General features: G+C 35.5%; 1 protein-coding gene across 1 annotated transcript; it reads left to right on the top strand.

Moving 5' to 3' along the window:
- The first annotated feature begins 15,258 nt into the window (after nt 1-15,258).
- On the top strand, nt 15,259-70,366 carry LOC138714643 (protein takeout-like). The gene is made up of 6 exons (XM_069846692.1): nt 15,259-15,409; nt 46,140-46,232; nt 50,341-50,491; nt 53,590-53,723; nt 61,419-61,571; nt 68,763-70,366. The coding sequence occupies exons 1-6, from the start codon at nt 15,346-15,348 to the stop codon at nt 68,912-68,914; spliced, it is 747 nt and encodes a 248-aa protein (XP_069702793.1). The 5' UTR covers nt 15,259-15,345; the 3' UTR covers nt 68,915-70,366.
- The last annotated feature ends 1,723 nt before the right edge of the window (nt 70,367-72,089 follow it).

The following is a 72,089-nucleotide window of genomic DNA, read 5'->3' as shown; positions in this document are numbered from 1 at the left end:
AACTTAAATAAAAGGGCCTCGTTAAGTAATTAACTGTCACATGATTTCCTCCCTTTCTACGACGCTGCGACGTAACCACTTGGATGGACAGTAGATAGCATTTCTGAGTATTTTTATCTTTCCGGATCGGGCAGAAGTGAAGATTGAATTTACAGTACGTAAGGTCTCTTTTATAGAGTAGGTACAGAATTATTTCAACCTGGTAATTGGTATTAGGTACCATAGTCTATAGTGCGATAATATGCACATTAGAACTGAAGCCTGTATCGAAATGAACGGCTACCATTTTAAAAAATGTGTATAAATATCCACATTATGATTATTTTTCAATTTAACTTCATTCTCTATAGTGTACGCTAATGTGCTGTAGATAGTATACAGTGCATAATGAATACGTCCGCATGGAAAGCTCAGTTCGTGAGTAAAAACACTCATTGTTAATACTGCACTGTATTTAAGTTAGATTAAACAAAAATCTAATGAAAATTATCAAACTCAAAATCACGATATTTCCTAGTTTACGTACATGGATGAAGTACTTTTCTTCCCTCCTATTCCTAGTAAGGTGTTTTGTTCGTATAGTACGCCAGTATCATCGAACTCCAGTCGTGGAAGGGGGTTTCCGGTTATTAATCGTTGTTCCAAAGTATAGCCAGGTTAATATTAGAAATGTTAGTAAAAATAAAATGATGTCCCTGTACTTCTCAGACAAATCTAAGAATTAACATGGATACAGTTTTAATAAGTTATCTTCCCTTTATCCATTGAATCAATCAGTGCTGCCCATCCCTGAATATAGCTCGACCAAGCGGCATATACTACCTCTTTCGTCTGTCTCTTTCCTTTCCGCTGTTAAGCGCTCAGCTCTCCTGGGCTCTAAAGCGCGCGCTTGCTCCAATGGGCATCAGTTGACATCACTGTTCTAATGGAACATATATTCGTGAATAACCTTTTAAAGTTTATGAAACGTAACTTTTTCCACAACAATCCAATTTTTAACATATTTTAATTTATTTTTAAAATGTTTGTGTCATTATTACATCTACACATTAATTATATATATATATATATATATATATATATATATATATATATTTGTATGTGATAGGTAAGACACTTTACACTACACAACAATCTACTTGCTGAATTTAATTTAATGTCTCTTGCCAGTCGTAGATTACATGCTGAACAACTTTTATTATATAAAATATTCAACGGTCTACTGGATAATAGCGAAATATTATCACAAATCCAGATTAACGCTAGAACATCACATTTAAGAAATCGTCAGTTGTTATATTATAAAAAACCAAACACTTCAGCACACAAAAATTCACCAGTGTTAAAAATGTGTTCAAATTTCAATGAAATATGTAGAACATGGGATCTAGATTTCTGCATTTCTTACATGGAATACAAACATTTTCTTATTAATATACTGAAGGTAGTTGATTTTATATAACATTGCTATTTGTTACTCTGTAATTTGCCAATTATAGCTACATTTTACATTTTTGGCTATGATATCTATATTTAACTATTTTTCATTTATTTTATTTTGTATTTTTCATTTATATCTGTATCTGTGTCTTTTATTTAGGTAGTATCTATTTGTCTGTTCTTTTTCTTTTTCTTTTCTTTTCTGATTTTCCATTTTAATTTGTATTTACACTTGTATCTGTTTCATCTCTTTTTTTTTCGTGTTATCTATGATTTTTTTGTAAACGAATATCTGTACTGTCTATTATAATTGGGGCTTGCCCTGTTATAGGCATAAATAAATAAATAAATAAATAAATAAATAAATATATATATATATATATATATATATATATATATAGAAACAATCAAATATATTTAGATACATTTAATTAAACACAATAATGGAACATAGAACTGACCAAGGATGAAGAATGAAACTGTTATTATGAATATACTGAAGGAGGGGTAGGAGGACTATAGGTCTACCTTATGTCGATGTAGACTTTGTTACTCTCACAGTGAAAAATTAGAGAAGGGAAAACGATTATGGGTAAAAACAAAGCCTCAAATCTACATGTAATTTTTTTAAGTTCAAAAGGGAGGGGTTCAAAACCTGTAATCCCTCCGTGTGTTAGTGTAACTTTTTTTGGAAAAGGGAACTGACAGTTATTATTGGTAAAACATTTACGTTCAGTCGAAATGTAAACAAATCTACTATCAATCTTAAAAACATGGTACTTTGCAAATTAAAAATAAAATTACAAGACATAATTAAATTTCACTAGGCATTTTGTTCAGTGGACCGATATAATACTTACTTCCTTACTTATTGGCTCTTAAGAAACCCGGAGGTTCATTGCCGCCCTCACATAAGCCCGCCATTGATCCCTATCCTGAGCAAGATTAATCCAGTCTCCACCATCATATCCCACCTCCCTCAAATCCATTTTAATATTATCTTCCCATCTACGTCTCGGCCTCCCCAAAGGTCTTTTTCCCGCCGGCCTCCCAACTAACACTCTATATGCATTTCTGGATTCGCCCATACGTGCTACATGCCCTGCCCATCTCAAGCGTCTGGATTTAATGTTCCTAATTATGTCAGGTGAAGAATACAATGCGTGCGGCTCTGCGTTGTGTAACTTTCTCCATTCTCCTGTAACTTCATCCCTCTTAGCCCCAAATATTTTCCTAAGAACCTTATTCTCAAACACCCTTAATCTCTGTTCCTCTCTCAAAGTGAGAGTCCAAGCTTCACAACCATATAGAACAACCGGTAATATAACTGTTTTATAAATTCTAACTTTCAGATTTTTTGCAAGCAGACTAGATGACAAAAGCTTCTCAACCGAATAATAACACGCATTCCCCATATTTATTCTGCGTTTAATTTCCCCTGAGTATCATTTATATTTGTTACTGTTGCTCCAAGATATTTGAATTTTTCCACCTCTTCGAAGGATAAACTTCCAATTTTTATATTTCCATTTCATAGAATGTTCTGGTCACGAGACATAATCATATACTTAGTCTTTTCGGGATTTACTTCCACCCTATCGCTTTACTTGCTTCAAGTAGAATTTCCGTGTTTTCCCTAATCGTTTGTGGATTTTCTCCTAACATATTCACGTCATCCGCATAGACAAGAAGCTGATGTAACCCGTTCAATTCCAAACCCTCTGTGTTATCCTGAACTTTCCTAATGGCATATTCTAGAGCAAAGTTAAAAAGTAGAGGTGACAATGCATCTCCCTGCTTTAGCCCGCAGTGAATTGGAAAAGCATCAGATAGAAACTGGCCTATACGGACTCTGCTGTAAGTTTCACTAAGACACATTTTGTTGACCGATATAATAATAATAATAATAATAATAATAATAATAATAATAATAATAATAATAATAATAATAATAACAATAATGATTTATTTTAGCTGGCAGAGTTAAGGCTGTAAGGCCTTCTCTTCCACTCAACCAGCAAAAAGTATATATACATATGCATGAACTTACGAAGAATTCAACAATTTGATTTAGATGAGAGTTACATGTATACAAGAGTTATTTACGAATTAAACAACAAAATACTATGAACTAATAATTAAACACTGAAATACAAACTATGTAGCAGAATTAAGCTAAAATACATAGAATGTTAATATATTTAAAATAATGTTAGATAATAGAGTGAGATTATTATGAGAAAATTTTGAAAATACAGCACTATCAGGATGCATGTCTAAAGGAAGGAGTAACAATGTAGACAGTGATAGTTTAAGTCAGTATGATTGGAGTGAAATGCTTAGAAGGTTATCTTTTAAGCTGTTTTTAAAGGTGTTTATTGTCTTGCAGCCCCTAATGCTTTGTGACAGGGAATTCCATTGTCGCGAGGTGGATACTGTAAAAGATTATGAATAACGAGATGTTCTATGAAGAGGTATACTTAACGCGCCACAGATAAATGATCTGGTATTTACGTCGTGGTTAGAATATAGATAAGAGAAACGAGACGAAAGGTAATTTGGTGTTGAAGTGTGCAGAATTCGAAAGAGTAAAGACAAAGAGTGTAAAATTCTACGTTCTTTAAGTCGGAGCCACGAAAGACTTGCGAAGGACGATATGTACTATCTATATAATTTTGGCAGTTCATATTATTTACACCCTGTATAAAATGATATAACAAATGTTCTAAATGTCATCCGTAATAGTATCCGGGTAATACGTAACTAATGAAATAAAACATCCGAATGTAGTTATAAAAATGCAACGTCAATGAAATATTCTCCAGGTCAAGATGTCTCAACGACATGTGATTAATCACGTTTCATAATAGCACTCACATGATTAAAATCACTACTAAAAACGTCACGTACAGCGCAACCAGAGTAAAAACTCTTCTTATGAGACTGAATGATAGCTGTTCAGAAAACTGCCTCGTAGTTGCGGCCCTATAAATTATATATACTGTAGTTATGTAAGAAATACAATGGTGTTCTGGCTTTAATTTAGATTTTTCTACGATAATGCGTAAATTTTAATCTTAGCCACTGTTATCAGTGCGTAAATTGAGCCTTTAAAACACTAGTGCAGACGTGTCCAAAAGCGTACTCGCGAGTAAGCCCCTGAACGGAACCGAAGCCAGTACGTAATGCGCGCGGTCCGCCTCACCCATCTCCACGTGTACTGTACTCAATGTTTATGCGCAAACGAAGAGCAGTGGCGGACTGCCATTATCATTGTGTTGGTCGGAGTGTTTCACCGTTTCACAATGTCTTCTAATCATGGACGTAGTACATTCAAGGATGAAAGGGAAGATAAATATATTTTCGTGTTAGTGGGGAGAATATGAAATGTTTAATTTGTTCGAAAAATCTTAAAATTCAACTTGCGACGACACTACTCGATTCTTCACAAAGAATATCATACAATTACAAGTGTGCTGGACATGTGAAAATAATTTATTTTGGGACGTCTGTATAACTGTTGGTTACACATAATAATCAGTATATTACGATATGTTTACACTCAGTTTCGCAGGACATACTTGTAGTTTTTCATTTCATTTTAGGTAAAATACATACAAATATTTTGATACATTTGAAACAAGAGAATAGAAACACAAATCACACACGTATCCTCAGTCTTAAACAAGAAAACTTCTTGTTAGCTATGTTCTAACTTGGAATATGGAACATCAATGAAGCCCTTTACAGAATGAGAATTTGTAAAATCGTGCATACAGAATGTCTTCTAAATGTAGGGGAGAGTCGGGTAGTATCGGACATCGGGTAGTATCGGACAGTGCGTTTATTTCATCTACCACCATATGGTAGTACCTGTATGACATGGTTACGTTTCTCTATGCGACATCACAGAAACGTAACCATGTCAATAAGGTACTATCATCGTGTGGTAGATGAAAGAAACTCATTGTCCGATATTACCCGATGTCCGATACTACCCGACTCTCCCCTAATGCGAAATAAATTATTCCATTATTGAATATTCCTCAATCAAAAGTAAAGGCTTCATAGTAATCATGTCAAAATAATATACAAACGTAGGATATTTCTTATCCTTTTGATGTCATTATTTGTAAACATAAGGAGATCGTTGTCGCAATCCCTCACTGACCGTTCCCATCTTGTTGAGGTACGAGTCTCTCCCCCTTCTCTCCTTCTCTACAGCACACTGTGTTCGGCGGGCAGCATCGGGATCACGAATGACTATACGTTTTTTGGAGACCTCTGCACTAGTGCGTAAAAAGTAAGTCATTACTTTAGGCATTGCTATTCATTTTACGCACTCCCAAAGAAAATAGAATAATATTCAATGTACAAACTTCATTCAGTAAGAAACTAATGCATTGCTTCGAGCTTTCATTACTTAAATAATACACGTAACATTAATAAGTAACAAATTAAACATTCATATTTACATTTTAGCCCCTATTTTTCTGAAGTTACATCTACAGAGTGTTTCCGAGGTGCTGTTACAAACTTTCAGGGATGATGGCGAAAGGCACATGTATCAATTTGAGATAAGGAACCATGGTCCGGAAATGACAGAGTCGAAAGTTATAAGCAACAATAGTTGTGTGGAAATGGAATTGTAATTTGGCACCACGTGCCCTCCATCCCTTAACCTTTGGAAAAGTCGTGGAAAAATGGTATGGGACTGATGTATCCTACGTGGGTACTCGGTCCGATACAATCTGTGAGCTTGTCTACTGTTCCCATTGGCTCATCCGTATTCGAAAATCAGGTCTGCATATTCCGCTCTCGTGTACTCCTCCATTTCACTAGGACTGATCGACGGAACACTGCAACTTGTACACATACACTGCTATTGACAAACGTGCATATCAGGACCGACCATGTCCGTTACACATTACGCTATCTGCATTGCTTTAGTGTAGTTTCCTGTCCCCACCCCTCAGACAGCGCACTGAATGGAATACTGTAGGTAGACAACGTAAACAACGTCAGATGAATACAGTATGTGTAAGATGTACAGATAAATACACATAAATAAGTTGTACAGAGGAATAAAATTATTCCATTTCCACACAACTATTTCTGCTTGTAACTTTCGACTCGGTCATTTCCGGACCAGGGTTCCTTATCTCAAATTGATACATGTGCCCTTCGCTATCATCCCTGAAAGTTTGTAACACCACCTCGGAAACACTCTGTATAGTAGGCCTACTCATTATAAGATATAGCATTAAACTTTTTCTAACTGCTTTGTTGATTATGGGCAGTATAGACGGCCATGAAATCGTCATCATGAATAAAACAGACTGTAATTCCATGGATACTTATTTCTTAATTATTCTGAGTTTAGATGGCCATGAAATCATGATCTTACAACCTCCCCAATTTAAAATATTTAGTCCACACCTGTGGAGTAACGGTCAGCGAGTCTGGCTGAGAAACCAGGTGGCCCGGGTTCGAATCCCGGTCGGGGCAAGTTACCTGGTTGAGGTTTTTCCGGGATTTTCCCTCAACCCAATACGAGCAAATGCTGGGTAACTTTCGGTGCTGGACCCCGGACTCATTTCACAGACATTATCACCTTCATATCATTCAGACGCGAAATAACCTAGATGTTGATACAGCGTCGTAAAATAACCCAATAAAATAAAAAATTAAACTATTTAATGGACTCTGTTATTTCAGTTTACACGCTTCACTTCCACGTACTGTTGGGATGCCTATGGAGTAGGGCGAAGTTTGTAGTATCTTGATATCCCCTCTCATATTCGAACATTGCACGACACTATAGTGGCGACGCTGTTATTCCCGGCGTGACTCCTCCTCTTTGCTTACGTCTTAGGAAGTGAAGGCTCTATAAAGTCTAGGTAGGTAGTATCGTTCGCCATTTTTGTTCTTTCGTTGCCGAGCTACCATACGAGGAATCTATTTGCCACACCGTTAAACATTATCGTGTCGTAGCTCCTACGATAATAAATCAAACGCACGCAATTCAGCAAATAATTGAGCGGAAAATAACGTCTTCGTGTGCTTTCTGCGAACGCCAACGAAAGAGCCAAAATGGCGGGCGATTATATTAAGTATTTATCGAGCCTTAAGAAATGAATAACGTATTCCTCAGCGAATCACAAGACGCACACGTTTAAATGTAGCCGACCTGCAAAGCGATTGGCTGCCGGCAATTAGAGCGACGGGACTATAGTTCCAATGTCCCTTAACATCATATTACCTAACCAAAGTATTTCAAATGGTTGGTGAAACACTATTAGGTCTACAAAAACAGGATGTTTAATTGTTAACAACACGTTAGTTAACATTCTGTTAGCGTTATTTGAACGAAGTTTGGTGAAATTGGGCCTTAGGAGTTAATTAGTAATAGGTAATAGGTTTGAAGTTTCTCAAACTAGTGAACCCACTAAAGTCCTTCAAATACTGAGTTATACATAATTATCTGCGTCTAATTAGACCGTATTAATGCGAGTACAACCTTATAAATTCGCCTGAAAAACGTAACATTACCGAGTAGGCCTTCTCTCCAAGGAATAGGGATTCAAATTTCAGCGTATTCTCTGAGATTTGTGTTTCTGCTTACTTTGTATTGTATATGTTTGTATAGTTTTGGCCGATGAATTATATATGCTTTAAATTAAATAGTACTCTGTATAGCTCTATTGATAAATTGTTTGTGTTCGTAATTTGAAGTAGTTTGCATTATATGTATCATCAATTTCTGTATATCACAACTGATTGAATTGTTTATACCTTAATAGTGCATTATGCAACGAGCCTATAATGAAGGTAATTAAGAAGCGAGTATGGAAATTTATGAAACGAGCGCAAGCGAGTTTCATAATTTTCATACGAGCTTCTTAATTACCATTATAGGCGAGTTTCATACGACTTTTTATGCTCGACCATATTTCTAACTTGATATTATTAATTTTCTTTGTATCTGACCTTGGCCAATGTCCCGTATGTTGTGAGATATGCGCAGACGCGAAAGTATTGATTTTTTTCGAGGAACAGATGTCCACATTGACCTTGCTAGGCCATAAGAACCTACAGAGATAACATTGAAATTAAATTAGACATTGAAAAACGAGATGACAAACTGAATTTATTTGAATATTATTTACAATTAACGCTAATTATTATAGTAATAGAACATAACCTTCTGCGACAGTATTGGATTTCCAGTCTCCGTGACTTTTCGCTAATTCTCTTTCCATTGTATATCCGAGAATAATGAATACTTGCGGTTTTATAACGGTAGAAAGCTGACCTGTCATTGGCTGAACAGTTGTAACCTGAGTCGTCATTGGCTGAAAGACCTGACCTTTAATGAGTAGGTGTACTTTAATGACATGCATTAAAGGTCTGCTACCAGGTGTATAATTACTACATTTCGGCATGGTCGAGCATAAATTTAATTAACTTGCTTGTTTAGTATTATACATATAGCTCAACTGATGAATGATCGTTTGCGTTTGTAAATTTAATAATCTGATTGGCTATGTATTGTATACTTTTAGCAGAGCCATCGATGTAGCTCAGTCGGCAGACTCGCTGGGCTGCTGATCCGGACCTGCGTTCGGGCTTGGGTTGGATCCCCTGTTTGGTTTGATTGAATGGTTTCTTCCGAGGTTTCCCCAGCCATAGGACTGAAGCCGGATGGTCTATGGCGAGTCCTCGGCATCGCTTCATTTCACCCCTTTTATTTGATTACCTGGTTGGGGTTTTCCGAGGTTTTCCCCAACCAAAAGGAAAATTCCGGGCAATATTTTGGCGAATCCTCGGACCTCACCTCATCATTGTAGAAAATTACTAAATTGTAAACTGTAAAAATTGTAGAATATTGTAAAATTTTGTAAAAATTGTAATTTTAATATTGTAAAATTTTGACTTGTTCCACATGTTAAAGCTTCATTGCTCGTGTAAGATCTATGGAATATAATAAATGAATGAATGAATTCAGGAAAATTTTCTCCGCGTACTTACGTTCCCCAACTTATTTCTTTACCGCCAGGTGTCAGGCAGGTGTTTCCTCGGGCTTTGTTTGCGGATAAGATTCCAGAAGCTATTTGTATTCATTAAGAAGTCATGTACTTACCAAAACGATATGTGCAATAGAGCTGTTGAAAAACACGTCACTTATTTACACGTCTGTCATACAGGTACAAAACATGTGCGATGTCAATGACTACGAACGGAATTGAACTTGTAGGGAAAGGTCGTCTGCAAAAAGTTTCAAGGAGTTCTTCTTTATGCAAAGAGATATGGCGTAGGAATTGTGTTCATCCATGCTCTGTTTTCTTGTACACTAATGTACTATTTGTTGTTTCATATTCACTTTCCTTCCCTAATTTTCCTTTTTGTAGCAATGATCTTCCTCTCTTCCATATTCCTTCATTTTCTTCTACTTCCTATTCCTCTTACTTCATATCTATCAATTCTTCATTTCTTTCTGATTCTACTACAACACTTCTTCCCACATCTTCTTCCTTTTCACGTCTTGCTATTCTCTTATTTTCTTCTCTTTGCAATCCTCCCTATCCGTCACTCAGTCTTTCGATTTCTACTCATTATTCTTCTTAATTCTCTTTTGTGATTTTCTATTTGTACTCCCTCGTTTGTTTTTTCTCCGTTTCTCGTCTTCTGTCTCTCTTTTATATTTATAACTTCTCGTCTTCTCTTTGTTTTAGTTTCTTCCATTTTTCTTCTTTATATCCCACTCCTACTTTTCTTCCACTTTCTCTTCCATCATATCCCACCTCTTTCCCTTCATTATATAGGCTTATTCAAAAGTAAGGTCCACACCTGTGGAGTAACGGTTAGTGCGTCTGGCCGCGAAACCAGGTAGCCCGGGTTGGATATCCCGGTCGGGGCAAGTTAAGGCTGGTTCACAATAAGCCGGGAACGAGAACCAGAATGAAAACGAGAAGCACAGGACGTGAATATGAAAATTTTTGATTCACAATAAACCGAGAACGTAGACGACTATGCATATCGATATGCATGTCAATAACGATATCTAAAGTCGATATTACGCATTCTGACGTTATCTGTGTATAATTGACCAATGGCGTTCTCTCATGAGTACAAGGCAGCCAACATAAACACAGGTTAACCAACTTCGAAATTTCAACTGAAACAATTCATTAAGTACGGTACTATAAATATGCCCATACATCTCTATTATCACAACCTATTTTAAGTCTACCATAACGTAAAATAATTATAGAAGAAACATTTGTAATAAAACAAAAATGAACACAACAGTAGTTATTGAATTGAAGCATGAATATGTAGTGTGTAATACAACCAATACAGTAATAAAATATGATTCACTTACGATCGGTGTTCAAAGATGCAGCTATTGAAAGCCACGTATTCTCCTTCATTTTCTCATCTTTATACGAGGCGCGCCGCTTATCGTAAACGTGAGGATTTTCCTCAACACTCAATATTAGAATCTCATCAAATAAAACTTGCTCCATGATGCACACCACAGAACAAAATAATGCATAGGTTATGTCACGGTCTCCTTGCTACAAAATATACGACGACAAAATAGCTTTTAGATGTCAATAGAATGAATCTAGTGGGCTGTGATCGGAAACGTGAACGCCAAAGTTGAAACTTGGCCAATTCTCCGTTCCCGATCCCGGGCTCCGGCAAGCTTTTCGTTAATTTTGAATGCTCACGTTTAAATGTACACATTTCAAAAATTTTACCGTTTTCGTTCAGATTCTCGTTTCCGGTTTATTGTGAACCAGCCTTTACCTGGTTGAGGTTTTTTCCGGGGTTTTCCCTTAACCCAATATGAGCAAATGCTTGGTAACTTTCGGTGCTGGACCCCGGACTCATTTCACCGGCATTATCACCTTCATCTCATTCAGATGCTAAATAACCTAAGCTGTTGATAAAGCGCCGTAAAATAACCTAGTAAAATAAAAAAAATGGAATCAAAAGTAAGTTACATTTTGAAACATTTGATATAATTTTTTTGAAAATTAACGTATACACAAAATTGTAACACATTTGTATGTATCGAACAATGGGATTTGTTCATTTATCACTCTCATTTGTTTTGGTTAACACGGTAACAGATTTTGTATATAGCTAATGGGTAAAAAATACGAGTAAATTTACTTCTTATTGAATTTTTAAATCACTATCATTGACCAATTATTAAATTATGTTTTGTTCTGAATTTTCGTATGCCGTTCGAGGGTAGCTGCGAATATATTGAATAAGCAGTCGTGGACAGCCTATAAGGGGTGGTCCTCCAGCTTGTGGGTTGGGCGAAGGGCTAACAACCCATCACCGTAAAAAAGAGCTTGTTACGAAACCTCGGAATGGGACTGATTCTCCGGCACGTCCACAGCAAAGGAAAAAGGTTATAAGATTTGGTACATGGAACGTAACTAGTCTTTATAGAACAGGAGCTGTAACATTAGTAGCAAAAGAACTAGCTAGATATAGAATAGACTTCGTGGGAGTACAAGAGGTTAGGTTAGATGGGAATGGCATATCACAAATAGGCGATTACTTGTTGTATTATGGGGAAGGAAACATAAATCACCAATTAGGAACAGGATTCTTTGTACATAAAAAAAAGCAGCAGTAAAAAGGGTCGAATTTATCAGTGACAGGTTATCGTATTTAGTATTTAAGGGTAGATGGTGCGATGTTGTAGTTATAAATGCTCACACCCTATCAGAAGAGAAAGACGACCATATAAAGTATAGCTTCTATGAGGAATTGGAACACACTTTTGATCAGTTACCTAGATATCACATGAAAGTTTTATTGGGGGATTTCAAAGCTACAGTAGGACGGGAGGATATTTTTAAACCAACAATTGGAAAAAAGAGCCTACAAGTAAGTAGTAATGACAATGGACTTATGTTAGTCAACTTTGCCACATCAACCAATTTAATTGTAAAGAGTACAACATTCCCCCATAAGGATATACATAAATATACGTGGACTTCTCCAGACGGAATGACACACAACCAAATAGATCACATCTTGATAGATAAAAGAAGACGTACTAGTATAGTAGACATTCGAACTTTCAGGCGGGCAGTCTGTAATTCTGACCATTATTTGGTGATTGGAGAACTAAGAGAAAGACTATCAGTAGCCAAGAGAGTAGAATAACAAGCTAATATTAATAGCTTCAATATTCTGAAATTAAAGGACGAGGAAGCTAAGCAACGTTATCAGGTTGAAATTTCAAATAGGTTTGCTGCTTTAGCAACTTCTGACGAAGCTGAGGAAGAGTTAGATGTTAATAGCGTGTGGGACAATATCCGAGATAATATCAAAATTGCAGCTGAGCAGAGCATAGGTTATCATGAAACTAAGGAAAAGAAACCATGGTTTGATGAAGATTGTTCCATTGTAGTAGATAGAAGGAAACAAGCAAAATTGAAATTCTTACAGGATCCAATTGAGGAGAATAGAGATAATTATTTCAATGAAAGACGGGAAGCAAGTCGTACACTTAGGAATAAAAAGAGAGATTACTTGAAGGAAAAACTGAATGAGATAGAAACAAATAGTAAGAATAATAACATTCGAGATTTATATAAGGGTATAAAGGAATTAAAGAACGGATATCAGGCAAGGGTAAACGTGATCAAGGGCGAGAATGGTGACTTGCTTGCAGACTTTCATTCAATCCTGAACAGATGGAAAAACTATTTTGGGCAACTACTAAATATACATAGGCCAAATAGAAATGATCAGGACGAAATTCAAATTCAAACTGCTGAGCCATTTATACCGGAACCCACACTTTCTGCAGTCGAAATTGCGATAGAAAATCTGAAAAAGTACAAGTCTCCAGGTATTGATCAAATTCCAACAGAATTAATACAAGAGGGTGGAAGGGCATTATCTAGCGAAATTTATAAACTTGTACTTGCAATTTGGGAAAAGGAAATTGTACCGGAACAATGGAAGGAGTCCATAATCGTACCTATTTTTAATAAGGGGGACAAGACTAACTGTAGTAACTTTCGAGGAATATCACTTTTGTTGACGTCGTACAAAATTTTGTCGAATATCCTTTTGACAAGATTGACTCCATATGTAGATGAAATTATTGGGGATCATCAGTGTGGTTTTAGGCGTAACAGATCGACTACTGATCAGATTTTTAGTATTCGACAAATAATGGAGAAAAAATGGGAGTATAAGGGTACAGTACATCAGTTATTCATAGATTTAAAAAAAGGCGTATGACTCGGTTAAGAGAGAAGTTTTATATAATATTCTTATTGAATTTGGTATTCCCAAGAAACTAGTTCGATTAATTAAAATGTGTCTTAGTGAAACTTACAGCAGACTCCGTATAGGCCAGTTTCTATCTGATGCTTTTCCAATTCACTGCGGGCTAAAGCAGGGAGATACACTATCACCTTTACTTTTTAACTTCGCTCTAGAATATGCCATTAAAAAAGTTCAGGATAACAGAGAAGGTTTGGAATTGAACGGATTACATCAGCTTCTTGTCTATGCGGATGACGTGAATATGTTAGGAGAAAATCCACAAACGATTAGGGAAAACGCGGAAATTCTAGTTGAAGCAAGTAAAGAGATAGGGTTGGAAGTAAACCCCGAAAAGACTAAGTATATGATTATGTATCGTGACCAGAATATTCTACGAAATGGAACTATAAAAATTGGAGATTTATCCTTCGAAGAGGTGGAAAAATTAAAATATCTTGGAGCAACAGTAACAAAAATAAATGACACTCGGAAGGAAATTAAACGCAGAATAAATATGGGAAATGCGTGTTATTATTGGGTTGAGAAGCTTTTGTCAACTAGTCTGCTGTCAAAATATCTGAAAGTTAGAATTTATAAAACAATTATATTACCGGTTGTTCTGTATGGTTGTGAAACTTGGGCTCTCACTTTGAGAGAAGACAACAGGTTAAGGGTGTTTGAGAATAAGGTTCTTAGGAAAATATTTGGGGCTAAAAGGGATGAAGTTACAGGAGAATGGAGAAAGTTAAACAACACAGAGCTGCACGCATTGTATACTTCACCTGACATAATTAGGAACATGAAATCCAGACGTTTGAGATGGGCAGGACGTGTAGCACGTATGGGCGATTCCAGAAATGCATATAGAGTGTTAATTGGGAGGTCGGAGGGAAAGAGACCTTTGGGGAGGCCGAGACGTAGGTGGGAAGATAATATTAAAATGGATTTGAGGGAGGTGGGATATGATGGTGGAGACTGGATTAACCTTGCTCATGATAGGGGCCAGTGGCGGGCTTATGTGAGGGCGGCAATGAACCTCCGGGTTCCTTAAAAGCCAGTAAGAAAGTATTATTATTATTATTATTATTATTATTATTTTTTTTTTATATTAATCCGTTTTGTTTTCCTTTACACTTACTCTTCTTCCTTTTATATATTTCTTTTCTTTAAATCCATGTTCTAATTTTCCATCCATTCCTCCCTGCATTTCCTATTCTTCATATTCCTTCCCTTCGTTTTTTTTTTTCAAACTCTTCATCTCTATTGTATCCTTGCCTTCCCCCACATTTTCCCCTTCTTGACATCCTTCCCTTTACGCTACTCATATTTCCCCGTCTTTAATCTCGTCCCTTCCCCTCGTTGTGTTTACATAATATCTATCATTACAATATACCAATTTACGACGGACTCTCTGTCGGCGTGTGTTCCCACCGAATCTCCCTTTCTCCTCTGGAGGGGTTCTTCGATACAGCGGCGGGTACCCCAAGTGGAGGTGCGTGCATTTGTGGCGCAGGTATATATTCCACTCCACCACCACCGGCGAAGGCCAGTCTGTCACATCTACTTTTACTTGTCTCAGTGATCAGAAGAATGAAGTCCGCTATCTTACTAGCGCTGGTTGTCATCGTGACGCACGGACAGGCCGCCAAGCTGCGTAAGTTTAAAATGACAGTCGACAACACTATCAGAAAGCAATTTCATATTGTGGTATGCCGATAAGCTATTAATATTTGACTATTATTATTTATTTACTGTGCCACCTCTGCTTATCTTAAAAGTTAATAATTTACATTAACGTTTTCAGTACATTTGTATAATCTTCAGATGTAGAGTGTTAAATAAACATTTATGATGAAAACCTTGCCTTATGGTATGGAACTTATTATGATTTTCGGATCTTGCTAAAGTGAATTGCTCTAACTTAACCTAATTTTGTCTATAATACACATGTTACATTAAGTTAAAATCATTTGCAGTCCATTTAGTACAATTTAAAAGATTTAAAATTATTTAAAAGTGATATAAAATTATAAATATAATCAGAAGAATATAAAACGTTTTAGGACACTTTAAAACACTGTAAGCACTTATTGGCTGTGTTTGCAAGTTTTTAACAGTTTTTAACTCCGTTTTAGTTCGTTGTTAAAATCAAGATCAACAGAAGCAGCCCCATCTAACGATGTTAAAAACTGGCAAACACACCCAATAAGTGCTTACAGTGTTTTAAAGTGTCTTAAAACGTTTTATATTCCTCTGATTATATTTATAGCTTTATATCACTTTTAAATAATTTTAAATCTTTTAAATTGTACTATATGGACTGCAAATGATTTTAACTTAATGTAACATGTGTATTATAGACCAAATTAGGTTAAGTTAGAGCAATTGACTTTAGCAAGATCCGAAAATTATAATAAGTTCCATACCATAAGGCAAGGTTTTCATCATAAATGTTTATTTAACACTCTACATCTGAAGATGATACAAATGTATCGAAAACGTTAATGTAAATTATCAACTTTTAAGATAAGCAGAGGTGGCACAGTAAATAAATAATTATAGTCAACTATCAGAAAGGTTCGTCCCACACCCAAAACTCGTCCAACAAAATAGTTTCGTTCCTATTTATTCACTAGTCGTAAATTTTCATATATTGACGACTTAAAGGGTGTAAGTCTGGTTCGAAACCATGGCCTACAGCTGGGGTAGGTTCAAAACCACGGCTTCAGGCACAATCAGGTGCTGCTATTTTCATGTACAAAGTTATTAACAATTTACAACATAGTAATATTACATTTGAGTTTAATAAAGATATACATATTTATTTAACAAGACAAAAAGACAATATATATTTTTCTCAGCATAGCTCCGTAACTTATGGAACGAAAGGACTTAACCATTTTTTAGGAACAACTTTTAACCAACTTCCTTTAGAACATAGACTTTTACAAAATTGCCGGAGTTTTAAGAATTGTTTAAAAATACGTTTTTTTTTGGGAAGATTATTTATTTTAATTCCCAGTTGATTTATTTATTTCATGGTTTCAAACTTTTTCTTCTTTCTGCCCAAAACTTTAAGTTATCTTACTATTTGTTCTTATTTTGCTTTCTTTCATTCATAAATTCTTGTGTTATTGTTTGTTTTCACAGACTGCAGTTTCATGACTTTTCAATTATATTGTATAACATATGTATGTGGTCTTGTATAGCCCCTATTTATGAGTTAGGTCTATACTCGTTGGGGCATACTCAATAAATAAAAAAAAAAAAAAAATAGATGGGGGTAGTAGATCAGCTGGATGATTATCAGAGGCAAATTTATTTCCTAATAGCATTAAATCCCCTACTTAGAGTGTTGAAAGACAGAAATAATCCTTTAGAACTGTAATATAATTATCATAATTTCAGGCGAACTTTAAGATTTACTAAGAAATCAACGCGAAAATTCAGCAAAAATGCTAAATAATAATAATAATCTTCTATGAAATGCAAGAGGCGGTGAGGTTCCTTCTTTTTCTTTTTACAATTTCTTATTGCTTTAAGGTAGGTAAGATATAATATTCTTTATTAATTAAACATTTATTCCTATTAGACGACATAAATGAATTCTTAGAAATTTTATTTAATACTTAAAATTTGAAGAATATCAAGCAAACGTGACTTTTTTTTTATACTAGAGTTTTCCATGTAGTACTATATGAGCCGTTCTGAGCAGAGGTGGTGTAAGTCAAAAATGGATATTGAGGGTTAAACTAAAATACAGCGCAAAGTAGCAATTAATATTCATTTTATTTAAACTATTAGTAGTCAGTGGATAGTATGAAGGACATATTAATTGCTACTTTGCGCTGTATTTTACAGAATTTTTACTTTAAACCTCATCACTCAATTTGCTTTTGCTCTGAACGACTCATATCTGAAAATATAAACATACTGCATTTATATATCTATATATATAATTTGAACTGGTAATGGAAATTACGGGAAAATGGCTGAACGGATTTTAATAAATGGCCCCTCATTTTGAAGCTTGGAACCTAAAGTTTTTCGGAAAAGTACTAGTTTTCAGTGAAATGTCAATTTTCCTACATAATTTTCCTGTTTTCCAAAATCCATCTGTTGTCAGTTTTGAGAACTAATTTTATTCAATAACGGCCGACTTGATTGAATTTCAGAACAAAACACACACTACAATAAACAATACGCTATTACACGAAGGCCATGATCTGCAGGATTGCCGACATATTTAGAGTTCAATTCAATTTGTTATTAAAAACTAATTCTGCAGTGTATAATTTTCTGAGTACAGCTGTATATTGGATATTCAAATCTACGAAACTTGAGGTGGTTTGATGACATTATTACCATTAGAAATTAAATATTATTATAGTTAATATCATGATGCATCTATTTTTCATTAATTGTACATAATATTGATGCTATATTGATGACATGAAAGTGAAACGTTTAGAGGTTATGTAAGTAAATGTAGAGAATATCTTAATTTAGATCTTCATTTCTATAATTTACTGAGTGGCTGCTATATATAACTACAAAACTTAAGTAAGATAATAATATTGTTATTAAAAATAAAATATTTTGATACTTATTAACCCAGTGGGGTTGGGTCTTTTTCATATACTTAATGGCGGTGTAGTGTAGATATTGATATGTGTCATTGTCTTCAGTATTGGCTCGAGAGAGCGCAAAAATTACAGTTTCTAAGGAAAGATCAAAAGGTATTACTTACTGATAAAATAAGAGGCCTAGAAAATTTTGTAGTCTCCAGATCATTTCAGCAAGATCTCTTAGTAGGATAAAATGATTTTACGCTCTACATTTCAAGTTCTACACGAAAATGCTATTTTTCGAAAACTTAGAAAACGTGACACTTTTTTAACTTTTGCCTACAATCCACAATGACCTGAAATAGCTACTGCTATCGTCCTGACATTGATACTTGCGTTTTCGCGTTGAAACTAAAAAACTGAAGTTGGATAGGTTCAAGAAAAAGTATTTGGCCTAAAAAAAAATCCATTCAGAGGGAGTATGTTTAATTATTATGGAAGCAAATAACTATCAAAAAGACAAGTATTCTTCATTGAAAGTAAATCTGAAAAATTTTTATTTGAACGTCTAACGAACTTAGTTTGCAGCAGTATTTGCTGCACAAGCCACTAGTATTATTTTAATGTACCGAAGTACATATGATATTTCCATGCAGATATTCTGCGTCATCATACGATGAAAGAGTAATGGAACGGAGAAAAATTCTCTCCGGCACCAGGATTTGAACCCAGGTTTTCAGCTCTACGTGCTGATGCTTTATCCACTAAGCCACACCGGATACCACCCCGGCGTCGGACAGAATCCTCTCAGTTTAAGTTCCAACTCTTGGGTTCTCCCTAGTGGCCGCCCTCTGCACTACGTCATAGATGTCTATGAACGTAGGACTGAAGTCCACACATGTGCTGAGGTGCACTCGTTATGTGTGACTAGTTGGCCGGGATCCGACGGAATAAACGCCATATCCGGTGTGGCTTAGTCGATAAAGCATCAGCACGTAGAGCTGAAAACCTGGGTTCAAATCCTGGCGCCGGAGAGAATTTTTCTCCGTTCCATCACTCTTTCATCGTATGATGACGCAGAATATCTGCATGGAAATATCATATGTACTTCGGTACATTAAAATAATATATATGATATGCGTAAATCACTTCGTGATTTAAGACGGCGCTTATTCCGTCGGATCCCGGCCAACTAGTCACTCATAACGAGTGCACCTCAGCACATGTGTGGACTTCGGTCCTACGTTCATAGACATCTATGACGTAGTGCAGAGGGCGGCCACTAGGGGGAATCCAGGAGTTGGAACTTAAACTGAGACGATTCTGTCCGACGCCGGGGTGGTATACGGTGTGGCTTAGTGGATAAAGCATCAGCACGTAGAGCTGAAAACCCGGGTTCAAATCCTGGCGCCGGAGAGAATTTTTCTCCGTTCCATTACTCTTTCATCGTATACTGCATTTAGTTTTAATTTAAATTTTATTCCTTGTAATACTTAGATATTATTTGGGAACGGGTTTTTAGGTAGTTAACGTTAATAGTAGTTATGAATAAAGGCTAAACAACAACATGAACGAAAAAAATGAAAATAAGTATCATAGATCCTTCAATAACTGTCTATTTTTAATCTAATGAGTAGTACAAGAAATTACGGTAGGTTATAGGCTACACATAAAATATATGACTAGCGCTATCGCCAATTGGATGGCATCTTCAGGTCTAGTTAGCATATTATGTTGCTTTTTACATAAAGACATAGATGAAATGCAACATAATAAAAAGTGATAAAATACATGACGTGAGAAAAATTACAATATTAAAATAACTGCACAAACAGAAGGCAAAGAGAAATAATGACTTGAAGACAGGCGTGATGGTTGTAGTAATTCAATCTCTATAAAGTCTAGATAACTTATTAAATTACAGAAACTATGCCTTGAATAAAAGTCTGCAAAAACAATTGGCGAAAGCGCTAGCCAGATATTTTATGTGTATAACCTAATGTAATTTCTTGTACTACTCATTAGGTTAAAAATAGACAGTTACTGAAGGATCTATGATACTTATTTTCATTTACATGTTAACTTGTCGGACCAACATGCCTTTTAAACAACATAAACGATCGACTTGTGTTAATTATTAAGTTAATATATTTATTTTCATTCTGGCACCTATAAATCCGTTCCCTATAAAAAATTAAGTAATACCCGTATTTTAAAAGCCCATATATTTTCGGTAAATGAGTAAATAAAGTATAACAATAACCCACAATAACGTATCTCAGAACAAAAGAATGTAGCCTACTGCAATTCAATAAGAATATTAATCCCGATGTTAACTTCTTTCTAATATCGACTGTTGATCATGAATAAGATCGATTCTTTGCTGCATTGCCATATAAACAGTGAACCGCGGTTTCTTCTCAAGCTGCGTCTCGATTTCGTCTTAGAAATCGCTCAAGGATTCAGATCTTGATACCGGTTCAAGGCCGTGGCTTTGATCCATGATTTCGTGCGTGTTTTAGAAATCGATTTACAGTGATCAGGTAGCGATCCCGGCTTTCGTATCCTTTGGTCCATTGGATACTGCACAGGTTCGGATGCAAGGGGGGGATTAAGGGGATATATCCCCTCCCGAAATTTTGAGAAAAATACGAAACAAGAAACAAAAACAATATTAATTATAATTCGTGAATGTACGTAGGAATTAGAGAGTTTTCCACGTAAATTCTCTTTGCTAAAGCGTTAAATTCCAAGAACTGCAGGAAGACAAACACAGCGTTCTTACTTCAAGACAGATAGTCATGAAGAGTATTTTAGGCTTTTAATTTTCCTTCCCTTCTTAGACTATTTCATTAGTCAGCTCAAGGACAGGTTTTTAAATCATAAGGGAATCCTAAAGATCATACAAACTTCGCTGCCTAAAAACATAGTGCGAGCATCAGATGAAGATTTAGAAACTGCTGTTGAGGCTGTAGTAAATCAGTGGCCCAATGATGTTGATGCATCACCAGAGTCTTTCTTCAATGAATTGAAGATGTGGAGAAGAAATTTCCTTGATCAAAAAAATCTTCACCTAATAACTACTGATTTTATATCATCTTTGAACAGGTGCAATGAAATTATTTTTCCCTGCACTCGCAAGGCGCTGAACTTTTCTGCACGTTGCCTGTAACTACAGCAACACCAGAACGGCCGTTCTCAACATTGCGGTATTTGAAGACTTACTTGAGGAACACGATGGGAGCAGACAGATTAAATGGACTGGCCTTGATGTATATACATAAAAATGTAGAAGTAAAAGCTCATGAAGTACTGGATGAAATGTCTAAGAAGCCTCGTCGCCTTCTTCTGTAAATGTCATTCTGTCATTGTTTTTGTATTGCAGTCATTGTAAATGTTAAAATTAAAAAAATATGGTTTATTTAACAACGCTCGCAATTGCCGAGGTTATACCAGCGTCGCCGGTGTGCCGGAATTTTTTCCCTCGGGACTTCTTTTACATGCCAGTAAATCGACTGATATGAGGCCTGTCGCATTTAAACACACTTAAATGCCATCGAGCCGGGTTGGGGTAGAACCCGCAACTTCGAGCACAGAAGGCTATACCGACTACGCTACTCAGGCCAACTTGTAAATGTTTGTGACTCGGAAACAAATTGTGAGTATATAAACTTATTTCTCATTACTCCATTTTTACTATCTCCTCAAATCCCTCCCAAAAAAAAAATCCTGCGTCCGCCCCTGACTACAAATATTTGAGGACGAACTAAATGCTGATCATTTGTATGTGAGACTTAAGCAAAACTTTTGACTATCATCATGATAAAATGTTAAATAAGCTCTTATCGTATGGTGTAAAAGGAAAGTTATTATCTATAATTAAGTCGTATCTCACAGACAGATACAAAATTACAGATATAAATGGTAAAACATCTTCTATTCAGTCTATGAATATAGGGGTCCCACAAAGATCCATTTTGGGTCCTTTTTATTTATAATTTTTATGAACGACCTACAAGCTGCCGTACCTGATAAAAATTATTTCATACATAGACGATACTACTATTATAAAGATTTTAATGACATAGATATAAATATAAAGGTACAATACATCAGTTATTCATAGATTTCAAAAAGGCGTATGACTCGGTTAAGAGAGAAGTTTTATATAATATTCTTATTGAATTTGGTATTCCCAAGAAACTAGTTCGATTAATTAAAATGTGTCTTAGTGAAATTTATAGCAGAGTCCGTATAGGCCAGATTCTATCTGATGCTTTTCCAATTCACTGCGGGCTAAAGCAGGGAGATGCACTATCACCTTTACTTTTTAACTTCGCTCTAGAATCTGCCATTAGGAAAGTTTAGGATAACACAGAGGGTTTGGAATTGAACGGGTTACATCAGCTTCTTGTCTATGCGGATGACGTGAATATGTTAGGAGAAAATCCACAAACGATTAGGGAAAACGCGGAAATTCTAGTTGAAGCGAGTAAAGAGATAGAGTTGGAAGTAAATCCCGAAAAGACTAAGTATATGATTATGTCTCGTGATCAGAATATTGTACGAAATGGAACTATAAAAGTTGGAGATTTATACTTCGAAGAGGTGGAAAAATTCAAATATCTTGGAGCAACAGTAACAAATATAAATGACACTCGGGAGGAAATTAAACGCAGAATAAATATAGGAAATGCCTGTTATTATTCGGTTGAGAAGCTTTTGTCATCTAGGCTGCTGTCAAAAATCTGAAAGTTAGAATTTATAAAACAGTTATATTACCGATTGTTCTGTATGGCTGTGAAACTTGGACTGTCACTTTGAGAGAGGAACAGAGATTAAGGGTGTTTGAGAATAAGGTTCTTAGGAATATATTTGGGGCTAAAAGGGATGAAGTTACAGGAGAATGGAGAAAGTTACACAACGCAGAGCTGCACGCATTGTATCCTTCACCTGACATAATTAGGAATATTAAATCCAGACTTTGAGATGGGCAGGGCATGTAGCACGTATGGGCGAATCCAGAAATGCATATAGAGTGTTATTGGGAGGCCAGAGGGGAAAATATCTTCGGGGAGGCCGGGACGTAGATGGGAGGATAATATTAAAATGGATTTGAGGGAGGTGGGATATGATGATAGAGATTGGATTAATCTTGCTCAGGATAGGGACCAATGGCGGGCTTATGTGAGGGCGGCAATGAACCTCCGGCTTCCTTAAAAGCCAGTAAGTATGTAAGTAAGTAAGTAAGTAAGATATAAATATAGAAAACACACCACATAATTTTACTGTTAATAAAATATAGATTAGCCAAGATTTGTAATAGTCATTTTGTTGTGAAACTTTTTAATAAAATTCCTCTTAATATCAGGAATATAGATAATAGTAAAGTCGTATAAGTCAGGAAGACAGAAAATTGTAGACATAAGTGGTAAAAAGATCTTCTATTCAGCCTATGTATATAGAGGTCCCATAAGAATCCATTTTGGGTCCTTTTCTATTTATAATTTTTATGAACGATCTACCAGGTGATAAAATTATTTCATACGTAGACGATACGACTGTTTCGAAAGCTTTCCATTACACAGATATAAATATGGCAAGCACACCACATAATTTATCTGTTTCTAAATGTAGATTAGCTAAGGTTTGTAACAGCCATTTTGCTGTCGGTGTGAAACCTTTTAATAAAGTTCCACTTATTTTACGATGCTTTATCAACAGCTTAGGTTATTTAGCGTCTGAATGAGATGAAGGTGATAATGCCGGTGAAGTGAGTCCGGGGTCCAGCACGGAAAGTTACCCAGCATTTGCTGCTCATGTTGAGTTGAGGGAAAACCCCGGAAAAAATCTTAACTAGCTAAATTTAACCGATCGGGAATGGAACCCGGGCCACCTGGTTTCGCGGCCAGACACGCTAACCGTTACTCCACAGGTGTGGACTCTTTTGTGTATGTTCAGGCACAATTATGTGGTGTTGAAGCCAAAATTTTGTACTTTACTGTTTCATGATTAATAAATCTATACAATCGTCACTACTTTTGTCCCAATCAGCATAAAATGGTATTATCTCGTAAAAAAGTTGAATTTAATTTTTTTTTGCTTCTCTTCGTTTTCAGTTCCCATACCAAAATTTTTTACCATCACTTTTAAAACACCCTGTATTAGTTCTATGTTCTGCATTCGCCATTTATTGCAATTTCTTATTATGCGTGCCCAGTTGCGTTATGTAACAATGAGTGGCAGAGTCCTCACAGTCATACTTGCGGCGTGACTTGTGTTAGATTAATTCTTTCCTTCCGTAGTGAAAGCACCTTTCAGCACCTTCATACTAATCTCCGTGAGATGTAACTTTCGACTACACTGTGACTGCGGTCTGCACGATCATCATCGCCTTGCATAACCGTCTCTCTCTACTGCAGCTATGCTCAAAATTGTAAAAGCTCCGATTACACGGATGATGCTGCACTGCATAACACACACAGTGTACGGACTGGGCTCCGCAACTACATTGCAGCTCCGCCTGTGGCATAGTTCTTACACTCTTACAAACACGGACAATAAACTGAATTTGAAAAAGGAAAGAGCATGCACTGTAATATTCAGTTACCAGCCGTACCCGTGCGCTCCGCTGCACCCGTTAGAAATAAATATGAAGTAATTACATAATTAAAATAGGACATTTGATCCAGGGAACATTCGTGTTTGATAGAAGGATAAATCGTTTATTATATTACTTAAATTAAATTGTATTAAATGATTAAAATGCGATCATTTTGATCCAGAGACCACTCATTTGGTCATAAAAATTATTTTAGGAAGTACAGGAGACGAATGTACAGAATAGCCTACCAAGTTTTCTGTGCATAAGAAGCTATTTTAAACTTACCTGTCCTCGATTCACTCAGAAGTTACTGTAATAACATTATAGCATTATGTCCATCTAGAGAAACTTCTCTTTCCAATGCTGAAATAATAATTAATTATACAAACGTTTAATTAGCTTTCGATATTACTTCATACAAACACAGAAACATTCTCTGTAGGCTATGTTTAATAGCGTTTGATTGTTGTTGTCCAAGGCCCCTTATAGACGAAGTCATTTGTTTCTATTTCATTGCACGCCAACAGGTGGCATCGTTATTTTAATTTTAAAACTCATTTATCTCATTAAATATCAGTCCTATCAAAATTTTGCATAGAATAAAACTTATCGGAAATCATTTTTAAATAAACGTTTGTTGTGTAACATTTTTCAGGAAAATTAATAATAAGGGAGATATTTCGATTTATTTAATTCAGGCCCCCTTATAACCCCCCTTTTAAATAAAATAATTTGAATGCCATATAGCCTAAATTCTAAGTTACAACGAATTTGATTTATATTCCAATTTTCATATAAATCGGTTCAGCCATTATCGCGTGAAAATGTAACAAACATCCAGATAGACAGACAGACAGACAGACAGACAGACAGACATAGAAACAAAAATGTCAAAAAAGCGATTTTCGGTTTCAGGGTGGTTAATTATATATATTAGGACCAATTATGTTTGGAAAATCGAAATTACCAAAAAATTTCGGCTATAGATTTATTATTAGTGTAGATTACATTATTTTTTATATAGTATTTAATATAGTTATGATATCTATACTAATAATAAATCTGTAGCCGAAATTTTTCTGGTAATTTTTGCTTTTCCAAAAATAATTGGTCCTAACATGTATAATTAACCATCCTGAAACCGAAAATCGCTTTTCTGAAAATTTTGTTTGTGTCTGTCTGTCTGGATGTTTGTTACCTTTTCACGCGATAATGGCTGAACCGATTTATATGAAAATTGGAATATAAATTAAGTTCGTAGTAACTTAGATTTTAGGCTATATGACATTCAAAATACTTTATTTGAAAGGGGGGTTATAAGGGGGCTTGAATTAAATAAATGGAAATATCTCCCTTATTATTGATTTTCGTGGAAAATGTTACATAACAAAAGTTTCTTTTAAAATGATTTCCGATACGTTTTATTCTTTTAAAAATTTTGATAGGACTGATATTTAACCAGATAAATGAGTTTTAAAATTAAAATAACGATGCCACCTATTGGCGTGCAATGAAATAGAAACAAATGACTTCGTCTATAAGGGGTCTTGGAGAACAACAATCAAACGCTATTAAACATAGCCTACAGAGAATGTTTCTGTGTTTGTATGAAGTAATATCGAAAGCTAATTAAACATTTGTATAATTAATTATTATTTCAGCATTGGAAAGTGTAGTTTCTCTAGATGGACATAATGCTATAATGTTATTACAGTAACTTCTCAGTGAAATGAGGACAGTTAAGATTAATATAGCTTCTTATGCACAGAAAACTTGATAGAAAGAAATATAATTACATATCACTATATATGCTGTATCACTATTTAAGTTATTTGAAGGGTACAGAACCATAGTGGGCCAAGCGCCATTTACTGAAACGTAAAAAGCAAGGGCTAAAATTAAGTTATTACCATAATTAAATGGAAACATAATTATAGCAAGTATTATAAAGTATACACATTAAAACTGAATTATATGTCAATCCTCATTAAACTATGGTTGCATGTAATAACAATTAAGAAACATGTTAAAGGAATTGTCATTGCACCAAATGAGTGTCTCTGGATCAAAATGATCGCATTTTAATTTTTTTTTTTAACAATTTAAATTAAGTAACATATTAAACGATTTATCCTTCTATCAAACACGAATGTTTCCTGGACCAAACGTCCTATTTTAATTATGTAATTAGTTTATATTTATTTCTAACGGGTGCAGCGGAGCGTACGGGTACGGCTAGTAAGTAATAATATCATAGATAATGTTATTTTCATATTGTACCATACATGGCGGTCTATTCAACATGTGCATATTTTTCTGCAAGTAATCGGAAATCTAGTCCAACGAATATACTGCAATGCGCAGCTGGCTCAAAAGATGCTCATCTGTTAATCGGGATCTAAGTTTCGATTTAGCAACCTTCATTCTCGAAAATAATTGCTCGCACACATATGTTTAGGCGAAGGTAGCTAACATAGTGGCAGCGAGTAAGCTCATCTTGGGATATTTCGTTTTGTTCATTTTTTAAATAATTCTATGCTTGTCAAGTCATATTCTCAGCATTTAGTTCTGAATTTACGTTACTTTGTAGATCAATTAACTCGTCCTGGAACTGCACTCTCACGGATTGTACTAAATTTAATATGAAAGGATTAACAGAAAGGTTAATATCACTCTCCTTACGTCTAAAATCACTAAATCTATATTCTGTGAATTCACATTTGAGCTGTTCCAGTAGGCTGCAGAGATATAATTAACTATATTTTGATCAGGCACCATACATCTTTTTACAAGTTCACCATCCGTGAAGGGTTTTAGTCCCGTAGATAATTCCCAACATACTACATGACTTGCTCCTAAACATAGACTCTGAATTGTTCGACTCTCTTCAATGTTTGACCTTTCTTTAACCCTGCATTACTCAGGTGGGGTGTGGTAAACACCGGTGCATATATTTCAACGAAAATCTAAGAGATGGAGCTAGTGTTTACTCTGTGCATCTGTATACCTTTCAATCACATCCAGAAGAGTTCACTTAAGAAATTGTTTAAGTGAACTAAGAATGGTATATTTAATTGCGTTTATCTGATTTCTGAAACTTGCGGAAAAATATATTAATTATTTAAAATGGGGTTTGTGAAACCCCACCTGAGCAATGGTGAGAATATTTATAACATGAGTAACGCAGGGTTAGTGCTTTCAATTCTTGAAGCTGTAGTGCACGTTGCATCCTGAAAAATTATTTTATCAAAACACATTTCTGCTGGAATAAAATCACTACAATAATAATAATAATAATAATAATAATAATAATAATAATAATAATAATAATAACGTTGGTATATGAATACATATTACAGAAAACAGCTTGTTCTGGGTGGCAGACCCTATAATGTCGTTCTATGTTGCTCAGTAGTATTCCTGACAGTAGGCTACTTTACAACATAGTAGACACTTTACGTTTTCACTACGCACAAGAAAAATACTGGATGTTCAGTTCAAAGTGTGTCATGGCTCGCTGTATGCCGTCACGTGGCTAGCCGATGAGCCTAGAGAATTCAATCTTCCTACACTTCCGCAGAGGTGTATAATCTATGAGGCAGAGAAGTTGCCTAGCATGTACGGCGTCCATTCTGAAGAGTACGTACCGATACGTACGGTAACGCCGGTAGTGGCAGGAATGTGAACTGTTTGGAAATACGTACTGTCGGGATATGGGGAGAGGGTTAAGACGATTACTTACGTATTTGTTGACATTAACTTCGACGGTCAACATGGACACGGAGCATTTGATTTGTGTTGTGGAATGTTACCGTACGCAACCGACGATAACAAATACCCTGCGTACGACTTGCCCGCGCAAAACACAGTTCGAAAGAGGTTATGGTAGCACACAGACCGTACAGACCGCCATCTGTTGCTACGACGTTCAAGTTATACCGTACACGTTCTCAAGTTCAGATTGAAGAACGCCTTGGCAAGTTCTCTGACATATAAGCTGGAACTCGCTTCAAATCGGTGACTCAACAACAGTGACGTCATGACACACTTTGAAATGAACACCTAGTAGTCTTACTTTCAAACTGTACGGAATGATCGTTTGCTTACAGAAGGTTTTGACTGTGTCATTGTCCCACACTGTTCGTACGTTTACCAAGTAAAGGGTGCGTCAGAAAGAACAGATGGATTTCAAACTATCGATACGCAACGAGGAGAGAGATATAGTGAGGGGGACCACGACTGTTGGGTCAGCCATAGAATGCAGTTTCAGTTGAGAACATGGTGTTGGTCTGGTGTACAACGTGCTTTCATCGTAGAGACATTTTTGAAAAATGAAGAGTCTGTGATCGCCACTCAGGACTCATTTCGACATCGGACGTCACGCTAGGATTCCAACTCGGAATACAATTTTGCGGTGGGTGGCTTCATTTCGTATCACAGGTTCAACATTAAAGAAGAAATCACCTGGACGAAATTCTATTGCACTGAGATTGTCCGAGGCTACGGTAAGATCTCGCGCCCTGCGACTTCTTTCTTTGGGACCATTTGAAGGCGTAAGTTTGTAAACATCGATCACATACACTGGACGAACTGAAGACAGCGATTCGTGAAGAAATCGTGGCAATTGCACCAGCTATGACTGTGAAAGTGATGGCGAACATCAGAAAACGCCTCGATGCCTGTATTGAAAGCCAAGGACATCATATGGATAATGTTGTTTTCCATAAACAAACTGCATGTATTGGTGAATATGTTGATAACAATAAATTTTTGATTTGATGAATCTTTACAATTTTCTTGCCATGTGAAATCCATCCGTTCTTTCTGACGCACCCTGTACTTGAACTGCCTTCCGCAGTCCATCGAGCTTCGAACGAGGAACAGCACGCTCTACATTGGAAGGTTGTGACTACAGAACGTAATCGGGAGTCAGAGAATGAGCATACCTGCTCTGCTGCATTAAACTGTTCTGAGTTCTCGTAACAGGTCGTGCTGTAAACTTTTAGTAAGTTTCTGAGGATATGCACTATGTTCGACACATACCAAAACTAATTTTAATAAAGACGAGAATAGACACCAAGTACAACTTTCACGAAAAACGGAAGGAATTCGAAAGTATTATTACACGCATTCATTGCAAATGTATGTTATACATGATTACGTGCTTGTTATCTCACTCCACAATATCGCTGGACCTTTATTCTCTATTGAAACAGGCGGACTGGGTTCGAATCCCGGTCAGGTCTGGGATGTTTCATGGCCTTTTACACTTTTACTACGTCACACTTCTTTTGACCACTGAAACGGTACGAAAGGACGTGTTTCAATCAATCATGGTTCCTGTTTATCACTACAATTTTATCACTTCCCTAGGATTTGTTTATTTTTGTCACTTCCCTAGCATTTGTTTGTTTTATCACTTCCCTAGCATTTGTTTCTTTGTATGCCAACATTTCAAACAGCAAATTCTTTACGGTTCTACAGAGATATCACTTTATTTTTACCAACATTTTTAACATTAACCTGGCTATACTCGGGAACACTGTTGCCCCCTTCCATTACAGGAGTTTGATGTTACTAGTGCAATATGTAAACAAATCATTTTACTAGGTATAGGAGGAGAGAAAAGTAGTGTATCCATTTATGTTACAGGGAAATACGATATTACGATTTTCAGTTTGATCATCACTCTTACGGAATTTATCAAAATACAGTAGAGTAGTAACATTTTTTTTTTTTCAAAAACTCAACTTTTCAGGCGGCTATGTTCGTTATGTAATGTCTACTTTATTTAGCATATTAATTATTGATGTTATCATACAATATAGAGAGTGCATTTAAATTGAGGGGGTCATGAGTAAAGGGTTGTAAGTGCACTTAAGTTACTTTTGAGAAAATGGGGTTTAAATATTTAAGCTTTCGTAAAATCGGTGAAATTTGCTATTTAAATTTTAATGTGTGATGCGATTAAAATATCCCTTTGCCACTAAAATTTTAGATACTTTTGCTTACACTGGATGCACTTAACTCATGTTATTACAAATGTCACTAGCATTCCTTTGCTTCTAGCCACCTCAATTCAAAAAAGCTAATCTGAATTTTTAAACAAGTCGCTGAAAATGGTTGCCGTTCATTACAATGCAGGCTTCAATTCAGTACGTATATTATTTAAAACATTTTGAAGCATATTCTCTGAAATTGAATTTATCGTTTCTTGAATATAATTTTTTAGTACGATATTATTAATATAGGTTCTTTCTTCTATAGAAAACGCAATCATATTTCTGAAACACACTACTATACACTGCAGTGTTTACTTCACTGCTTGAAGACTTCGAATGTAACAGCGGCCGTAAGTTTATGTGTCTGACGGGAGCAAGGACATTAGTGAAGGGGTGAGAGTGAAGTACATTCAGAAATGCAGGTACAATAAAAATACAAGTAAAAATAAAATGATGTCCCTGTATAAAACATGCTTTGCGACCATCATTTGTTTCCCGCAAAGATAATGACTGAAAATGGCGGCTCCATTCAAACGTTTTGGTGAAGTTAACATTAATGAAATAAATTTTTAATAAATCGATTAATACCTATTTTATTATATTAGAGTAATTTATTTCTTCTAATCTTCATATACTTTCTTCTGTTTTATCACCTCCCTACCATTTGTTTCTTTGTTTGCCAACATTTCAAACTGCAAATTCTTTACGATACTATAAAATATGCTTTACGATCGTCATTTGTTTACTGCACAGATCACTTTGTACTGTGCACAGACAGTCAACTGAAAATGGCGGCTCCGTTCAAACGTTTTGGTGAACCCAACATTAGTGAAATAGAATTTCAGTGAGTCAATTAATATTTTATTGTATTAGAGTACTTTATTTCTTCTAATCTTTATATACTTTCTTCTATTCGTGTAATAGTCAATTAAATCTCTCTCGAGTTTTGATTTTCTCTAGATAAATCAAAACCTCTAGTGAGATTACTGTTGAAAAATCCATAGTGACAATTTTATTTGGTTGAGTTTCTTCTTAGGTTTTCCCGATCTGTAAGACGAATGTCAGGTAATCTCAAGTGAATCCTTGGATTCATCTCGTTATCACAGATGCATCACAGCATATGCTAGGACGCTAAATGTTTTATTTATTTATTTAATTTATTTATTTATTTAAACAGGGCAAAACCCCTATTACAATAGACAGTACAAATATTTTCTTAGAACATAAAATTGGAGCTAACATGAAAAAAGAGATAAAAACAGATACAAATGCAAGACACAATTGTGAATACAAATTAAAAATGAAAAAAAAAAGACAAATACATACTATGTAAATAAAAGACACAGATATAGATATAAATGAAAAATACAAAATAAAAATAAAAGAAAATAGGTAAATATAGGTATCTTAAGCAAATGATGTAAAATGTAGCTATAAATGACAAATTACTGAGTAGCAAATAGATAGAATTATTATTTAAAATCAACTACTTTAATTATAGTATAGTTCTAGTCATTGATACAACATCATTAAATAACCGACTTAAACCATTCTCGAACACTGCATAATAATGTTGGTGGACAAGGTCAAGCTCCTCATGGAACCATCCTGATGATTTAGCGGAAATGATGACAATAACCGGAAATAACTTGTTATATATAGACTTCTTATCATAATTTTCTGTTATTTAAGATCATTACAGACAGCGAAACACAATTAAAATAAACTACTTTCAATTATCCGATACGCCAATTATCCTTTGAAGATGATATGCTGGGATCTATTTGTAGAACGGAAATTAAAATTGGAAAATTGCTCTTCGCAAAGGATTCAAAACATGGATTCTCATTTACTTGCATTCCATGAAATGCAGTTCAGAAACGTTGCATGTTTATGCAACTGTAACACGGTTTAGACCACCTCTGTGGTGTAAGGGTCAGTATGCCGGTCTCTTAGTCATACTTAAATACAAAATCATAATTCTTGTGTTCGCTTCGTTTGCGATGTCCGTCGCGCTGACCACATTACCCCATCCTTCCAAACTCGAAACTGGCTACGGCTTAACGAACGTAGAAATTTTCATTCTCTTGTTCTCCTTTTCCAAGTCCTTCACACCTCTACACCTACCTACCTTGCCTCCCGTTTCAGTTACCTGTCATCATATCATAATCTCTTCACACGCACGCAAAATAGCCGCATACTAGCCATACCAACACATAAGACATCATCGTATTCATCATCATACACAATCTCGCTTTCTCGTTTGTGGAATACCCTACCCAGTGACATCAGAGACTGTCGGAGTGCTTGACAATGCCCCAAAAGCGAGATGCTGATCAATGCTAGACATCATCGCGTACGACATGCTTTGGCGACATCGTTAAAAACTTTAAATTGGGAGATTCATGAGGAAGTACATTGTGTATCATCAGATGGTTCTTTTAGACGGGCAGACATTATTGCTATCAACGGACGCTTAAAACGGGCTCTTGTTCTTGACCCTACTATCCGTTTCGAAAGAAACCCAAATCAGGCCACCGAGGTTGATATTGAGAAGAAGTCCATATATGAACCTTGTCTGCCGTATCTTTCTCAAAAGTACAACGTCCCTCTTAAACAATGGTCCGTCATTGGTTTGCTGTTTGGCAGTAGAGGTTCTATTTCCAAATTCATATGGAATTATCTTAAGGAACGTCACATTCCTTTTGATTATGTAATGTCTATTCTTATAAATATTATCAAGGATTCTCTTTGACTGCCTCCGTGGTCTGCTGGCTTCCAGATCAGGAGGTCCCGGGTTCGATTCCCGGGCTCGGCGCTCGGTGAATTTTTCTTGAAGAAGAAGAATTCCATGGGTGTCTAGAGTCTGGAAATTTGTATGAATATGAGTGTGATTGTGAGTGTGAGTGTGCCGGGTTAATATTAATTAACCAATCATCACAAATATAAAAATACATCAGGACTGTCGCTGGGCAGTAACCTGAACACACGCTTCAGCGTCACATTGTTGACAAGTAACTCCATTTGTTAGCACAACCATAGAGTTACCAACAACGAAAAAAAAAAAATAAATAAAATAAAGATTCTCTTCAAATATTACATCATCATCTCTATTTCAATTAATCAACTTATATTTGCCTTCAACAATTAACTTTCTTTTTTCTTTAATGTATCACATCACATTATTGTACATGTTTATTGTATTCAGGACCCTTGTGGTCACTCAAAATTCTATAATTTAGAAATTTATTATTAAGCATTTTCTTACTGCGTAGAGTAGGTTTAATTTTTACTTAGTTAATAAAAAAAATTCTCTCTTCTTAATTTTTACAATGAACTGTCTAGCTTTATTAGTCTGTTAATCTTTTAGTACTTTGATTGTTATTGTATTTGTAAATTCAATATTAAATGTAATTATAATTGTAATTGTATTCTTAATATTGTAGTTGTAATCCCCTGGTAGAGGAGAAGAGAAGGCCTGGTGGCCTTATCTCTACCAGGTTAAATAAATAAATAAATAAATAAATAAATAAATAAATAAATAAATAAATAAATAAATAAATAAATAAATAAGTAAATAAATAAATAAATAAATAAATAAAAAGTCATTTTCATGTACAGTAATATACATATAATGAAATATTGACTAAACAGAATACATAATTAAATGATGCAATATTGATATCCTAATTCTACATTCATAGGTCTAAATGACAATTTATACAAACACACAGAATTACTTACAAATGGCTTTTAAGAAACCTGAAGGTTCATTGCCGCCCTCACATAAGCCCGCCAGCGGTCCCTATCCTGTGCAAGATTAATCCAGTCTCTATCATCATAACCCACCTCCCTCAAATCCATTTTAATATTATCCTCCCATCTACGTCTCGGCCTCCCTAAAGGTCTTTTTCCCTCCGGTCTCCCAACTAACACTCTATATGCATTTCTGGATTCGCCCATTCGTGCTACATGTCCTGCCCATCTCAAACGTCTGGATTTTATGTTCCTAATTATGTCAGGTGAAGAATACAATGCGTGCAGTTCTGCGTTGTGTAACTTTCTCCATTCTCCTGTAACTTCATCCCGCTTAGCCCCAAATATTTTCCTAAGCACCTTATTCTCAAACACCTTTAACCTATGTTCCTCTCTCAGAGTGAGAGTCCAAGTTTCAACAACCATACAGAAGAACCGGTAATATAACTGTTTTATAAATTCTAACTTTCAGATTTTTGGACAGCAGACTGGATGATAAGAGCTTCTCAACCGAATAATAACACGCATTTCCCATATTTATTCTGCGTTTAATTTCCTCCCGAGTGTCATTTATATTTGTTACTGTTGCTCCAAGATATTTGAATTTTTCCACCTCTTCGAAGGATAAATCTCCAATTTTTATATTTCCATTTCGTACAATATTCTGGTCACGAGACATAATCATATACTTTGTCTTTTCGGCATTTACTTCCAAACCGATCGCTCTACTTGCTTCAAGTAAAATTTCCGTTTTTTCCCTAATCGTTTGTGTACAAACACACAGAATAACCTATAAAAATCTGCTAACACTCACAAATCAATTCCATGTAAAAGTATGTTTATTCTTAATTTAAATTGATTAACTGTTCGGCAATCCCTGACATGACGAGGTAAGGAGTTCCATAGGCTAGAAACGGACACAGTGAAAGAGGATGAATAGAAAGAGATACGGTGACGAGAAAATGGATAATAAAGCCTGATGTTGATTCCGTAACGTTGTAAGATATTCAAAGCGAGTTCTCAGATATTTTGGAGTAGAAGTGAGTAATATACTAAATCAGGCATGCCAAAACCCTGCACATTGTGCACTTGTCTCTGTGCTATGTGCAGTTCCTATTCCCCTACCTGGAGGGAGTGAATCGGCTTGGAGGGGAACGCGACAGGGCTGTACATTACCTGCAATACCAGAACAGCTTTGGTTTCAGTAACACAGATCAGTACGGGTGCTCATCGAGCTGTGATTGTGAATGCGTTATGGAAAATAAAGTGAGGAGTCCACAGATATAACGAGGAAGAGAAATCACGAATCATATAACATAACTGTTATGACGTTTTCCTCAGCCAACAGTAATTATTTTAAAGTGAAAGGCTTTCATCATATCATGTTGACCTAATAGTGATGTGAGAATTTAAATCAGATTAGTAAAGTTCTCAAAATATGATATTCGCCAGCTCTTATTTCACGGCAAGACAAACATGACAGTGATGTTGTTTTGGAGTCTGTACTAACACAGCCATCAATGGTTAGACGATTTACAACTTTATTTGATAACCTAATAAGTGATGAGAATATTGAGTGAGGAAGACATGTGAGGGTCTTGAGGTTGTAAGGGAAAGAGAAAGCAGCTATTTGTAAGGCGGAAAATTTTCTGGAAAATAATACATAATGGCGAATTTTCCATCTCACGTTACTATATTATCTTAATATACTTACGTTAATAAACCTTTAAACCTGACATAAAGAAAATGTCCTCGCTTCACAGCTTGTGAAGTACTCTTTTAACTTAATTCAGTAACGCTTCCAACTTGCTGATACTTGCTCTCAACGTTTTCCAAATAAACTATATATATGAATTTTAATTCAAGCTTAATTTATCCAATTTATTAATGATAATGTGAATTTATATTAATATACAGCAAGGAAATGATTCCAGTGTAAAAGCCTCACAATGTCCTATTGCATGTAATTGGGAGTAAAATATTTCTTTTAACATTTGTGCACCAATGGTCCCAATAATGCTTGAGGAACAATGAAAGAGTATTACTTTGAAATAATCAGTACCTACTACGTAAAATGAAATACTGTGTTCGTTTTTGTTGTTTCGAAATTACTGCAATATTTATATTTTCTTCAAATACTGTATACAAACCATGTAAATAAATGATTCTTTACAAACGACTGCTTTCTGAATTGTAACTGAGAAAGTATATTGTTTCTTGTGTTACAATTATTGTCAAATATAGACACTGACAATAATTGTGTTTTTTTCCTTCTGCTAAGTATGTTTATAATGTCCAAATGTCTATTTAATTGAACACTAGAAGTGCAGAATAGATTCTTGTACACCCCTCCCGCTAAGAACTGGTAAGAGCAACACGTGAATGAAGCAATCTTCACAGACCGGCGTTCCGCGCACATACACTGCACTTTCAGTGTCTGATTTCTGACATGTCTGTTCTAACCAGAACAGATAAATAATATGCTGTTCTTGACTCCTTTAAGCGGACCCATGAAAGAGCTTCAAAAGATGGCATTATATGCTCAAATTTACGAGTATTGTAGATGAAGTGGACACACATATTATGAACACGTTGTAGTCTTTCAGTTAAATCAGGGATGTCGAACAGCGCTCTCGAGCTGTGAACTGCAGAGCCTTCACTCCCCCCTTACCGTGCAACGGTTGAACACAGGTAGCTGGCAGTTCGGCCGAATGATAGTAAACAAAAGCGAAACTGCGGCGGCTGGTACTTTGATAACTTTTATACATCTTACCAATTGATTAGGAACTCAGTTTACATTTGCACTTGATGAACTCTGATAAACAAAGAATGTAGCCTACATGAGGATGAATTATGATGATGATGATGATGATGATGATGATAATAATAATAATAATAATAATAATAATAATAATAATAATAGAGTTTTATCCACTAGGTCATTCCGTAAATGTTGTTCGTTAGTGACGGAAATAATAATAATAATAATAATAATAATAATAATAATAATAATAATAATAATAATAATGTTGTTAATATCTTATTTAAAATATCAACTTAGTCTGTATGTGCTGCAGCAGCCAAACTTCAGGTTCAAAAACGTAAACTGTTTGATGTATAAAATTAATTGCTTTTAGCGTGACTTGAAATTTGTTCATAGTTTTTGTTACAGATTCAAAAATATCTCCTCCTCGAGTTCCATTCTTTAGTGAAATGACATCTACAAGATCTCCATGAACATTAAAATCTGATTCGACACTCCTTATGAATATACTGTAGCTATCTGCGCCATATCTTTCCGGTCGGTACTTTTATCAACAGCTATAGTGAGTAATAAGTGAAAGTATTCATTCTTGCTATCAGTTGTTCCTCCAAGTTATCTCCCATTTATGATACGCGCTCTGCAAAAATATTTCGAGACAAACATATAGATTTAAAATCATTAACGTATTCCGGACATGTCCCTTTTGCAACAGCTGTGAGACAGCCTTTCACAAATTCTCCGTCAGTAAATAGATTTGAAGCCATTGCAATAATTTCACAAATTTTGTAGCTAGCACGAAGCAAGCTCGTTCTACTAACACCCGATGATGATGGGAGGTTTTCTGAATTCAATCTTGATTTTAATTCTTCTACAGTCTTTTTTTCACGAGTGAAACCGGATCACTTTTCTGATCCTTAAGCTTCAGCATGACGTGTAGAATTAAAATGCCTTTTAATATTATGATGGCCAATGTATCCAAGTTCTTTTCTACATATTAAGCAATGTGCATTTCCGTTCTTTAAGAGAAATAAATATTTATCTGTCCACTCACTATTGAATCGTCGTTCCATATCCATACCAGCCGCCAGAGTTGATAAACACACTGCGTACAGAACACTGCTACAGCGAGCTGACTGACTGTCGTTTCAGCTCAGCTACGGTAGGAAACAGTATTAATCGTTTCACAGTTTGAGAGCGCTGTTCGACATCCCTGAGTTAAATTGACAGTTATATTTGTCAAGAGAGAATCGCGGTAATCAAAATGGGCATCACTAGCGATTAAACAGTGTTTCCTTTTATGGAAAGAGGCAGATAATTGTGTGGACTAGCTACAATTAAAAGTCTAGCACAACACATTTTCCCAATACAAGTTGCACTGGGGATAGTCGGGATTGAAGACAGGATTTTCGTCGTGGATATCAGATATGTTTGCCTAGCGGGGAGTTAATTGGAAGGCACTGCAGCTGGAGGTGGCGACACTGGTTGTGTGCAAGACACAATCGATTTCACTTCAGAGCCACATTCGAATTGGTGGCCACAATTAATACTCAGATTTCTCTCCTTGTAATTTCGTAACACTAGCTGGCGGCTAGCATGTATAATTATCATGGATGTAACCACGCGCTCACGAAACTGTGTGTACATTTATATTTGTCTAATGAAGTCCGCTGCATTTCACTGTCGTTGTGTTAACACATCTTGGCGTGAACATGGGCACGATAGCAGCTCACAGCCGCAGTGTTGCCAAGTCAGCGGTTTTGTAGCTTACAGAATTTTACCGTCAGCGGCTAGCTATTTATTTGGCGTTTTTTGATGATTCCGACAGAAGGAGACGATATTTTTAAGTTTTTTTTTTTTCTGTAGAGATATAATTGTTTTTATATGTACTTGCGGCCAACAATATTAGTTAATCATAAACCAGAGTTTAATACGGTATTATCACAATTTTTCGTTGTGAGAGTATAAAAGTTTTATGTTAACTCGATTTGATACAACCACGCCCATTTTCTGCCTCGTCCATTGTTGTTGTACAAATAAGGTGTGCCACATTTTGTTAAACTCTTAGTCTAATCATGTATGCACTGTTTTTGTAAATGAAGTGATATATTTAATCATAAAGAGTAGATAATGAACTGAATTATTATTTTCATTTATGATAACTAGGGAACGGAATTTGGAGTAGTAAAAGCTAGTATTGGCATCTACAGTCATTTGTTTACAACCCTTCATACCAAGTCCTCCCCTCCATGACATACTCGCAGATCTCTGCACGTCAACAACAGGTGAACGGGACAGTTGTCGCATAAGAACTTCAACATGCAGGTTTGCAGTTCAGCGTAGTGAAGTGCGGGTACAATGCCGAAAGTGAAACCAACTAACAATACAAAATTGAAAGACTATATTTGTAAAAGCTAAGATCGAGTATCAAAATTCAGGAAACAATTCCCTAAATTATCGCTTCCCCCATTTCCAGTTCTTAAGAGATGGGGGTCATGGTTAGAAGCTTGCAATAATTATTAATACGCACATCACCTCCAATCTGTGAAGAAAGTGGTCCAGTCTTTCGACTGCGATTCAAATATGCCAGGAACTGCTAAATGATAGAATAATCAAAAAAGAAATCATGGATATTAAGTCAAATTTTTTATATTTACCGGATGCCATTATTCGATTAGTACAGTCAGGAGTAGAACTAGTTGAGCAAATAAATATTATGAGTACTATTGTAAATAAACTGAGTGCAGTAGAAGGTGAAGTAGGAAAACGTGTTGGTGAAAAAATGAACAGAGTTTTGATTAAAAATGATAGGTACAGTATTTTCAGTCGGATTTCAAATGCACTAACAAACACGTGTCCCAATGACGTCATTCAACATTTGAATTTAATTGACGTATTTTGTTTCAAGTACTCTCCAGTTGTCTCTGCAGATGTAGAGCGGAGTTTTTCCATCTTAAAAAAATGTCCTTCCTTGCAAAAGAGCAAAGTTGTGTTTAGAAAATTTGAAAATGATATTTACAATTTATTATAACAAGGCACAGCAGGAATAATTGTTTCATCACCAAAACATAGCATTAATTGAAAATGCCATTTCGTTTGGTTCTGCATTTTGTTCAACATTTAATGATACTCTATTAGGCTATGTTGTAAATATATTCTAAATACTATAGTGTACGTTGTGTACATATTATCATATTTCATGATATTGTAAATAAAGGTTTTAATTTAGCACGCTCCTGACAGAAAAACACACATATTCAGAGTCGAGTTCCATACAGAAGACAACTATCAGCCATCAATATTTCCCCTGACACGCGAGGACGCAGAGATTGATATTTAATTATGTATATTTGTAATGTTGTTTATTGGTGTTTTGTGCGTTGCCAAGAAAAACACATGTAGTTCAAAGTGAAATACAGATTATGTATGTAGGCCACTATATGTCATTAAACTATTCCATATGTTTATTCTGAAATACGTTTACAGCATGTTGCGTGTAAGTTTGTATGAAGTGAACTGTACTCGTCCATGCTCTGTGACGCAGCTCGCTTGACAGTCACTGATCTACGAATATCTATACTACGTTTCACCATTCTTTATAATACTCCAAATCCCTTTCCCTAATGATAACATATTATGATATATTATTTATCATTCCATATTATAGTTTTCGTAACACAGACATACTTAAAATTTAAAACCATATTGGCAGGCACGTCTCCAGCTCAGTGTGAAATCAGATTATGAACCGACTGGTGTGATAGTGAATGTGATTGTTTCCGAAGTGTCCAGTATATTCTTGAGCTTTTCCATCCAATTTTGAAGAAATATGCCCCGTAAAACTCCATACGATCTAAAGTTTAGAGATGTGTGCGGGAAAAAGAAAAAAGAAAAAAAAAAACCTGTTGAAAGATAGGGTGGAAGAAGTTGCCGGTGATAGCTGGAAAGATCGGTGTAAATGGTGTAAAGTGATAGGTATATTGAATACAAAATACGAGTATTCAGATTTAATTGTCCATACGACTTTGGATAGAACATAGTCTACAAAGTGATACACACTTTCCGTAATTTAGTCTACATTTTTATAAAATTCTCCAGTTCCTAAAACTGTATAGTTTGTATTTCAAATTTGGAAGTGATGTGTTAAGAAAAATCTGGAGTTTTTTTTTTAACTACAGTTTAGTAGTTTTTTTAAGCTCGTGCAGCGGATTATGGAATTCAGAGTTGGCAACAGTGCTCACAGGTGAGTTCAGGGACGGAAAACGCGATGTTTAACGAAACCTTCATCAAGATGCGGAGTATAGGCATGACAATCATTTTTAAAGATTTATATACAGGATAAATCGTAAGTAATGTCATTGATTTCAGGGCGTTATTCTTTGAGATATTTCAAACAAAAGCTTTTAATAAAATTTTGCTCTTTTTTTGCTCCTTCTTCGAGAAAAGAAATATTATATGATCAGGGGCGGACGCAGGATTTTTTTTCGGGGAGGGATTTGAGGAGATAGTAAAAATGGATTAATGAGAAATAAGTTTATATACTCACAATTTGTTTCCGAGTCACAAACATTTACAAATTGGCCTGAGTAGCGTAGTCGGTATAGCTTTCTGTGCTCGAAGTTGCTGGTTCTACCCCAACCCAGCTCGATGGCATTTAAGTGTGTTTAAATGCGACAGGCCTCATATCAGTCGATTTACTGGCATGTAAAAGAAGTCCTGAGGGAGAAAATTCCGGCACACCGGCGACGCTGATATAACCTCGGCAATTGCGAGCGTTGTTAAATAAACCATAATTTTTTAATTTTAACATTCACAATGACTGCAATACAAAAACAATGACAGAATGACATTTGCAGAAGAAGGTGATGAGTTTTCTTAGACATTTCATCCAGTACTTCATGAGCTTTTACTTCTACATTTTTATGTACATACATCAAGGCCAGTCCATTTAATCTGTCTGCTCTCATCGTGTTCCTCAAGTAAGTCTTCAAATACCGCAAAGTTGAGAACGACCGTTCTGGTGTTGCTGTAGTTACAGGCAATGTGCAGAAAAGTTTCAGCGCCTTGCGAGTGCAGGGAAAAATAATTTCATTGCACCTGTTCAAATATGGTATAAAATCAGTAGTTATTAGGTGAAGATTTTTTTGATCAAGGAAATTTCTTCTCCACATCTTCAATTCATTGAAGAAAGATTCTGGTGATGTATCAACATCATTGGGTCACTGATCACTTCAGCCTCAACAGCAGTTTCTAAAACTTCATCTGATGCTCGCACTATGTTTTTAGGCAGTAAAGTCTGTGTGGACTTTAGGATTCCCTTATGATTTAAAAACCTGTCCTTGAGCTGACTAATGAAATAGTGTAAGAAGAGAAGGAAAATGACTCTCTGTCTTGAAGTAAGGACGCTGTGTTTGTCTCCCTGCAGGTCTTGGAATTTAACGCTTTAGCAAAGAGAATTTACGTGGAAAACTCTCTAATTCCTACGTACATTCACGAATTAAAATTAATTTTATTTTTGTTTCTTGTTTCGTATTTTTCTCAAAATTTCGGGAGGGGATATATCCCCTTAATCCCCCCCCCCTTGCATCCGCCCCTGTATGTGATATATTTCATAGCTTGTTTTCGGTAAGCTACTCAATTAGTTTGCAATATATTCAGTCAACTAAGAGAGCGGTGTATTATGATGATAAATGACTGAAAGAATTTTAGTTTTAAATGTCCTTTAAATGTGTAGGAATTTGATCTGAGCAAATGTAACTTTTCATTCTGAAAATTAATTTTAAAATGTTACATATCTTCGGATCAAATTTCTGTACATTTAAAGGACAAAACTAAATTTCTTTGTATCATTTATTCTGCTCGTAATAATACATTGCCCTCTTAAATTAACTGAGCATATTGGGAGTTAATGAATGGTTTTCCCGAAACACTCCATGAAATGATTCATTAAAAAACTTTTTTTATCTCGGAAAGGAACCAAAAAAGAGTAAAATTCTATTAAACTTTTGTTTGAGATATCTCTCCCTCTGAGGAATATTCGAAACTGAAGATATCGTTGTCACACACCCCACATTGTATTTGACGACCAGGCCCGGAGAATAGCTGTGGCAGACGTAACTGATGGTTTCCCATATCCTTGTGTTTTCTAATCATAATCGCTAATCTTTGATATTACAATATTTACGAAATATTGGAAAATTCCAAAATTTCACATCATTCCAATAAGCAAGCCACCTACTCGTCGTTCCGAGGGCCCAATTAATCCAACTTTCATTTCAAACACCAGAACGAAACCAAACCAAACCAAAGGAAACTAAACCAAACCAACCCCAAGTCAACACAAACCCAAAGCAACCCAACCCCAAGCCGAACCCAAAGGAACTCAACCTCAACTCGACCCAAAGAAACTCAACCCCAAGTCAACCCAAAGAAACTCAACCTCAAGTCAACCCAAAGTAACTCAACCCCAAGCCAAACCCAAAGGAACTCAACCTCAACTCGACCCAAAGAAACTCAACCCCAAGTCAACCCAAAGGAACTCAACCCCAAGTCAACCCAAAGTAACTCAACCCCAAGTCAACCCAAAAGGAACTCAACCCCAAGCCAAACCCAAAGTAACTCAACCCCAAGCCAAACCCAAAGGAACTCAACCTCAAGTCAACCCAAAGTAACTCAACCCCAAGTCAACTGAAAGGAACTCAACCTCAAGTCAACCCAAAGGAACTCAACCTCAAGTCAACCCAAAGGAACTCAACCCCAAGTCAACCCAAAGGAACTCAACCTCAAGTCAACCCAAAGGAACTCAACCCCAAGTCAACCCAAAGGAACTCAACCTCAAGTTAACCCAAAGGAACTCAACCCCAAGTCAACCCAAAGGAACTCAACCCCAAGTCAACCCAAAGGAACTCAACCTCAAGTCAACCCAAAGTAACTCAACCCCAAGTCAACCCAAAGGAACTCAACCTCAAGTCAACCCAAAGTAACTCAACCCCAAGTCAACCCAAAGGAACTCAACCTCAAGTCAACCCAAAGGAACTCAACCCCAAGTCAACCCAAAGGAACTCAACCTCAAGTCAACCCAAAGGAACTCAACCTCAAGTCAACCCAAAGGAACTCAACCTCAAGTCAACCCAAAGGAACTCAACCCCAAGTCAACCCAAAGGAACTCAACCTCAAGTCAACCCAAAGGAACTCAACCCCAAGTCAACCCAAAGGAACTCAACCCCAAGTCAACCCAAAGGAACTCAACCTCAAGTCAAGCCAAAGTAACTCAACCCCAAGTCAACCCAAAGGAAGTCAACCTCAAGTCAACCCAATGGAACTCAATCCCAAGTCAACCCAAAGGAACTCAACCCCAAGTCAACCCAAAGTAACTCAACCTCAAGTCAACCCAAAGGAACTCAACCTCAAGTCAACCCAAAGGAACTCAACCTCAAGTCAACCCAAAGGAACTCAACCCCAAGTCAACCCAAAGGAACTCAACCTCAAGTCAACCCAAAGTAACTCAACCTCAAGTCAACCCAAAGTAACTCAACCTCAAGTCAACCCAAAGTAACTCACCTTCAAGTCAACCCAAAGGAACTCAACCCCAAGTCAACCCAAAGTAACTCAACCTCAAGTCAACCCAAAGTAACTCAACCCCAAGTCAACCCAAAGGAACTCAACCCCAAGTCAACCCAAAGTAACTCAACCTCAAGTCAACCCAAAGTAACTCAACTTCAAGTCAACCCAAAGTAACTCAACCTCAAGTCAACCCAAAGTAACTCAACCTCAAGTCAACCCAAAGTAACTCAACCTCAAGTCAACCCAAAGTAACTCAACCCCAAGTCAACCCAAAGTAACTCAACCTCAAGTCAACCCAAAGTAACTCAACCTCAATTCAACCCAAAGTAACTCAACCTCAAGTCAACCCAAAGTAACTCAACCTCAAGTCAACCCAAAGGAACTCAACCTCAAGTCAACCCAAAGGAACTCAACCCCAAGTCAACCCAAAGTAACTCAACCTCAAGTCGACCCAAAGTAACTCAACCCCAAGTCAACCCAAAGGAACTCAACCCCAAGTCAACCCAAAGTAACTCAACCTCAAGTCAACCCAAAGTAAATGAACCTCAAGTCAACCCAAAGGAACTCAACCCCAAGTCAACCCAAAGTAACTCAACCTCAAGTCAACCCAAAGGAACTCAACCCCAAGTCAACCCAAAGGAACTCAACCGCAAGTCAACCCAAAGGAACTCAACCCCAAGTCAACCCAAAGGAACTCAACCCCAAGTCAACCCAAAGTAACTCAACCTCAAGTCAACCCAAAGTAACTCAACCTCAAGTCAACCCAAAGTAACTCAACCTCAAGTCAACCCAAAGTAACTCAACCCCAAGTCAACTCAAAGTAACTCAACCCCAAGTCAACCCAAAGCAAAGTAACTCCAAGGCAAATCGAGCCAACCAAAATAACCCAACTCCAAAACTAAAGCAACCCAAGTCTAAGTCAACTCAAAACAATCCAATTCCAAGGCAATCCAACCCAAAGTCGACGCAAAGCAACGCAACCCAAACTCCAAATCAGAGCAACCCAACCCCAAAGCCAACCCAAAGTAAAGCAAACCCAAAGCAACTAAATCAAGCAAACCAAAACATCTAACCAACTAACCACCCTTGTACTAATTGTCTAGTAACAGCGTTGATATTTGTCTCCACAGCGGAGTCGTTCCCGCTGTGCAAGAGGAAGGACCCGAACCTCGACAACTGCCTGAGGAACGCCATTGAGAAGTCCATCAGGGAGCTGAAGCCTGGTGAGTACGTGATCGTTAAGTAACCTCACTATATAGTCGGTATAATACGGGTACAATGTAACATGAGGTAGGCCTTCTAAGTTGCAACTTCGACATTTTTCCCCATTACTTGTTCACCTTATTAAATTTAATGGTTCATTTTACTACTGACAACAGTTTCTCCAATACATGCATGTTACAGACACGATAGTTAGTCATTTCGTAACTGTTAGGCTGGTACAATTTGAGATATTAATCAGGCGACGCATGATACTTGAAGTTAAATTTACCAGTTTTATTTAGATGCCACATTGTGTATTTTATATTGTAATCATAACATAACACAGATGACCTTCCTAAACTCATTAAAGCCGATGACATTACATTCTTATGTTCTAGCTCTACTCTGAATGAATTACATGCTCTAACCAATGATATTCTATCACAGATGGCTTTATGGTTTGAATCTAATGGTTTCTTGCTTAATAAAGAAAAGACTATCAACATAACTTTTACCCTAAATCATGTAATAAAAAAGGACAACATACAAAACTATACCAAATTTCTAGGACTTTTTATAGACTCCAGTTTAACATTGGAAAAACATATCGAATCTCGTATATGCACAAAATTATCAAGAGTTATATATTTATTAAAGAAATTAGTGACTTGTGTTTCTCAAAATTATTTAAGATGTGCCTACTTTTCGTTCTTTCAGTCGATAATTAGGTATGCCTTAATTTTCTGGGGAAATGGTAGCAAAATTGGGAGTGTCTTGATTTTGCAAAAGAAAGCCATTAGAATTTAATGTCAATCAAACTATCTTCAACATTGTCGACCTCTTTTCAAACAATCACAGATATTAACTGTCATAAATTTATATATATACGACCTAGTCCTTTACACTCGACAAAATATAATAATAATAATAATAATAATAATAATAATAATAATAATAATAATAATGATTTATTTTAGCTGGCAGAGTTAAGGCCGTAAGGCCTTCTCTTCCACTCAACCAGCAAAAAGTGTATATACATATGCATGAACTTACAAAGAATCCAACAATTTGATTGAGATGAGAGTTACATGTATACAAAAGTTATTTACAAATTAAACAACAAAATACTATGAACTATTAATTAAACACTGAAATAAACTGTGTAGCAGAATTAAACTAAAATACATAGAATGTTAATATATTTCAAATAATATTAGATAATAGAAAGAGATTATTACGAGACAATTAAAATACAGCACAATCAGGATGATGTCTAAAGAAAAAAGTAACAATGTAGTCAGTGATAGTTTAAATCAGTATGATTGGAGTGAAATGCTAATAAGCAGGGAAAGGATTTATATGTAAATACATATTTACTTATAAAGCTAATATAATTTATATTTTGCATTATCTTTATGTTTCACAATGTGTAGGGTTGAAAAATCCTACTTTTATTTTCCATATTTTTCCATATTTTAGAGTTTAGTACATATTTTCGTTAATTTCCATATATTTTCCATATTTCATATAAAACAGTCCATATTATATTAGGTTTAACAATAAAACAAAACAAAATTCCATTAACTTTTAAAAATACATTTCAACAATAGAGATTTAAACACATGTTCAGTAATCCCTTTAACATCAGAGTTATTTGAAAATTAGCAGTCCTATCAACAATGGGAAAGTAAGTTACAAAACTGTATTAATTTAATTTAAAATTTTTAACAGACTTCAGTTGTGCAGCTCAACAGTTAAATGCCAGTCAGAGTACACATAGGTTCAGTTTTGTAAATCATACTATAAAGACGGTAAATATGCCAAAAGTACGTCATTCAGTCAATTTAAAATCAAAACTAACAAGTTACATTTCAGAATTTAAAGAAGATGGTTTATCAACTGACAATAAAATATTATTTTGTAATTTGTGTCAGTGTGCAGTATCATCTACACAAAAGTTCCTGGTGCAACAACACATTACAACTAGTAAACATCAGGCCAACAAACAACTAAATTCCAAGCAGAGACAATTGTTTTTAACACAACCAACAACATCGAATGTAAGATCTGAGTTTAACATCGACCTGTGCCGTTCTCTCATCTCTGCTGATATTCCTCTCTACAAACTAAAGAATAAGGTCTTCAGGGAATTCCTTGAAAAATATACTCAACATACAATCCCGGATGAGTCAACACTTAGGAAGACGTATGCTCCATCCATCTACGATGAGACAATACAGAAGATAAGAGATGAAATTAAAGATAGTTCAATTTGGGTTTCCATTGATGAGACTCCCGACAAAGAAGGTAGACTTGTTGGTAATGTAGTTATCGGTTTGTTAAGTGAACAATATTCTGAACGAATTCTTTTACATTGTGATGTTCTAGAAAAGTGCAATAACAAAACTATAGTTAAACTGTTCAACGAAGCTATGGGTATCCTGTGGCCAAAGGGTATTATGTACGATAATGTGTTATTCTTTATTAGCGATGCTGCCCCTTATATGGTCAAAGCTGGACAAGCATTATCTGTTGTATATCCTAAATTGACTCATTTTACTTGTGTGGCGCATGCATTTCATCGTGTGGCAGAAGTGGTCAGAGACAATTTCCCTAAAGTAGATTTGTTGATTTCATCAGTGAAAAAAGTATTTCTCAAAGCTCCCAGTAGAGTTAACGTGTTGAAAGAAATGTACCCTGAAATTCCATTGCCACCAAAGCCAATTTTAACTAGATGGGGTACATGGCTAGAAGCAGTTGAATATTATGCCGAACATATAGACTCTATTAACAATGTTCTCCTTGCATTGGACTCTGAAGATGCAGTCTCAATTGATACTGCGAAAACAGTTACCTGTGACATAAGTGTGAAGAATGACTTAGCTCACATTCAGCATACATTTTCATGCATCATAAAAACGCTCAAAAGTCTCCAAAATAGGCACCTTTCACTATCTGAAAGTTTTGAAATTATAAATAGTACTGTGGAACAACTGAATCGTGGTAGAGGTAAAGTTGCAGATGCAGTAAGAGCTAAGGTGGACACTGTACTTTCAAAAAACCCTGGATATGAAGAACTACAAAAGGTTGTTGCTGTGATGAGTGGTGAATCAACAGTGAAGATTAACTTGGACTTATCCCCAGCAGACATTGTGAAATTGAATTATGTACCAGTTACTTCTTGTGACGTCGAACGCTCTTTTAGTCAGTATAAATCTATCCTCAGAGACAATAGAAGAAGATTCACTTTTCAGCACTTGAAAGAAATGTTTGTAACCTATTGTTATGGTAACAGACAATAAAAATTGTGTTTTGTTGAAACTACATTGGAAGATAAGGTACGTCCATTATATTTTTTGTTTAGTTTGATTAAAATGTACCAATATTTAACGTACATAGTCATTTTTTTATAATTTTAAGTCCATATTTAATTCCATATTTTGGTAAAAATCCATATTTAATTCCATATTTTGGTAAAAATAACTACATATATATTTACATATTTCATATATTTTTAGTCCATATAAATCCGTTCCCTGCTAATAAGGTTATCTTTTAAGCTGTTCTTAAAGGTGTTTATTGTCTTGCAGCCCCTAATAGTTTGTGACAAGGAATTCCAAATATAGACAATTACTCATTAATAGCCAATATACATGATCATGAATTTAGAAATAGTGAACAAATTAATATCCCATACTGTAGATTACATAAAACTAGTACAAATTTTTCTGTCATGGGGATAAAATTATATAATAAGGTTCCCAGTCAATATTATAAGTTACCAACCAATAGTTTCAAAGCTAGATTTTATAATTGGCTTTTAATTAATCCTTTCTACTCTGTAGATGAGTTTCTTTACATAAATTCATATGAAATTGGTTTTTAATAAATAAAGTTATTTAAATTAGTTACAGTTATTATATAAGAATTAAGTGTTTTAATTAATTTTAGAGTTTCAAAATGTTTTGTGTTTTCATTCTAATTACTGTTTTCAATTATATGTGTATTTTAAAATGTATGTTTTTTTTGTGACGAAGCCTATCACTGTATGTTTAATGGCTTAATAAATTGAATTGAATTGAATTGAATTGAATTGAATTAACATAATACGAGTGTGTTGCGGAACAGGACTACCCAGTCTGCAGATGCTGCCGTTGGACCCGCTGGATATTACACAAATCACAATCCGTGACGGCATCAATCGTCCTGTCAACATCAAACTCGACCTGAACAACGCCGTAGCTAAAGGCCTCAGTGGAGTTAACATTTTTACAGTGAGGTAAACAAACTCATCAATAGATTGCATGGAGTTCTGCGGTTACAGTTCACAATATTTCAGAGCTTTCTAACAGAGTAACATAATACTAGAGTCGACGGCAATTCGGAAGGCGGTAGTCTGCTAGCGTTTGCGTCGAGAGAGACAGATAGAGAGAGCAAGGCAGCGTACAGCATTGCCACATCGTACTTCACGCGCACGTGCGGTACAAATAGCGCAGGAGAGAATTTAAATCATCAAAAGACAATAATGACCTTAGCCGTTGATTACTGTAAGCATGACACCAAACAAACCCTGTTTCCTTCACTAACAATATTCTTTGCACGGTTCTCAATCTCACATCACATGCTTCTGCAGTCGTTTCTTGCACGTTGGCAACGTTGCAGCCAGCATGAAGATGGCCGGCAGCGTTCTGCTTGTCAATGTTTTAATAGTACATTATGCAACGAGCCTATAATGAAGGTAATTAAGAAATGAGTATGGATATTTATGAAACGAGCGCAAGCGAGTTTCATAATTTTCATACGAGCTTCTTAATTACCATTATAGGAGAGTTTCATACGACTTTTTATGCTCGACCATATTTCTAACTTGATATTATTAATTTTAATTGTATCTGACCTTCAGTAATGTTCAGTATGTTGTGAGATGTGCGCAGACGCGAAAGTATTGATTTTTTCCGAGGAACAGATATCCACATTGACCTTGCTAGGCCATAAGAACCTACAGAGATAACATTGAAATTAAATTAGACATTGAAAAACGAGATGACAAATTGAATTTATTTGAATGTTATTTACAATTAACGCTAATTATTATAGTTACAGAACATAACCTTCTGCGACAGTATTGGATTTCCAGCCTCCGTGACTTTTCGCTAATTCTCTTTCGATTGCATATCCGAGAATAATCGATACTTGCGGTTTTATAACGGTAGAAAGCTGACCTGTCATTGGCTGAACAGTTGTAACCTGAGTCGTCATTGGCTGAAAGACCTGACCTTTAATGAGTAGGTGTACTTTAATGACATGCATTAAAGGTCTGCTACCAGGTGTATAATTACTACGTTTCGGCATGGTCGAGCATAAAAATAATTATACACTTTAAACAATATTTTTCGCACCTGCCTGTACAATACTTGTCTTTTTACAGTCTCTTCTTCCATTTATTTACCTTACACACACAGTAAATGTTACTTTTACTTATTCAATGTATTACCTTGCATTCACATTAAGGTTGGGGAAAACCTCGGAAAAAACCCAAGTAGGTAATCAGCCCAAGCGGGGATCGAACCCGCGCCCGGACGCAACTTCAGACCGACAGGCAAGAGCCTTAACCGACTGAGCCACGCCAGTGGCTGAAACGAACTTGGAAAGTACTTTTTACAGACTGATTACGATTGGTTCTACTGTACAAGCTTGTGACGTCACATGCCAGAAATGCTACGGCGCATATAGCAGCCGACCGCCTTCCGAACTGCCGTCTAGTCTAAGATAGAGACGTATGACAAAGTACAGTCTGGAACAGCAGCAGGTACGAGTACATTATTGGTATAAAATGTCATGCACAGACTTTCTACAATACTTAGGAATTATATAGAGTAAACAGTGAGTAATGTTATTCATTTCAGTGGGTTATACTTCGAGATATTAAAAAAAAAAAGTTGAATAGAATTTTATTCCTTTTTACTTCCTCTTCGAGATATATTGTTTCATATGAAATATTTCATAGCGTGCTTTGGGAAAACCATTGATTTAATTCCCACTATGCTCAGTAAATTTAAGAGAGCATTGTGTTATGATAAATGATAATACATGACTGAAAGAATTTTAGTTTTAGCCTTTAAATGTGCAGAAATACGATCAGAACAAATGTAACAATTTAAAATTTCTTTGCAGAACGAAAAGTTACATTTGCTCACAATTTTCTACACATTTAAGGGACAAAACTAACACTCTTTCAATCGTATATTATCATAATATTCTGCTCTCTTAAATTGACTGAGCATATTAGGAAATTAATCAATAATTTTCCCAAAACAAGCTATGAAATATTTCATATAAAAGAATTTTTATCTCGAAAAGGAACCAAAAATGAACAAAATTATATTAAACTTCATTATTTGAAATATATTAAAGAAATTAATGACATTACTTACACTTCATCCTGTGTAATAGTATTTCAAACGAGGGGTCTATCTCCTGGCTATGAATAAGAGATTTTAATTATCTTCGTATAAACCAAAACGTAACAATTTCAAACTATTTTGTAGCATAATAAAACGAACATAGATTGTAGCAGTAGGAATTTTCTTTTTTCAATTCATTCACGTGCACATGTGTTTTATAATTTATTCACTGCTGTAAACCTACGTAAACATGTGTTTTATAATTCATTCACTGCTGTAAACCTACATGCACATGTGTTTTATAATTCATTCACTGCTGTAAACCTACGAGCACATGTGTTTTATAATTCATTCACTGCTGTAAACCTACGTAAACATGTGTTTTATATATTTATGTGTTTTATAATTTATGTGTTTTATAATTCATTCACAGCTGTAAACCTACGTGCACATGTGTTTTATAGTTCATCCACTGCTGTAAAAGTACCTACGTGCACATGTTTTATAAATCATTCACTGCTGTAAACCTACATGCATATGTGTTTTATAATTCATTCACTGCTGTAAACCTACGTGCATATGTGTTCTATAATTCATTCACTGCTGTAAACGTACGTGCATATATCTTCTATAATTCATTCACTGCTGTAAACCTACGTGAACATGTGTTTTATAATTCATGTGTTTTATAATTCATTCACTGCTGTAAACCTACGTGCACATGTGTTTTATAATTCATTCACTGCTGTAAACCTACGTACACACGTGTTTTATAATTCATGTGTTTTATAATTCATTCACTGCTGTAAAAGTACCTACGTGCATATATGTTTTATAATTCATTCAGTCCTGTAAACCTACGTATATATGTGTCCTATAATTCATTCACTACTGTAAACCTACGTGCATATGTTTTTTATAATTCATTCAGTCCTGTAAACCTACGTACATACATTTGCTTTTTGCTCCACAGAGCAGACATCGACAAGGGTACTATATCTGCGGATGGCGTATTGCCCTTCGCGACTTTGGAATCCGACTACGAAATGGATGGAAGATTCTTAGTGCTACCAATCAAAGGAAAGGGCAAGTCCAAACTCACATTCAGTAAGTGTCCTTCTTAAGCGGAGACTGTACTGTCATATCTCATAACATTAAATTCCTCAATTTTGGGAGCAATTTTCTCAGAAATTATAAAAGATACAAATGCAAAAAAATAGGGCACAATGAACATACCTTTATGTATGCAACCGGTTAAATAAATTTAAAATTCCACTGGGCGGTTGCCAAAGAAATTTCTGATAAAGAGATAATATAGTTTTTTGTTAATTTTCCGTCTTGACTTATTACGATGTTAACTTAAAATAGTAATATGCGTTACAAGAACGGTATGTTGACGTTTCCATGGTCGAGGAAAATATTGAAAAAGCGAAACGTAGTTGAGCTTTTTTAATTTCCGAGAACATGAAAACAAACATACCGCTCGTGTATCGTACATTATTTTGTGCGAAGATCGTTTATTACATACCTGAAAGACGAATTTCTAATTAGTTACAATGAAATCTCCATGTTGGTTTCTGTTTAATGACGGCAACTTCGGAACACCAAAATATCTTTCTTTAACATTGTTGCTATAAAATGTTTTCTGTGTTTACTATACTCCAGCAGGCCGTGATATACGTCTGTCTTTTTTTTCCCCCAGTCTATAAATGCGAACTTAAAACAAACGGTAAGGTTATGTAATGATTTATTTTTCATTTTAATATTTTAACAATATTATTTATTTAACATATTGTAGTAATAACATCGGCAACTGGAATCTAGTTGATTTTTTCACGGCTTCCTTAATGTTACTTGTATCAGGAATGCAATAAGTTTCGTGGAGTAGTAGACTTTACTTAATTTTTGCAAATATTTGAAAACAATAATTAACATTGCAATTTAGGTGAAATTGCAGTGGTAAGTTTCCAATTTATAATTATTACTATGTTAAACGTCTCTAAAAATAATATGTTAAAAGCCTAAAGCAGTAAAATGAATGTCGCGCTTAAGCGGTAAGAAGAGGGAAATTGTTATGTGTGTTACGTTGGGAATACTGAATGTGATATTTTACACTTACCGCGTATTGGTTCTGTGCGGAAAACAAGCAAATACGCACGATCTCGCACAAAATATTTTGTTAACATATTTATTTTTCTTATGAACGTTTTCGCCATATTGTGGGCATCTTCAGACAAAGATATTTGTACCTAAATTGCATAATATATGTTAAAGTACAGAAATTAATGAGTTAAAATATATAAATACATTTAAAAATATTTTCAAAATGTATACTAAAACACAGCAACAAATCTATACTAATAATAAATCTGTAGTCGAAATTTTTCTGGTAATTTTCGATTTTCCAAAAATAATTAATCCTAACATATATAATTAACCACCCTGAAACCGAAAATCGCTTTTTTGAAATTTTTGTTTGTATGTCTGTCTGTCTGTCTGTCTGTCTGTCTGTATGTTTGTTACCTTTTCACGCGATAATGGCTGAACGGATTTCGATGAAAATTGGAATATAAATTAAGTTCGTTGTAACTTAGATTATAGGCTATATGGCATTCAAAATACATTATTTAAAAGGGGGGTTATAAGGGGGCCTGAATTAAATAAATTGAAATATATAGCTTATTATTGATTTTTATGAAAAATGTTACATAACAAAACTTTCTTTAAAAATCATTTTCGATAAGTTTTATTCTTTGAAACATTTTGATAGGACTGATATTTAATGAGATGAATGAGTTTTAAAATTGAAATAACTGCCATCTAAGGCCGTGTAATGAAATAAACAAATGACTTCGTCTATAAGGAGCCTTGGTCAACAACAATCGAAAGCTATGAATCATAGCCTACAGAAAATGTTTCTGTGTTTGTATGAAGTAATATAGGAAGCTAAATTAACCGATTTGTATAATGAATTATTATTTCATCATTGGAAAGTGTAGTTTCTCTGTATGGACATAATGCTATAATGTTATTGCAGTAACTTGTGAGTGAATTGAGGACAGGTAAGATTAAAATAGCTTCTTATGCACAGAAAACTTGATAGGTTATTCTGTATATTCATTTCCTGTATTTCTTAAAATAATGTTTATGAACATATTCATTTTTATATCAAAGAATTAACGAACAACGAGAGTGTATTGATTTAGTATGCAGTAATAGTACGTTAGCTTAGCAATCCATTATTTTATAATTCAATAATTCAAATTTTAACTATGCTCAATTGAATCGTGTTAAAATACATAAAATATATATGCAATAAATGCAATGCAAAAAAATTGGGTAATGAGCCAAGCAGATTATGTTGCGCTGTTGTAAAAGTTGTTCCTCCTGAGATTCAAGAGCTCCCACAACAAATTAAAAACTTTCTAATTCGAGTACATCCGTTATCAACACACTTTTCACATAATATAATATAATATAATATAATATAATATAATATAATATAATATAATATAATATAATATAATATAATATTAATATAATATAATATAAACGTAATAATAAATCTGTAGCCAAAATTTTTCTGTTAATTTTCGCTTTTCCAAAAATAATTGGTAATAACAATGCCGTTCCTGGATATCCACATACACAGGAAAGCAGATGGTACTCTCGGACATGGCGTGTATAGAAAGCCGACGCACACAGATCTGTACCTGAATGCACTCAGCCTCCACCACCCTTCGCAGAAGAAGTCCGTCCTGACTAGTCTACTACATCGCGCCATAGTCATTTCCGATATCAACAACTTGCCTGCAGAAATGGACCATCTTCGTAGAACACTACAACAAAACAACTACAGCCGGAGAGACATCAGCAAAGCCCTCAAACAAGTTACCACGAGATGTAACACAATAGACTTAGACAACAAGCAAGAACCGACAAAGAAAGCTTTCATTCCATTCTGCGGGAGCGTGTCACACAAAATAAGCAGAATCCTCCAGAAGGTTAATATCAAAACCATCCATAAACCACAGAGCAAAATCCGGAGTCATCTACGTCAGGTTAAAGACAGTCAGGGCTTAAGGACTCCAGGGATTTACAAGATTCCATGCGAGTGTGGCGAAGTATACATAGGGCAGACTGGCCGCACAGTAGAAGACAGAATCAAAGAACATAAGAGGAACCTGAGGCTGTATTACCCGGAAAAATCTGCAGTGGCGCAACACAGCATAGAAAAGGAGCATAAAATACTGTTTGACCACACCAAGGTCATTAACAAATCAAGCCACTACTGGGATCGTACAATCAAGGAGGCCATAGAGATCAAGCTGGAGAAAAACAACTTTAACAGAGACAGTGGACTCCAGCTCAGTCAGGCATGGACACCGGCCTTAGACCAACTCAGGCCCTCTTACAATCAAGGTCATGAAGATCACGGACCGAGGACGGCAACCGATTCCAACCGGCGGAACAGGGCTCGCCGCCCGCCAAACTTCACGCAGTAATCCCGGGAGGGGCGGAGCTTACGAGCGATGACAATTCCCGGCCCCGGATTGGCCGATCCGCCAACCAATCCCGTTTCACCTGAGACAGCCACATCTATATAACCTTTCGACTTTCTGTCCAACAATATAAACAAATTGTGACTGCCCTCACCACTGCTTAGTGATGCATGATAGCTACCGTTGAATAACTAAACAATAAATAAATACATTCAAAATTCACGCAAGCCCAGTAAATAATTTACATCACAAATAGTTCATGGTTACTCCTCAAATAACAACAAATCAGAACTTAAAATCTGCTTCTTAAATCTTCTTTCTTACTTTCTACCCACCTGTCTTCTTTCCACGTCTCAACCTCAATCTCATAAAAGCCCTAAATATCCAACATTCTAATAACACTGCACTCACAAGCACTCACGGTCGAAGAGGGCATTGTAATGTAAGACCCTAAAACGACCGCTGGCTCTGCCAGCAATCAACTCTGACACCTGTTCGGACATCACTTCCCTGAAGATGGCTGCAGAGATAGCAGTCGAAAGCTTGGAGCATTCCAAAATCTTAACTCGGCTGATATCCCGCGAAAACATATTAGCGAACCAACGCCGAGAAAGCCTCAAATCATACAACAATTAATAACATGTTAAAGTAATTGTCATTGCACCAAATGAGTGGTCTCTGGATCAAAATGATTGCAATTTAATATTTTAAATACAATTTAAATTAAGTAACATATTAAACGATTTATCCTTCTATCAAACACGAATGTTCCCTGGATCAAATGTCCTATTTTAATTATGTAATTACTTTATATTTATTTCTAACGGGTGCAGCGGAGCGCACGTGTACGGCTAGTAATTAATAAAAACAAATAAGTGTGTCGCGATATCGTGGGCGTTTAGTAAAGTGAGTCGTCAGTCAAAAAATACTGAGAACCATTGCTTAATAGAATTGAATGCCTGTCTTCATAGTAAAAGAAACTAATTTCCTAATTTCCATATTAACAGACTGTACCGAACGCGCGTGGAGACTTCGCGTTGCAAATCATGTTGCGTATCACACTTTTTATCCAGTGTTATTTATCTCAGTATTTTTCTTATCAGTGAATTGGAAAAGCATCTGACAGAAAGTGGCCTATACGGATTCTGTTGTGCGTTTCACTGAGACACATTTTAATTAATCCCATTCCGAGGCTTATTGTGTGGTTTCGTAACAAGCCGCTTTTTACGGTGATGGGCTGTTAGGCCATTCGCCCAACCCCCAAGCTGGAGGACTATCCTTTATCGACAAAGTATATATATTTTTTTATCTGGTTATTTAACGACGCTGTATCAACTACGAGGTTATTTAGCGTCGATGAGATTGGTGATAGTGAGATGATATTTGGCGAGATGAAGCCGAGGATTCGCTAGATATTACCTGACATTTGCCTTACGATTGGGGAAAACGTCGGAAAAAAACCCAACCAGGTAATCAGCCCAAACGAGAATCGAACCCGCGCCCGAGCGCAACTCCGGAGCGGTAGGCAAGCGCCTTAGCCAACAGAGCTACGCCGGTGGCTGACAAAGTGTATGATTATGTCTCATGACCAGAATATTGTACGAAATGGAGATATAAAAATTGGAAATTCATCCTTCGAAGTGGTGGACAAATTCAAATATCTTGGAGCAACAGTAACAAATATAAATGACACTCGGGAGGAAATTAAACGCAGAATAAATATGGGAAATGCCCTTTATTATTCGGTTGAGAAGCTTTTTTCAGCTTGCTATCAAAAAATCTGAAAGTTAGAATTTATAAAACAGTTATATTGCCGGTTGTTCTGTATGGTTGTGAAACTTGGACTTTCACTGTGAGAGAGGAACAGAGGTTAAGGGTGTCTGAGAAGAAGATTCTTAGGAAAATATTTGGGGCTAAGAGGGATGAAGTTACAGGAGAATGGAGAAAGTTGCACAACGCAGAACTGCACGCATTGTATTCTTCACCTGACATAATTAGGAACATTAAATCCAGACGTTTGAGATGGGCAGGGCATGTAACACGTATGGGCGAATCCAGAAATGCATATAGAGTGTTAGTTGGGAGGCCGGAGGGAATAAGACCTTTGGGGAGGCCGAGACGTAGGTGGGAGGATAATATTAAAATGGATTTGAGGGAGTTGGGATATGATGGTAGAGACTGGATTAATCTTGCTCAGGATAGGGACCAATGGCGGGCTTATGTGAGGGCGGCAATGAACCTGAGGGTTCCTTAAAAGCCATAAGTAAGTAAATAAGTATCTTTCTATCTGAAATTCAGTACAGACACAATAAGCACAAGGGACTAAAGTGTTCACGACTCATTTAACTAGTATCCACTCATTTCTGTGTGTTTGCTGGTAATTCATAATATCGTTTCTAAATCGGGCAGTAACCAGTATGAGGGTTCCTTCACGTTATAATTTGACGAGGAAGATAGATTCAACATTGGACCCGTAGTGGTTTTCTGATTCACCTCCACTTCAATAGAGAACTATAATTATTTCTTCCCTTTTGATCTCATCCACGAACACTTCCAGATTCAAAGTTTCAAATTGTCATGTGTAGCCATATTAGTAGTTGTTTCTTTTTTTTTTACATTAAAAGCATCAGATATAAAACTATTACTTCTAACGAAAATAGACGATTACTTGAGGTTTCGTGAAACTGTACATGATGGAAAGCAATTACCGTATTTACTAAAAGATAAGGATTCCGTTATGTATGAACATGAATATACAGTGTGTCCAAAAAGTCATGGTGGGGTTTCAGAGGATTATATTTCTTGAATGAATGGAGATAGAAATGTAATATTGGTGTCAGATGAAAATAAAACTCTCAAAGTGTTTCCTCTGTAAGTTTGAGACACTGAAGGAAATAAAAGGCGGTAACAATCGAATAAATGTTATGATCAAGAAAATGCACTTTGTACAATATTACAATTTCTTTAGATATTGGATAGGTAAACGAGAGGAGAGTTCCTATCAGATTATAGTAGAAATGTCTATATATTGCCACAAAACGAATCTCAAGTTACGATACTCTATACTTATGTTGCCAGTCCGGAAAATTTGAAGTCACCAACTCGCTTCTTCCTTCAGAGTAGTATCCTCCCTTGCTGTCGAACTTCCGAGTGACTGTAACTTATAATTTAGCTATCTAAGAAGATTCTGTTTTCCCCTCTCTTCGCTTACCTGTATACCTGTGCTACTACGACGTAACGGATATGAAAGGAATGTGCATTGAAAAAGATGGCATTGATGAATATGAGCCGATCTAGCTGACTGAGTCGGCATACACGGCTCAACATTAGAAGTAATTCTTTATGCTCGACCATGCCGAAATGTAGTAATTATACACCTGGTCGCAGCCCTTTAATGGACGTCATTAAAGTACACCTATTCATTAAAGTTCAGGTGTTCCACCAATCAGAAAATACCATTGTAGCAATATGAAAGCGCAAGTATCGATTATTCTCGGATATGCAATCGAAAGACAACTAGCGAAACGTCACGGAAGCTGGAAATCCAATACTGTCGCAGAAGGTTGTGTTGAAGAATCGATCCAAAATAAAATTGAAATCTCAAATACAATATTAAACTCAGTCGAAAAAAACAACACACAAATTAACATCAATTCACCGTCATCTTCCAGCCTTTCACAAAGCACATTCCCGCAAATTCATGTCACCAATTGCACAATAAATCACCTAAATTTGAAATAAAGTCAGTTCTGTTACTATAATAGTTAGCGTTAATTGTAAATAATATTCAAATAAATTAAATTTGTCATCTAGTTTTTCAATGTCTAATTTAATTTCAATGTTATATCAAGATTAATGTTTATTTTACTCTCTAGATTATATCAAGGTCAATGTGGACATTTGTTTTGTCGGAAAAAATCAATACTTTCGCGTCTGCGCACATCTCACAATTTACGAGATATTGCACAAGGTCAGTTCCGCTCCTCAGTTAGATAAGAATAACATGAATACTTATGAATAATTTCAAGTTAGAAATATGGCGAGCATAGAAAGTCGTATGAAACTTGACTATAATGGTAATTAAGACGCTCGTATGAAAATTATGAAACTCGCTTGCGCTCGTTTCATAAACATACTCGCGTCTTAATTACTACCATTATAGGCTCGTTGCATAATGTACTATTATAAGTGAAGTAAGAAATTTAAAAAAAAAACGCCTAATAAAGCATGACTACAAACAATTTTATTTATTTGTCTCTGACTTGTAGTTGATGTCTGATATTTAATTTTCTTTGTATAGCTGGCATGAACGCAACAATTAACCTGGAAAGCAAAATTGAAACCAAGAACGGCAAAGGCTACTGGAACGTCGACAAGTTAGTACTCGTTATCAAGGAAATGGACAACTTCCAAATTAACTTCGAGAACCTCTTCAACGGCGACAAGGCTCTTGGTGAGTACCAGTTCAATTATGACAACATAATAGAAGGAGCAAGCTACTATATCCAAATTTAAACCTGAGAGTATAGAAAAACAAGGAGACGCCAGCCGCATAAGCTAGAAATAATGGAATCAAAGAGATGGACTAAATTACCCATAGTTCACCTCTTTTACGGCGTGTTAATCAGCATCTTCTGTCACCTTTGTTGGCCATCTTACACTTTTCTTCCTTTCTGTACACTTTGTTGCTCTAAATTTATCTACCAGATTAATGGCATTTCTACGAAAATATTCCGTAATGATATAATCAGGAAATTGTGAAAAAAAAAAAAGAAAAACTGTTGTTCACTTTCGGTTATATTGTAATTCCAGTTACCTACAAACAGTAAAACAAAACTCTTGTTTAAATAATGCTTTTAAGTCCCGCACCATATTATAGGGTACCGTACTTTCGGTAACTCTAATCTTCACTTGTTCTCGGTCCACACAGATAAATTCAGTTATGCTACACACCATACTGGTGTGAAAATAAACTTCAATAATATAAGCTTTTTCTTCTATAGAAAATGAACATATTTCTGAAACACACTGTACTCTGTACTGTTTATTTCACTGCTAGCAACAGCGGCCGTAAGTTTGTGTGACTGATGTTAGCAAGGACATTAGTGAAAGGGGTGGGAGTCAAGTACATTTAGAAACGCAGGTACAATAAAAATTGAAGTAAAAATAAAATGATGTCCCTGTATATATATATATATATATATATATATATATATATATATATATATATATATAACAAAGACAACAACAAATACGCAGACATCATATATTGGCACAGATACGTAGAGGACATAATAATAATAATAATAATAATAATAATAATAATAATAATAATAATAATAATAATAATGTTTTATTTTCGCTGGCAGAGTTAAGGCCATAAGGCCTTCTCTTCCACTCAACCAGCCTTAATCAATACAATACATAAATTTAAATTACAAATATTTTCATTACACTCACTTAAAAGGTTCTCCAGCAATAATCTTCACTACACATTTATTTAAATTTAGATAAATCTATAAGGTAAAGTAGTAACTTAATTTATGAGCTAATTTAATTCACTGAATTATAATTAATTTAATATTTGAGATAGCTAGTAAAATGATGAAAATTAATTTAATATAAGCTTACTAGGACTATGTTACAGGGAGAATATATATATATATATATATATTTCTATTTCTATAATGAGAATATTAATGTAATTGCCATTAGAGGTTTTGTAAATCTATTTAGAGAAATTAAAGATAATAATAATAATAAGAATGGACAGATGTTAGTTTCATTATAAGTAACAAATATTAATCAGCAATTCATCTGTTAAGTAAGAATTTATGTAATTTTGACCTAAATGAAGCTATTGTCCAACAACCCCTTATATCACTTCCAATTTCTAGCAACTGAAACTGTATAGGATGAAGAATATAAAGATGTCTTGTGGTAGGGTATAATGAGTAAATTGTTATAATGAGATCTTGTACTTAGCTGATGATATGCGGATAAATTTTGAAAACGAGAAGCCAAATATATTGGGGTAGCTACAAAGGAAACAAAAGACAGATTACAAACCTGTATCAACACATAAACAAAATATTCCCAAAACTAGAAATTGAAAACAACAAATCCATAAATTTTCTAGACATCACAATAACAAAAGTCCACAACAAACACATTCATATTCGGACCTATTTTCGGTCATCTTCAGAACTGGTCGTTGTTGGTCTTGGCGCCTTTTGTTTCCTGTGTGGGTGCGTTCGTAGTGTAGAGTCAAAGAGTGTATGTGTTTTGAAATTGAGCTGTGTGTTGAGAATATCGTTGGGGTGTGTCTGTATATTTCGTATTGTTCTAGTGTGTTGAGTTTCTGGCTTTTTGGTTGGATGTGCAGTATTTCCATGTCTGTGTTGATGTCTCTGTGGGTGTGGTTAGCATTTGTGATGTGTTCTGCATATGTGGAGGTGTTTTGTAATTGTGTTATGGCTGTAATGTGTTCTTTGTAACGTGTTTGAAACGATCTTCCTGTCTGTCCTATGTAGAAGTTGTTGCAGGTGTTACGTTTGAGTTTGTATACGCCTGTGTGGTTGTATTTGTTTGTTTGTGTTGTTTGTGTGTTGAGATGTCTTTGTAGAGTGTTATTTGTTCTGTATGCGATGTTGTAGTTTAATTTCTTGAATGAGGTTGCAATTTTGCGTGTGTTTTTGTTTTCGTATGTTAGTGTGATATTTTTTTGTGTTCTTGTGTTTGTGTTGTATTCTTATGTTTTTTCATAATCTATAGAAAACTCACAACAACAGCAACAACAACAACACACATATACAACACCTCCAATTATCCAACACAACACAAACAAGCTGCATTCCGAACAATGGTACACAGACTACTCAACATACCAATGAACCATCAAGACTACAAGGGAGAGCTAAACACAATCAAATACATAGCACAAGAAAACGGATACAACCGCAACATAATAGACAACATAATAAGAAAGACAAAACATAATCACAAAAAACATAATAATACAACACAAACAGTCCACCCCTGTGGAGTAACGGTCAGCGCGTCTGGCAGCGAAACCAGGCGGCCCGGGTTCGAATCCCGGTTGGGGCAAGTCACCTGGTTGAGGTTTTTTCCGGGGTTTTCCCTCAACCCAATAAGAGCAAATGCTGGGTAATTTTCGGTGCTGGACCCCGGACTCATTTCACCGGCATTATCACCTTCATTTTATTCAGACGCTAAATAACCTAGATGTTGATACAGCGTCGTAAACTAACCCAATAAAATAAACAACACAAACACAAGAACACAAAAAATACATCACACTAACATACGAAAACAAAAACACACACAAGACTGCAACCTCATTCAAGAAATTAAATTACAACATCGAATACAGAACAAATCATACTCTACGAAAACATATCAACACACAAACAACACAAACAAACAAATACAACCACACAGGAGTATACACACTCAAATGTAATACCTGCAACACAAAACTAGTGCTTTTCATTTGTCGTGACAAATTTACCAATACAGATTCATGCAATAGTAATGACTGTATTTTTTACTTATTTATTAATTTGTAGGTAGTAAAACAGTAATTTTAGCTTTATGCAAAAGGCCCCTGTTTGATTCTGGACGACTCATTTGAAATATAATCTTATTTTGTGGATTTTGCTTGTTCTATTAGTTCGATTAATTCGTAAAATAGTTCTAACAAATACAACTACTACTGTAATTTTGAACTTCTCTAGATAAGACTCGTGGCATTACGATGCGTGATAATAACACTAAACCTAGACTAAGCCACCTTGACAAGAAAGGAAGGAACCAAAAATGTTAAACTAAGCTGATTTCAGACTCAAGTTCCTGTCTGACCAGTTCTGAGCCTAAAACCTGAGCTAGAGAAGCTACTTGGTAGAAACAGAGAAACGATAGGTCGTTAAAAAAGAGGAGACAGCCCACAAATTTCTCTGCTAAAGAAATACAGTAGAACCTCTATTATCCGTGGTAATGAAGGGGATGGACTGAACGGTTAATCGAAAAAATCGGATAATCCGTACCATAAAAGATTTTCATAAATTAGTTGCATAATATTTCGGCCTACAATTTCGTAATTTTCTTTATGCTCGACCATGCCGAAATGTAGTAATTATACACCTGGTAGACCTTTAATGCATGTCATTAAAATATAACTACTCATTAAAGGTCAGGTCTTTCAGCCAATGACGACTCAGGTTACAACTGTTCAGCCAATTACAGGTCAGCTTTCTACCGTTATAAAACCGCAAGTATCGATTATTCTCGGATATGCAATCGAAAGAGAATTAGCGAAAAGTCACGGAGGCTGGAAATCCAATACTGTCGCAGAAGGTTATGTTCTGTTACTATAATAATTAGCGTTAATTGTAAATAATATTCAAATAAATTCAATTTGTCATCTCGTTTTTCAATGTCTAATTTAATTTCAATGTTATCTCTGTAGGTCCTTATGGCCTAGCAAGGTCAATGTGGACATCTGTTCCTCGGAAAAAATCAATACTTTCGCGTCTGCGCACATCTCACAACATACGGGACATTGCTAAAAAATTAATAATAATAATATCAAGTTAGAAATATGGTCGAGCATAAAAAGTCGTATGAAACTCGCCTATAATGGTAATTAAGAAGCTCGTATGAAAATTATGAAACTCGCTTGCGCTCGTTTCATAAATATCCGTACTCACTTCTTAATTACCTTCATTATAGGCTCGTTGCATAATGTACTATTGTGGTCTTGTATTTAACGTGCTATGTACTGGATCAGATGTTCATTAAGGGCCGTATTCATAGACATTTTTAGCGCGGGCTTCCGGTGGATGATCAGCGTTTTTTGTATTCATAAACCAGTGTTAGCGATAGGATATGATTTGAATTCTGTACTAGTAACCAGTGGATAGCCGGGGCTAGCTTAGTACGCTCGTAGCGCGTGCTGCGAAATGTCTATGAATAGCACCCTTATTGTCGACTACGGGTTCTTAAGATCCAAGGGTTGATGGTTGATGATTGTCTATGGAAAGATAAGAATAGTAGAAGTCTCATGTTGCATATTTATATACTTCGTGCACCTTATTCTTGCTTTTTTTTTATTATTATTATTAAATCACGTACAGCTGTAACGTCTATCTGATGCTTTTCCAGTTCACTGCGGGCTAAAGCAGAGAGATGCATTGTCACCTCTACTTTTTAACTTTGCTCTAGAATATGCCATTAGGAAAGTTCAGGATAACACAGAGGCTTTGGAATTGAACGGGTTACATCAGCTGCTTGTCTATGCGGATGACGTGAATATGTTAGGAGAAAATCCACAAACGATTAGGGAAAACACGGAAATTCTACTTGAAGCAAGTAAAGCGATAGGGTTGGAAGTAAATCCCGAAAAGACGAAGTATATGATTATGTCTCGTGACCAGAATATCGTACGAAATAGAAATATAAAAATTGGAGATTTATCCTTCGAAGAGGTGGAAAACTTCAATTATATTGGAGCAACAGTAATAAATATAAATGACACTCGGGAGGAAATTAAACGCACAATAAATATGGGAAATGTCTGTTATCATTCGGTTGAGAAGCTTTTGTCATCTAGTCTGCTGTCAAAAAATCTGAAAGTTAGAATTTATAAAACAGTTATATTACCGGTTGTTCTGTATGGTTGTGAAACTTGGACTCTCACTTTGAGAGAGGAACAGAGATTAAGGGTGTTTGAGAATAAGGTTCTTAGGAAAATATTTGGGGCTAAGAGGGATGAAGTTACAGGAGAATGGAGAAAGTTACACAACGCAGAGTTGCACGCATTGTATTCTTCACCTGACATGGTTAGGAACATTAAATCCAGATGCTTGAGATGGGCGGGACATGTAGCACGTATGGGTGATTCCAGAAATGCATATAGAGTGTTAGTTGGGAGGCCGGACGGAAAAAGACCTTTGGGGAGACCGAGACGTAGATGGGAGGATAATATTAAAATGGATTTGAGGGAGTTGGGATATGATGGTAGAGACTGGATTAATCTTGCTCAGGATAGGGATCAATGGCGGGCTTATGTGAGGGCGGCAATGAACCTCCGGGTTCCTTAAAAGCCAATAAGTAAGTAAGTACAGTTGTAACGCCAATCTCCTACTCTGAAGCAACATTAACCACAGTTTCTCCTTTCCCAAATCTCTCAATTATTTGTAATTTTTCTCTAGAATTAACACAACGTTTTCTTTTGACAACTGTGGAAGACATTTTGCTTTGAAGTTACACAGTATGGCCACTCGAATAGTAAGGATAAGGACTGAATGGTACACGGGTTTGTGGAAGTTCTTGGGGTAATTTATTTGAAAACAGGTAGGTAGTAGTGACTATTTTATAAGTAGACTAACTATTTCTGTTGCCAACAGCGAAGCATTCCTATTATATACTGTGTAAGCGTAAAGGCTTGTAATAAAACTCTGTAGATAAACTACGTAGAAACATAATGTACAGTACCTACTTCATAATTTTTTCTCAAGAAAAAAAGGGAACTAAAAAAGAAGTAGGATAATCCGACAATCGGTTAATGGGGTGACGGATAATTGGTGTTCTACTGTAGTATCTATTGAATTTAATTTGATATAAGGCTACTTTATTTTACATCACTATCTTCTATATAAAATAAAATCGTTAAAATATGTGATCCCATAAGCTTGTCAGCAATAGTAATATACGTTACAAGAGCGATATGTTGACGTTTTCATGGTCGAGGAAAAGATTGAAAAAGCGAAACGTAGTTGAGCTTTTTTAATTTCCGAGAACATGAAAACCAACATACCGCTCGTGTATCGTACATTATTTTGTGCGAAGATCGTTTATTACATACCTGAAAGACGAATTTCTAATTAGTTGCAATGAAATCTCCATGTTGGTTTCTGTTTAATGACGCCAACTTCGGAAAACCAAAATATCTTTCTTTAACATTGTTGCTGTAAAATGTTTTCTGTGTTTACTATACTCCAGCAGGCCGTGATATACGTCTGTCTTTTTTTTTTCCCTAGTCTATAAATGCGAACTTAAAACAAACGGTAAGGTTATGTAATGATTTATTTTTCATTTTAATATTTTTACAATATTATTTATATAACATATTGCAGTAATAACATCGGCATCTGGAATCTCGTTGATTTTTTCACGGCTTCCTTAATGTTACTTGTATCAGGAATGCAATAAGTTTCGTGAAGTAGTAGACTTTACTTAATTTTTGCAAATATTTAAAAACAATAATTAACATTGCAATTTAGGTGAAATTGCAGTGGTAAGTTTCCAATTTATAATTATTACTATGTTAAACGTCTCTAAAAATAATATGTTAAAAGCCTAAAGCAGTAAAATGAATGTCGCGCTTAAGCGGTAAGAAGAGGGAAATTGTTGTGTGTGTTACGTTGGGAATACTGAATGTGGTATTTCACACTTACCGCGTATTGGTTCTGTGCGGAAAGCAAGCAAATACGCACTATCTCGCACAAAATTCTTTGAACGAAGTCTGATAAGTCTGGGAAAAAAATTCAGTGACTTGTGAATTATGAAAAGTTATCACGTATACAATGTAAAATAAAAAATAATGAGGTTATTGTGTTCACAGGCGACAACACTAACAAGATCCTCAACGAAAACTGGAGAGACTTCTGGAAAGAGTTGAAGCCAGCTTTCGAGGAGACTTTCGGACAAGTGTTCCTGCACCTGTCGAGGCTGATCTTCAGTAAGGTTCCACTCAACGATATATTCCTGGAGTGAATGTGAACAACAATAAGTCAAGCAGTATTATTTATTATTGTTGCATATCATTGCCGCAATTCGAGTAAAAGCCATTTGATGTGAAGAGAAAATCATTATGTAACACTTTCAAAGTTTAGCCATTGGGCACAAACTCAACCAAATGTGTGTAGGAATAAAGTAGCAGCGAAAAGCGGCCAGAAAATGTTTTCACAAAGTGTGTTACTGTACTGCAGAAACCACTTCATAATTTTATATCGTGCTGTATGATGAATATTCTAATAACTTAAGAGGAGATAATGGTTTTAATGTGGTGGAAAACCAGTGAATTAAAAAAGTCCTTCAAGTACACTTTGATATCCGATATATTCCGAAGTGATATAGTGTTGAAAGTTGTGTAATCAAGATGTATGTTATATTAAATATTATTCAATACACGTTCATGCCCTTGTCAGCTGCTGCCACGTTATTTTTAAAGTTCAGGTGTACAGGGTTTTGAACGGGGAAGGATGGTTAGATATGTTGAAAAACCAGTAAATTTTGCAATAAAAAATTGCTTTAAAATAATGTCTGCGATGTGAGAAACATATTACATAACATTTTGTGCTCATTTGTGAACTTTTTGACTAATGTCAAGCTATTTTTAAGCTCTGATGCACAAATTCTTCTAAATGAAACTGAACTTCGATTTTAATTTTCCGTAACATTATTTTTTTTTTACTTTATTCTCATACAAAAAGTTATATTACCTTCGGAACTATTAATGTTTTATGCACACATTCTTTACTTTATAACAGAAATTTGTTATTTTGTTGCATTTGAAAAATATATCTCCATATTTCTATAAAAGTGCCTCTAAAATTAATTCTTAAAATGTAATTTTTTTATCTTAAAATTATGAAATCGAATATCAAGATTGTGCTGCAGATATTTTAAGGGGAGTGTGTACTTCCATATGTAACAATGTTCAATTCCTCAAATTTAGGTACACATTTCTCAGAAGTCATAAAAGATACAAATGTAGAAAAAAGAGGGCATATGTATCATACCTTTATGTATACAATCGGTTAAATAAATTTAAAATTCCACTGAGCAGTTAGCAAAAAAAAAAAAAAATCATTGATAACATTTCTTGTATTAAGAATTAGGCTGCTGCAAATTATATTTTATTTTTGCTGAAGATAGAAATAAACTTATTTTTTTTAACATACTGTGTAAAATGCCATCACATTAATATTGTATATTAATTTCGGCCTTCTGAGTACAACACTTTCTGAGAAAAGAGCACCAATGTCACAAAAGTAAGAAAGTGCAAAAAAAATGGTGTCGAAGTTTTCATATCTTGAAATGTTAAATTCCTCAATTTTTGCTGCACTTTTCTCAGAAGTGATAAGAGATACAAATGTATGAAAGGGTATATGTAACACACCTTTATGTATACAACCGGTTCAATAAATTTAAAATTCCACTCAACGATTGCCAAGAAAAAAGTTTTCATTGATAACACTTTTTGCATTAAGAATTACTACAACATTTTTGATGAAGATAGGGCTAAAAGCTGATAATTGGAATAAATAAAGTCATATTATCATTTTATACATATTAAACTACCGAAAAACGATCAAAACCAAAATTTCATTTTTTTTTTTGTCAAAATTCGGTGTACAGACTCACTTCAAAAACGTACTTTTGAAGTAAAATGCCACATAAATTTTCAATTTATCTTAGAAAAAAAGCTGAGATATATCAATTTTTGTGAATTACTGTATCCTACTAATTTTTTTTCAACATTTTAGCCCCAAAAATGTTTTTCAAAAACTAATCTCGAATTTAAGTTGTTGCAGCAATTATATTCTACACATAGAAAATTAAAAATGTTGTTGTTGTTTTCTAATGCCAGGCGTTTGACAATAAAGTCATTTGACCTCTTGCACTCCAATATTTTTCAAAGATATTATCATGACCAGCCACTGAAGCACAGATTTTGAGGTGTTCCGAATCCATTTCTTGGTTTGAGTTGCACAATGGACAGTTAGGGGACTGATATATTCCTATTCTATGCAGGTGTTTGGCCAAACAATCATGGCCTGTTGCCAATCTAAATGCAGCTACAGACGATTTTCGTGGTAAATCGGGAATTAACTGTGGATTTTGATGCAGAGAGTTCCATTTTTTCCCTTGGGATGAGTTATCAAATTTTGTTTGTTGAAGTCTAAATATGTAGATTTAATAAATCTCTTCACAGAGTAATACGTAGATTTAGTAACAGGTCTGTAAGTAGCAGTGCTGCCCTTCTTTGCTAAAGCATCCGCATTCTCGTTTCCCAGGATTCCACAATGGGATGGTATCCATTGGAATACAATTCTTTTATTGAGTGATATTAATTGAGAGAGCATTTTAGTTATTTCTGCTGTTTGAGATGAAGGTGTGTGTTTAGAGACTATTGATAGAATAGCTGCTTTGGAGTCTGACAATATAACTGCATTCCTAAATTTATTGATGTGGCATAGAAGATTCCTGAGACATTCACTTATTGCAATGATTTCACCATCAAAACTTGTTGTTCCATACCCAAGAGATCTTTAAAGTGAGAAGAGACAGCACGTAACACCTGCACCGGCACCTTGTTCTCTGGAGATAAAGGATCCGTCGGTGTATAAATGAAGCCAGTTTTGTGGATGGTACCTAATATTAATTGTCTCTAAAGACAACTGTTTCAGTATTTCAGTGTTTACTTCTGATTTCACTATTTCTTCTGTTAAAAAATGTGCATCAACTACGAAAGAATTCAAATTATACCATATTCTCCCCTTAATCTGTCTCAAAGAATTTTATATTCAATAACATAAATTTCCTGGCTGTAATTCTAATGATGAAATGAAACCGAAGACCATTTTTGAAATCGCTCACTTTTGAGGCTCAATTCCATTTCATGCATAATTTGTCAACACTTGCGACTGATTATTTTTACAAAATTTTCTCGTGTTCATCGAATTTGAAACTACGAACTTGCAGAAACACAATCTTCAATGAATAATGTAATATTTGTAATAAATAGTGCCTTAAAATCAACCTTGGTTTGAAAAATCCTTTCAGTTTTCCACCTTCAGTAGGACTTGTGAAACTATCTGTTCTGATATTCTGCTTCATCATCAGCAGGCTTAGAGACTTTAGACCCGATAGATGAAAACAGTGC

The sequence above is a fragment of the Periplaneta americana genome, chromosome 15, assembly GCF_040183065.1.
Source record: "Periplaneta americana isolate PAMFEO1 chromosome 15, P.americana_PAMFEO1_priV1, whole genome shotgun sequence".
NCBI lineage: Eukaryota > Metazoa > Arthropoda > Insecta > Blattodea > Blattidae > Periplaneta > Periplaneta americana.
Note: the sequence above shows the minus strand (reverse complement) of the source record. Positions and strands in the feature narration are given on the sequence as shown.

What these genes read in the sequence shown, in the direction of transcription:
- LOC138714643 (XM_069846692.1), top strand. Translation starts at nt 15,346, where the DNA reads ATGAAGTCCGCTATCTTACTAGCGCTGGTTGTCATCGTGACGCACGGA. An exon ending in CGGACAGGCCGCCAAGCTGC is followed by an intron (nt 15,410 to 46,139) that starts GTAAGTTTAAAA and finishes TTGTCTCCACAG; the next exon opens with CGGAGTCGTTCCCGCTGTGC. An exon ending in CAACGGCGACAAGGCTCTTG is followed by an intron (nt 61,572 to 68,762) that starts GTGAGTACCAGT and finishes TTGTGTTCACAG; the next exon opens with GCGACAACACTAACAAGATC.